Genomic DNA, 71458 nt, shown 5'->3' on the forward strand with positions numbered 1-71458 from the left:
CACCCGCCTTACGGGTATAGTAAGCGATACAAAAAAAAAAAAAACATGTTGTTGATTCCTCTGTCATAGGAATTAGTAAAACACAAAAGTGAAATGTCGAGCGAAATATGCAGCTGAGCATGATTTGCAGGTCGGCGGCTGTCTTGTGGGTGTGTTTGGCGAGCGACGTCCTGCTGTCGGGTCGCTTCGGCAAAGGTGTACTGGCGTCATTTCCGCGACGAATATTCGTCAGTGAAATCTTGGTGTATCCAGACATAAAACACCTTCGCGTTAAAATATAAAACCCGAAAACGAACAACCCTAAGTATAACGTAGTCTTTGATTCCAAAGGTTGCTTCCCCGCAAGGAGACCCTGTGTGCAGGGGTGCCCCCTTTTCAGGCCGCTTGCTCCGTTGTACTGGCGTCAGTTCCATGAAGGATATGGCGTTACTCAAATGTTTGTGTTTCCCGGAATAAAGCACTTTCGTGTTGAAAAACTTGTGTCAGCTTCGCACTAAGTGGCGCGAAGAATAGGCAAACAGCGAAGCTGCAGCCCCACATAGCTTATTCTTGGTTCGGCTACGTTTATGCGTGGTTTTGTTTGGGAACTGAGCCAAGTTTTCCGCGGGATTGTGCTTCGAGAAAGTTTTCTGCAATCATTAAAGTATGTATGTATGTATCATTAAAGGATGTACGCGTGCCCACTAGCTTTGCGGTGAAGCTCCAAGAGTAGCGGAGGTCGCAGCGGGGCGACCATTTGCTCAAACTTTTCGAAGTCGTTCGGTAGGCACCGTTCGGCTTCTGGGGTCTGGAGTGTGGGGCGTTAATTAATAATTTGATTAGCGTTATCGCTTCTCGCGTGTGGGCTTCTTTCAGTTTGACATTAACTATTCTCATTGGGTCGTCAAAACTGACCCACTCTTCGCAACGTCATAAAGCGAGCCACCCCACGACGTGCTGCGAAGGCCGCGCGTGTGTCAGTTCTATCGCGCCTCAGACAGGTGGCGACACGAGTCCCGCCCGCTCAGCGAGGTTTTCTGCGCACGTTCGCCGGCCCAACCACGAGCTTAAACAACATCGCTGGTAAAATAATTGAAGATTGCAACGGGACGATGCTGTCAGACCAGTTTCTTACGAACCTCTGTTACGGCGCTGGTAAATATGTTCCTGCCTAACGAGAAGGCTTTCCCTCTAGAATAAGATATTTCTCGAGATCAAACTGTTTCGCTCCGTGCGGCGCAGTCAAATGCCCTGAACGCCCAGAAAAGGTCGCCCTCCTGAAATCCCACTCCCAAGAACCACCTCCCACTTGATATCACTGTACAGGCCATCCAAAATCCGCATCGGATTCACGTTCCGTGGATTATCCGGCGCCATTAAGCCACATCTGTTGGGCACACGTATACGTTACGCTGCTCAACTTTTGATATTTTAAACTCTGCTTCGGCGAGACAGTATATGAAGTTTCTTTTAAAGGGGCCGTAAAGACCAAATGCAAGTTTGTTTTATTCGAAATATTTGGTATTTTATTGGGCTGTGGGCTCTTTCAAATACCATATCTTTCGAATACGAAACACGACATATTTCGAATACGAAATCGCCTGTTTCGAGTACGAAACACACGATTTAGCGGGAGGATTAAATCCTTTGTTTCACGACTTCAGCGAGGACCCGTGTTGAGAGAAGGTTCTTGAAACAGAAGTTAGAGCGTTGACTAATGCTACGGCGAACGCCAAAGGCGTCTTTGTTGAATTTGGTTATTGTCATTCTTCATAGGTGCCTCAACAATACTGTTCAGAGCCCGTTGTCCGCACTTCCTGGGTTGTTGTCCGGATTTGTACCTGGCTTATCTTTGTTACGGTTGATAGTAATCGTTCGTGAAAGATTGGGTATGCTCTCAAACAGGGTCACGTAAGTGGTGATGTCGCTTATTCCATTTGGCCAGTGTCGCGTCACGTAGGCCTAACGCTCCCGACGGCTGCGCAGCTGCGGGCGACATAGTGCGAGCAGCACCCAATACGCTGGCAACTGCCCGGCTTGCCAGAGCCCCACTCCCACCCTCTACCACTCTGTATGGGAGTGTCCGCGTCCACCAGACGGGCTCACCCCTATACGCATCCCCACTCTCTCCTCTTGGGAGGCTGCTCTGTCCAGCACTGCCCCGCAAGACCAACAACGGCTGATCGAGCGGGCCCGCCGGATAGCGTTCGCCATTGGAGTCCTGGACTGAGGACCCCACTCATAGCGGCTGCTCTTCGGCTAACAAATGTTTAAGAAATGTTTTCACCACCACCCCCCGCACAGGTGGCTGGTATATTTACGTGTTCGTTCGTAACTTCCATTGTTTCAGCCTCTCCTCGAAGAATTCTCTCTCTCTCCATCTCTCTCTCTCTCTGTCACGCACGCTTTCTCTGATCCCACGATTCTTACGGCTATAAAAAGTATGTGCAATTTCGATTGATTGATTGATTGATTGATTGTAGGGTTTAACGCGCCGACGCAACACAGGCGATGAGGCGCGCCGTAGTGGAGAGCTCCGGATTGATTTTGACCACCTGGGGACCTTTAACGTGCGCCGAAATCTCGTACACACGGGCGTTTTTGCTTTTCGCCCCCATCAGAAAAGTGGAACCCGCGACCTCGTGCTCAGCAGCGTAACGCCGTAGCCACTGAGCCACCGCGGCGGGTATATGTGCACTTTTACTCAAATACTCAAGCGCGAATACTCGTTCTGTAAGCTTACAGTCCCTGATTATTTTCCGTTTGCTTTTGCCGAACTCAGCCAATCGCACAGCTGCCCAAATACTTCATAGGTTCCATAGTGCGTTAAATTAGGTAGTAGGTCGCATCGCCGCTCTCTTTTTTTTCTAGCTTAGGTCAGCGAAGTTTGCCTGAAAAGTGGCGTAAGTGTTTTCTACGGAGGAATTTTTTTTTTTAACGAAGCAGACTTTCATTTTCTCTTCCTGGCCCCTTTCAGAATATTAGTTTGGACTGATATCTGGAATGGTCCCAAAATTCAAGTTATTGCGAAATTCTGGCCCGTGTTTTTACTTCGTATTTTTAATCTAAATGGACACATAAAATAAGGATGGCCGAAGGAAACGCTTGTGTAGGCTGTGTGGGTATCGCGACTCACTATGCGCCTTTCATTCAAGTGTGCGAGTGCAACAGAGAAGTATCTAAGTGGTTACTTTTGTTAGTATCTACATTGTTCTCGCGTTAGGGAAATTCAGGGCAACGTTCAGATATTTCTAAATGTGATGGCAAAGCTATGTTTCCTGTTATGAAGCCAAGTTATTTTTATTTTTATTTATTACTTTGAGATATGTTAACTTTTGAAGGTCGTCTTAATACGGTTAAATTCCAAGCAACCCATTCCCTCGGTTTCACGGTCAGCTCGGCTTCTACTCCTAACTTCATAGCTATCCTGAACATATCTTAAATTTGATTTGTACTCTCGCAAGAATTACCCGTTTTGAAGGGTCTGATGCATTTCAGTGTAGCTAGCTCTCTTGATTTTTTTAGTTGGGGGTGGGGCGACGTGGGCTAAATCAGGTATGGTTGATATTAACTCATACAGTTGAGGGTAATTTTCCACTAAAATTGTATCAACTATTCAGTTTGACGGGAAGATACATATTCGGAAAAGCGGATCCCGCGCATCATTCGCATGTTGGGTGCTGGCTCCATCTCTCGCGAAGTAGAGCAACATTACGCACTCGCGCCACCTCTTTTCGGCAAACCGAAGCATGCGCGAAAGTGCAGGAGGAATCTGAGAGATGGCGCTAAAATATCCGCATGGCACGGGTTTACGCGTCGCCTTGTAGTGCGTAGAAATAAGGATATTTTTAGAAATATAAGTGTATTTCTGGACACTGCAGTGCTCCTGCGTGCATGGCAGTTTTGGCAATCCTTTTACTGTTCCTCTAAGGAGGAATATTTTCCTTCGAGTAATTTTATTAGCGATGCCGATTGTATCACTTGCAAGTGTATAGTTCGAATGTCACGCAGAAGTACGATTTCTCTTCCATGAATTATTGCGCTATGTGCGATGTTTAAAGTAGAGAATAAGCTGTTAACTAAAATAAACGATGCATGGTTGAGGATTCGGTTGGGAGAGACAGAGAAGACCCCTGTAAAAAAATTATAATTTCAATCGGTAAAAAACAACAACAATAAAACACCGAAAACACACCGCGGTTTCTGGAACTCCAAAATTATTATCTCTATACTCGTAATCATCTTGAGCACCCCCTCCTCCATTAAAAACACTACCGAAGCCTTTGGATACATGCACCTTTGATCTTTGATATTAGGTATAAGGAGTCAGCTGGCGTCATTTGTCTTCGATCGAACCACCCGCGGATGAGAGGAAAGCGTTCCCCCACACTGCTAATGTCCTGCCGTGTTCAGTGATATCCACAGTGCACTAGATTTTATTCTCCTTCCCCTCGAACCTAAACTACTACATGTCCTCCTCGTTGCCACCCAGTGTAACACTCGCCATCTACAAAACCCGACCACTTTGCCAGCCCTGGTGTCTGTTCATGACGACCTTTCCCTCTCGAATATCATTTAGATTTTCCTTGTCATCAAAGTTCCTTCTTTGCTCGGGCAAGCATAACGGATCGAATGAAATAACGTAGGTGCAGCGTTCCGGTTCATGACAGTCCTTTCAGTAGTGATCACTCTGTAATTATTCAGAAAAATGCAATATATATATATATATATATATATATATATATATATATATATATATATATATATATATATATATATATATATATATATATATATATATATATATATATATATATATATATATATATTGTGAGCATTCGCGGCGTTACATTAATGTGATACGCAGTGCAAGCGATACCGCCACTCTCATGGCCAGTGTGAGCACCGAGGAATACGCTTCTCAATCTCTTGTCCTCACGCCCCATCGCCATTACCATCTGTGAATCATCATCATCATCATCATTGGACTCGCACTGCCCGGAACATTCGCTCCGAGCAAGACAATAAACGTCGTCTCCGAGACCTCGTCCCTCGCTCTCTCAATATATATATATATATATATATATAGGGAGTAGTAGAACTTTGAAGATGGTAGAGAACACAAGAGAAGAAAAACTTCGAACAAGGTAAAAGCACGATTGTGGCCTACGTTTCAGCAAAGAGAACTTGCTTTCCTCAGGGCAATCTCTCGCCTGGCAGGCAGGGATTGCCTGCCTGCCAGGCGAGAGATTGCCCTGAGGAAAGCAAGTTCTCTTTGCTGAAACGTAGGCCACAATCGGGCTTTTACCTTGTTCGAAGTTTTTCTTCTCTTATATATATATATATATATATATATATATATATTGTGGGGATCGCGACTTCCACGCGAACCCCTCTCTGGCTAGATTCCCATCGCGGCCGGCGCACAACGCGCCTCGCTTACGCGACGGGAACCATACGGGAGGGCGCCAGCGACCGGATGGTTTGTTGTCGCCCCTGGTGAAGGCGTTGACCCTTTTCCTCTCTGCCTTACCCGAGAACCAGTTCTTCCTCGATACTAGCGCCACCGTAAGGCGATGTCTGGTGGGACGTAGCATGACGAGGGGACGGTCTCTTGTCTCGGGGATCCGGTAGCGCGCGGACGTTTCGGCGCGCTGGTCTGACCTGGGGAACGCGCCACAATGGGACGCGTCCGGGCGAGCTGGGAGACTGCAACCGCGCTCGCACGGCGCAGCGCTCCGCTACTCCGGTATGCCATGGGTGAGTCGAACCATCTCGATCTCTAGCGTTGTTTAATGCCTCGCTCCCAGTGTTACCGTTATGGCCTACGATCAGTCTGTATGCAGTGTATTTGATTTGCACTTTGCAATAAATGCTGCCATTGATGTTTTGCCCTCGCCGCCTCCTGCCTTTGTCTGTCTCCGCAAACAACGGACCCATCCGCAGCCGGCGCTCGCAAGGCATGTTTGCTGAGCGCGGATGGCTGCGGGGTGGGAAATCACTAGTGTGTGAAATGTAGAATCCCACATCTGGCGCCCCAACGTGAGGCCTTGTTTGCGGAGACGAGCAGGAGGCACGGCAGCATCCTTTGTTCTGGCGTCGGACGATCCGAGGACAGACAACAGACTTCAGGCCTAACTGATTGGAGCGAGTTATTAGCAGAGGCGAACATTCCTGAGAGTGAGGCGAATTATTTATTGCTGCGGTGTTTTTAATTTGTTAAGCGCCGAGTTTGCAGCAATCGTGTATATGGCAGGACATCGGTGCCAATTAACACGTGGTCTCCGAATTTTTGTCGGGACGTTGTTGTTTATGGAAACGAGGGTTTCCGAGTTTGCATCCACGCGAGGCCGGGAGCCCGCGCCGTTGTGTCAGCCCGAAGTGAGTGTGTACGGAAGCTGCAATTTGGGTCCGAGTTTTTCTTTGTTTTGTCGACTCCGGGAGTCGAGGCTCTGGGAGCCGTGTGGCTGGGCCACGTGTGCCGCAAAAGGCTAGCTGGTATTGCAGCCTGGCATGGGCGCTCCGATACCGCGGAATGCGGTAGGCGCCGCTCGCTCATAAGCTGCTTGTGTTGCAGCGAGCGTGTAGGACCCTAAAAAGTAGATGTCTCCTCACGGCTGCACGTACGGGCACGTTCAGGGTTTCTTTCGTTTGGTCTGTTTTATTTTGTTGTGTTTTTGGATGCGGGTCGTTTGCCGAAGTGAGTGACCCGAAGGCTTTCACAGCCGGTCCTCCCGGAGAAGGCACGACCTTGGGAACAATGCGAGGGCGCATGGAGCGCTCCCCCTCTTTTGTTGATCGCCTCGCGCGAGAGAAAGGAATCTCTCCCGCCTCAGGAAAGACTTGCTTTGACCCCTCGCTGCTTGAAAAACTGCTTTCCGCAGCGTAGTTGTTTTTGTTGTCGCGCCACGCGGGCGACGGGTCTGAAGGGGGGCCTCATCCCTCTTCCACTGACGGGGAGAATTACGCGAGGCAAACTTTGCGCCCGCTGATTGTAACGTCGCAGGAGCCTTCTTGTTCGGCTCGAGAGACCAAGCTCTGTTCACGTAAACTAAGCGCCAGTGTGTTGAAACGTATTTCAGCATTTTTACGCAAGTGGTGTTCATGTGTGTGAACATAGGGCTGTCGTTGGGAGCAAATACTGTTTCCGCGTTCATGTGTATGAATGAAGTGTTACTGATGCGAGCAAATACTGCTTTCGCATTTGTGTGGTTAAGCATCGCGCCGGGCGGTCGATGCGACCGTGTGTGTTCTTTGTGCCCTGTACCGTATAGGGTTAGAACAGGTTCTAGCTCTGTGGACATTTCCAGAGCGGTTGCATTGCTGAGAAACTTAGCAGCTGAACCATCGGATTGTGTCACGTTATCGATGCAATCGAGTTCGTATTTTCCCTACCCTGCACGCTGCAGGGTTAGGACAATTTGGCGTGCTTTGTTGACGCTAACAAGCTGGTAATTATGCCGAAGCCTTGGCAGTTGTGATATTCGACATCGAACCACATGATCGATGGGATCAAAGGGCTACTGCAGCCTGTTTGTCCTGCCCTATACATTGTAGGGTTTGGACTATTTATTGGGCTTTGTTGACATTAACACAGCGATGACAATGCTGACAACTCGGCAGTTGTCGTTAGGATCGCGCCACAAAGGCGGTGCGATCGGAGAGCTATTTTTTCTGCCGTACACTGAAGGTGCGGGGAGTTTCTTTGTGCAGCTAAGCCACCCCGGCTTGGACCACATGACGGAGCGTGTTTATGCTGCTGTCTACTGTTCCGGGCGAGCTGCCGAGCCTGCTGAAGCGGTGCGGTGCGGCATGCCGCCACCAAGCCTGGCTGAGAGAGTCGGCAGTCTCTGGTCGCTCGGCGGCCACGGGCCATCACGGATATGCCGCCACTTGAGCAACGCTTGCTTGGGTTGGCTGGTGCGATTCTTCCCGGAGCTACCTGCCTGCAGACATCAGCGGGCGACGACCGGGCCTGCTGGTACACTACCAGCGGTGGCATTGGACGAGTGGAAGCCGGCGTAGGCAACACGATGCAGTGACTAACGATTTAATCGACGAACGAACTTTCCGTCGCCTCTAGTCCTGTAGTCAGCTCTCACCGGCGTACGCAAGAAATTTAGGAGGGAGGGATGTGGGGATCGCGACTTCCACGCGAACCCCTCTCTGGCTAGATTCCCATCGCGGCCGGCGCACAACGCGCCTCGCTTACGCGACGGGAACCATACGGGAGGGCGCCAGCGACCGGATGGTTTGTTGTCGCCCCTGGTGAAGGCGTTGACCCTTTTCCTCTCTGCCTTACCCGAGAACCAGTTCTTCCTCGATACTAGCGCCACCGTAAGGCGATGTCTGGTGGGACGTAGCATGACGAGGGGACGGTCTCTTGTCTCGGGGATCCGGTAGCGCGCGGACGTTTCGGCGCGCTGGTCTGACCTGGGGAACGCGCCACAATGGGACGCGTCCGGGCGAGCTGGGAGACTGCAACCGCGCTCGCACGGCGCAGCGCTCCGCTACTCCGGTATGCCATGGGTGAGTCGAACCATCTCGATCTCTAGCGTTGTTTAATGCCTCGCTCCCAGTGTTACCGTTATGGCCTACGATCAGTCTGTATGCAGTGTATTTGATTTGCACTTTGCAATAAATGCTGCCATTGATGTTTTGCCCTCGCCGCCTCCTGCCTTTGTCTGTCTCCGCAAACAACGGACCCATCCGCAGCCGGCGCTCGCAAGGCATGTTTGCTGAGCGCGGATGGCTGCGGGGTGGGAAATCACTAGTGTGTGAAATGTAGAATCCCACAATATATATATATATCTGTGTGTCGAACGGACAAATATACGGGTTCGGTTACGGTTCGGGTTCAGGTAAATTTATTTTGTTCCGGTTCAGTTCCGGTTTGACTAATTCGATCCGCGAACCGGTTAGGTAATTATAAATTACAAACTGCAACAACAGTATAATAACACCTTACGAATAAAACATCTGAAATAAGCACATACGAAACGAGATACAACGTAGTGGAAGGCTCAGGGATTTCTACCAGGAATGTTTCCTTAATGTGCACTCAAAGGTTATATCACCAACGTTTTCGCATTCGGACTTCATCTAATTGCGTCCGACACAGCCGGTATAAAACCCGCGACCTCCTCACAAGCCCGCTTACAAGCAGAACTCGCTAACTATACCGCCACCTCGGCGTGTAAGCAAGTAATTGAAGGAACCATGGGGAGAAAATACAGCTTTCTTTATTTGAAAGAACTAGCCTTCGTTAATTCAAATTAGACCTTTAAAGAAGTCTTCATTAAACAAGATACGGAATATGAAAAACACTTCACCCAACGCAACGCTACGCCAGAAGGACGTAATAGGATAAATATTAAAAAAAAGAAGAGTTCGCTGTCTTGCAAATATGTTAGCTTCTAAGTGCCACGATCATAGGAAACCGGATGGTAGTAGTACTTCACTTAGTTGCACGAAACTAGTAGTACTTAACATTTATAAAAGCCTTTAGCGAATGCAAGCGGCAAACAACGACTGTCTGATGACAGGGCTGCTGTCACGGGAGCTAACTCTATTGTCTGCTGAGGTCTGGTTTGAGCGCATGCGCCCGCTTGAGTCCCATGATTACGCTGGACAGGCGACGGACGCAACAGATAGCTCGGCAGATCCTTTGTCAAATTCTAAAGTGGGCGCAGCGTCGCTTTTCCGCGAGCGACTAGGGTTTCTTTGTTTTTTCCCCGCATTTATCGAGTTTTCGGTACGAAAAAAACGGCATGTAAATCTTGACACTTCATAGCTCGATATACTCTGACCGGTGGTTGGGGCAGCGAAGAGCAGATATAATTCATGAATGCTCATTTCGACTGTAAATAAATTTTCTTTCTATCCCTCAAACATTATGAAACTCCACAGCCTTTTCCTTTCTTATTCCGAAGGAAGGAAGCTTCAAGAACTGGCGCTTTCTAAAAACGGGTTATGAAATGAACACACAGGAGCATTTATGATTTACAATATTGTAGGAAAATGACATCCCGTGACGCTATATATTTTTATTGCAGTCTTCCAATTCTCTTTCTTCCGTGCAAGCCGCGACCAGCGCGATACAGGCCCCCAATACTGGTTGCCATGTTATGACGCATGGATGCAGCGTTTCCTTTCCTAAGACTTCCTAAGACTCACTGGAGAAGAAAAATATGTAAGCGAGGTGTGTGTAAGTTGATGGCACTTAAAAAACAAAACAAATTGCATTGATAGCACATTGTCAACAGCGCGTGGCCGAACCGCTTTGACATGAACCGGTAACCATTATTTTTTCAGGTTTAGGTCCGGTTCGGCACCCTGATATATATATATATATATATATATATATATATATATATATATATATATATATATAGCGAATCAGAAAATGGGAAATGAGGGGCTCCGTGAAATAAGACAGAAAATAAGGGTTGGCAGTCAAGAAAACCTCGGAAAGCAAAGGGGAGGTTGTGGTGAGTCATAGAAAGAGGTGAAGAATTTTTTGAGTCGAAAAGAAAGTGGTGAAAAAATGCCCGCCGGGTGGGATCCGAACCCACGACCTCCAGAATACCGGTCTGGTGCGATAACCACTACGCTACCAGCGGGGCTATTTCCCCAGCACTTTCTCGGGTATTTATGTTAAGGTATTTTTGTTTTCTGCACTTGGGGGTGGTAGCCAGCGCCACTCGGACTACTCGGGGTGAAGGGGACCTTCTTTTTAACCCCCGGGCCGTGACTCCAGTGTCTACGGCATGTCGAGAGTGGTCGACCAGCGTTGAACCCTCTTAAGCTCCCTTTGGCACCAAGACTGCCAGAGCAGAGGCCCTCGCTAAGCATGTAGCGAATCAGAAAATGGGAAATGAGGGGCTCCGTGAAATAAGACAGAAAATAAGGGTTGGCAGTCAAGAAAACCTCGGAAAGCAAAGGGGAGGTTGTGGTGAGTCATAGAAAGAGGTGAAGAATTTTTTGAGTCGAAAAGAAAGTGGTGAAAAAATGCCCGCCGGGTGGGATCCGAACCCACGACCTCCAGAATACCGGTCTGGTGCGATAACCACTACGCTACCAGCGGGGCTATTTCCCCAGCACTTTCTCGGGTATTTATGTTAAGGTATTTTTGTTTTCTGCACTTGGGGGTGGTAGCCAGCGCCACTCGGACTACTCGGGGTGAAGGGGACCTTCTTTTTAACCCCCGGGCCGTGACTCCAGTGTCTACGGCATGTCGAGAGTGGTCGACCAGCGTTGAACCCTCTTAAGCTCCCTTTGGCACCAAGACTGCCAGAGCAGAGGCCCTCGCTAAGCATGTAGCGAATCAGAAAATGGGAAATGAGGGGCTCCGTGAAATAAGACATAAAATAAGGGTTGGCAGTCAAGAAAACCTCGGAAAGCAAAGGGGAGGTTGTGGTGAGTCATAGAAAGAGGTGAAGAATTTTTTGAGTCGAAAGGAAAGTGGTGAAAAAATGCCCGCCGGGTGGGATCCGAACCCACGACCTCCAGAATACCGGTCTGGTGCGATAACCACTACGCTACCAGCGGGGCTATTTCCCCAGCACTTTCTCGGGTATTTATGTTAAGGTATTTTTGTTTTCTGCACTTGGGGGTGGTAGCCAGCGCCACTCGGACTACTCGGGGTGAAGGGGACCTTCTTTTTAACCCCCGGGCCGTAACTCCAGTGTCTACGGCATGTCGAGAGTGGTCGACCAGCGTTGAACCCTCTTAAGCTCCCTTTGGCACCAAGACTGCCAGAGCAGGGCCCTCGCTAAGCATGTAGCGAATCAGAAAATGGGAAATGAGGGGCTCCGTGAAATAAGACAGAAAATAAGGGTTGGCAGTCAAGAAAACCTCGGAAAGCAAAGGGGAGGTTGTGGTGAGTCATAGAAAGAGGTGAAGAATTTTTTGAGTCGAAAAGAAAGTGGTGAAAAAATGCCCGCCGGGTGGGATCCGAACCCACGACCTCCAGAATACCGGTCTGGTGCGATAACCACTACGCTACCAGCGGGGCTATTTCCCCAGCACTTTCTCGGGTATTTATGTTAAGGTATTTTTGTTTTCTGCACTTGGGGGTGGTAGCCAGCGCCACTCGGACTACTCGGGGTGAAGGGGACCTTCTTTTTAACCCCCGGGCCGTGACTCCAGTGTCTACGGCATGTCGAGAGTGGTCGACCAGCGTTGAACCCTCTTAAGCTCCCTTTGGCACCAAGACTGCCAGAGCAGAGGCCCTCGCTAAGCATGTAGCGAATCAGAAAATGGGAAATGAGGGGCTCCGTGAAATAAGACAGAAAATAAGGGTTGGCAGTCAAGAAAACCTCCCCTTTGCTTTCCGAGGTTTTCTTGACTGCCAACCCTTATTTTCTGTCTTATTTCACGGAGCCCCTCATTTCCCATTTTCTGATTCGCTACATGCTTAGCGAGGGCCTCTGCTCTGGCAGTCTTGGTGCCAAAGGGAGCTTAAGAGGGTTCAACGCTGGTCGACCACTCTCGACATGCCGTAGACACTGGAGTCACGGCCCGGGGGTTAAAAAGAAGGTCCCCTTCACCCCGAGTAGTCCGAGTGGCGCTGGCTACCACCCCCAAGTGCAGAAAACAAAAATACCTTAACATAAATACCCGAGAAAGTGCTGGGGAAATAGCCCCGCTGGTAGCGTAGTGGTTATCGCACCAGACCGGTATTCTGGAGGTCGTGGGTTCGGATCCCACCCGGCGGGCATTTTTTCACCACTTTCTTTTCGAATCAAAAAATTCTTCACCTCTTTCTATGACTCACCACAACCTCCCCTTTGCTTTCCGAGGTTTTCTTGACTGCCAACCCTTATTTTCTGTCTTATTTCACAGAGCCCCTCATTTCCCATTTTCTGATTCGCTACATGCTTAGCGAGGGCCTCTGCTCTGGCAGTCTTGGTGCCAAAGGGAGCTTAAGAGGGTTCAACGCTGGTCGACCACTCTCGACATGCCGTAGACACTGGAGTCACGGCCCGGGGGTTAAAAAGAAGGTCCCCTTCACCCCGAGTAGTCCGAGTGGCGCTGGCTACCACCCCCAAGTGCAGAAAACAAAAATACCTTAACATAAATACCCGAGAAAGTGCTGGGGAAATAGCCCCGCTGGTAGCGTAGTGGTTATCGCACCAGACCGGTATTCTGGAGGTCGTGGGTTCGGATCCCACCCGGCGGGCATTTTTTCACCACTTTCTTTTCGAATCAAAAAATTCTTCACCTCTTTCTATGACTCACCACAACCTCCCCTTTGCTTTCCGAGGTTTTCTTGACTGCCAACCCTTATTTTCTGTCTTATTTCACAGAGCCCCTCATTTCCCATTTTCTGATTCGCTACATGCTTAGCGAGGGCCTCTGCTCTGGCAGTCTTGGTGCCAAAGGGAGCTTAAGAGGGTTCAACGCTGGTCGACCACTCTCGACATGCCGTAGACACTGGAGTCACGGCCCGGGGGTTAAAAAGAAGGTCCCCTTCACCCCGAGTAGTCCGAGTGGCGCTGGCTACCACCCCCAAGTGCAGAAAACAAAAATACCTTAACATAAATACCCGAGAAAGTGCTGGGGAAATAGCCCCGCTGGTAGCGTAGTGGTTATCGCACCAGACCGGTATTCTGGAGGTCGTGGGTTCGGATCCCACCCGGCGGACATTTTTTCACCACTTTCTTTTCGACTCAAAAAATTCTTCACCTCTTTCTATGACTCACCACAACCTCCCCTTTGCTTTCCGAGGTTTTCTTGACTGCCAACCCTTATTTTCTCTCTCTCTCTCTATATATATATATATATATATATATATGTATAGGATATATATGTATATATGTATATGTATATGTATATGTATATATATAGGAATGAAAGCTTACCCGCCGCGGTGGCTCAGTGGCTAAGGCGTTGCGCTGCTGATCATGAGGTCAGGGGTCCGATTCCCGGCCGCGGCGGCGGCTTTTCTGATGGAGGCGAAAAGCGAAAACGCCCGTGTGTACGAGATTTCAGCGCACGTTAAAGAACCCCAGGTGGTCAAAATTAATCCGGAGCCCTCCACTACGGCACGCCTCATCGCCTGCGTTGCGTCGGCGCGTTAAACCCTACAATCAATCAATCAGGAATAAAAGCTTGCTTTGTGCGCAGTTTCCAGTTTAGCGCATTGCGCCACCTTACTCCAGAGCCATGGAAACTATTCCATAGAAATACACGGGGAGAAAATTTTGACAGTGAATTACATAAAAAAAAATTACGCCCACCTCCCCTCGCGGGAACCCTGGTGTGATGCGACGCTGAGGGGGGTTCAAGCGCAAGCGGAGAGCAACCGTCGACCAAAAGGCCGCCGGAGAGCGGCACACCGGTTATATGCGCAGCGCGGCCGAAGGAGAGGAGACCGCGGAGAGTGTGCCGCGGCTATGACGCAACAGAATCCAACAGAATCCACTTTAATCCAATCTAATCCAAATCCAATCCAATCCAATCCAATCCAATTCAAGTCAAGCCAAGCCAAGCCAAGCCAAGCCAATCCAATCCAATGCCCCTCGCGAAAGAGTGTTCGCTATCGGAGGGGAGAGGGGGAGAGTGGCTGCGGACAACAACGAACGCACGCGGACAACAACGGACGCACGCAGGAAGGACAGGGCCGCCGACAAGAGATGCTCTGAGCGTCGCATCTAATATTCAGAATCATGGAAAGTATATTTAGAGTTTTCTTGTCCAAGCTTAATGGGAAATATCCCTTTCCAAGCATGTTTTTCCAGGTTCCTGAGAGATCAGAATTTTCAGCAATAAAGCTGTGGATGAAAGTGGGGAAAGGAGGTACGTTGGAAGACTTAAGTCAGTAATCGTTTATGATGCAGGCATCACGGACGGAGCTGTATAATCAGAGTAACGTCTCCTTGATGCGGCCCTTGATAGGACGGGTCCAGTTCCCGTAACTTAAAGAGACAGAAAATCGATTTCTGTGGAGTGCATGCCGTCTAGCTCATGTGAAAGCCAGCGTTTTATATACGTGGGTAACGGCAATGAATTTCTAAATAATCAGGCGTAAACAATTCAAATTCTTCATTCAAATTTCTGATGTCTGAAAGGTGCCGACCCACAGTGTCTAAACGTGACACTACGTCACGTGTCCAAACAGCTCCATCGATTTCAAAACGTGATTCAAAAACCGCACGAAGGAGTAGGAAATGGTGCACATTATTGCTGTTTTGCTTGGGGACAAGTTTTCAAACACCTCTTCTATTCTCAAGTGGAGTTCAAAGTATGTTGCGGCAGGGCTCACTGTCATAGTTACAAGCATTCCTGTTGTCTGGACACGTTTAAACCTAGAGTATTATGGAATAAACATGCCGGAAGCGCACTTTTCAGCTTAGAAAACCAAACACTATAGGAATTAGAGGAATATAACTACCTCGGACAGGTGGTCAGTGCTGACCCCAATCACGAGACAGAAATCCGGCGCAGAATCGGTATGGGCTGGGAGCGCCCGGCAAGCACTCGCAAATAGTAAGAAGTAAGTTACCTCTGTCACTCAAAACACAAATCTACAACCAGTGCGTACTGCCGGTGAAAACATGTGGAGATGAAACTTGGCGCCTTACTAAACAACTGGGAAGCAAACTTAGGTCAACTCAACGGGCCATGGAACAAATAATGTTAGGGGTAACACTAGGGACAGGAAACGAGCTACTGCATCAGAGAACAAACTGGAGTGGAAGATATCATAGTTCAAATAATGAAAAAGAAATGGTCTTCGGCTGGCCATGTAGTGAAACGAACCGACAATGGGTGGACGATTAGGATAACAGAGTGGATACCAAGAGATAAGTCTAGAAGGAGGAGAAGGCCATTAATCCGATGTAGGAATGAAGTAAAGCGATTCGGGAGTAAACAGTGGACTCGAGCAGCTCAGGACAGGAGCGGAATTGAAGATCATGGGAGAAACCTGCGTCCTGCAATGCACTTAATTAGGCTGTTATTGATGGTGAGGTACGGTTGGTAGACTAAAATTTCTCTTTCAAAAGTACTCGGGCGGTATCAGCAACACCGTTTCGGGTTAAGGTGTTTTAAGTGATGCCCTTGCATTTGGGATAAAGAAAATATACTGGACAAAAATCGGCTGCCTGTCCCTTTACGAACCAAGCAGCCCGGTGTGTAAAGCGAGGTATTATGAGACCTTCGCATTGCCACACGAAATGTTCAACTCTGGGTGCCAGTTCCTGGATAACCATCGGATGCTGTCAACACGTCCCGATTACAAGATACAACACTGGCCACTCTAAGAAGCAATTTTTACATCTAGGCACCCATTTTACCGAATTTTACATCCATCCATCCATCCATCCATCCATCCATCCATCCATCCATCCATCCATCCATCCATCCATCCATCCGTCCGTCCGTCCGTCCGTCCGTCCGTCCGTCCGTCCATCCATCCATCCATCCATCCGTCCGTCCGTCCGTCCGTCCATCCATCCATCCAGTCGGCGGGCGAAACGCTGGGCCGACTGACTCTGTCGGAAGGTCGGCGAGCCGTGCAGTAGAGCAGCCAATTGCCAGCTCATCTCCTCCTGACGTCACACGAAAACGCCACAGAAAATGGGTGAGGGTACCGAGAGGAGGACAGCATTTTCGAATTGATTTTATTACTAAATAACTTCGCGTAAACGCGCTCAGTGTGGTCGAAACAAGGCCAAGGGACTCCGGACTACAATTTTTGCTCGTAATCCCGCAATGTTGCAAATCATTAAAGTGTCCCTTTAATGATATAAAGTGGGTCACCCTGACGTGGTGTAGGCCCGTTCGTCACATGGCGTTTCGTCATAGGCCAGTTTGTCACAGAGGAAAGTTCGTCGCAGAAGAGGAAAAACAGAACCCGCGGCGTATTTTGTGTAAATTTTATAAGCGGTGATAACCCATGCTGTGGTGATAACCCTTGTAAATGCTGCGTAATGGTTTTTGCGTAAGAGAGCTTGTAATTATAAGTAATTTGCACCCTCCGTTATTAAACAACTAGATTCAACAGTGGCAAAACACTGATAATAAACTCCTAACGCATGACAACGAAACCGATCGTTATTATACGGGAAAAAACATTTATAAGCCTGTGTTTTTACACTTCAAAAGGCAAAATTCCTGGTGTCTATACCTGAAGAAGCAAACGATGTGCGAAAGAAAGTATTTTAGGCTTAAACAACGTTAACATCCTTGTCCACTCTGATTGGCAGTCACTGCTGAGGGGACCCGAAAGGAAACGAAGAAAACATTTTCCCTGGAATCACGGGACGCTCTCCAGGGTTCAAGGCAACGCTCAAGGACGCGCAAGCTTTCCTCTCTGTATGAAATGGGAGTGCGGGTTCTTACTCGCCTCTCTTCCAAGATGTTTTTTTTTTGTTGTGTTACGTCCCTGCCTCACTTTTCTGTCTACTTGGTTCGAACCACATCCCCCTCTGACCATGGCATTCATCGCTCATGTGCTTCGGATGTACACCCGAAAGGAGGAATAAAGAAAAAAAAAACATGGTAAAGTTGGAGCCATGTGATTCTCACAATCCTTTCTGGGTAGCCTGAAGTATTAAAAAGTCTGGTACTATTTTTTTCGTACATGTGTGCGGTTCAATGACATACAAGGCGACCGCAACAATAACCAGAGGGGCGCGGGTTATTCTTTGCTCCCCCCTCCCCCCCTCTAATGTTTTCCTTATTGAGCTGCATCCTTCCTCGCTTCCATTTTCTGAGCCGTTAACCGCCCTTACCTACTTTACTGAGGCCCGTATGCGTCTAAAAAAAACCCGTGGATTTTTATTTTGCCGCACTAATCACGAACATTCCAATTTGTCGAACGGGCCTATGACGAATGTTCCCCTGTTACGAACCGGACTATGACGAAACGCCATGTGGCGAACGGGCCGTATTCCACCGTAGGCCCGTTCGTCGCATGGCGTTTCGTCATAGGCCGGTTCGTAATAGGCCGTTTGGTCACATAGGTTCATTCGTCATAGGGCATTTTGTCACTTCGGAAACTTCGTCACAGGAACGGTAAAATAAAATTTGCGGTGTGTTTTTAGACGTAAGTGGTTATAAGGCATCCCTCATTATCGTTTCTACATCTGCGTAATGGTTCCTGAGTAAGAAAGTGTAATTATAATTAAGTTTCGCAAGTTGTTCTCACAAAACACGTGATTCTCACAATCCTTTTTCAGCAATGTGGAGTTACGAGGTTTTGCACTATATCTTTCCCTACCCGTGTGACACATTTATTTTGGAAAGAGAAGTAAGACGAGAAAGAGACACCGTGTTAAACCAGAAAAATCAATTTCAACCACCACTTGCAAAAAAAAAAAAAAAAAAAAGGAAAGACCAACCCACGAACTGCGAAAGGGTCAACCTGGTATGAATTATCAGAGTTGAAGCCACTAACACGTCCCCCTACCCCCACCTTCTCGACACCCGCCCAAAATGAAACTTCCAGACGAAATTTCCAAGAATGAGAAGGTCGGCGCTACCACTTTCCCCATTACGGGACCACTTAGAACTATGTATACGCCTCTTTGACCAGTTTTCCCATGACGAGTCGGCTGTGACGAGTGGGCCTGTTCCAATGGAGGGTGCCCAAACCGGCCGCAACACTGAAAAGGGGGGCACTGGTTACCAGACAGTTTATCAAACATTGTTTTATCGAACGCCGTTTTATAGAAAAAATGCCTGTTTTATCGAGCGTCGATTTAGCGAATGCCATTTTATCTAACCACCTACTTCCGTTTTATCGAAAGTGTGGTTTTGAGGCTTTCATTGTAATTTGCTGCGTTTGTTTTGTTTAACTGGCCTTAGCACCATACCCAGCTTTCTGGCTCAAAATTCCGACCTCTCAGGAACCTAGCAAAGCCACTTCAGAAAAGGGACATTTGGCACAAAGCAAGAAGTCAATGTGAAGATGAAAACACTAAAAGAAATTTCAAGGATTCTGAATATTTTTTGTGTAATTCGCTGTCACATCTTACTTCCCATGCAGTTCTATGGGATTGTTTCCATGGCTCAGGAACTTTGTCGCGCAACGTGCGAGACTTGAAACTGTGCACAAAGCAAGTTTTCACCCCCAATATTAGCCGCGCAAAAAAGTTTACATTTCCCTAAATAACTACCGAGTAATCACTGCTCAAAGGACTGCCATGAGCGGGAAAGCTGCACATGCTAAGCTAATCTGCAGATTGCTTAATTCTACATTGTCTCTGCCGTGCATTACATACAAAAACCTTCCTATATACGTTGACGCGTCTTTTCCGTGGTTTTGATCACCTTTGTTTTATTAGAATTTTTAATTTTTTTCGTCTTCATTGATTGCACTCAAGCATGTATACGTCCCCCTTGTTTATATTACAGAATTTGCCACTTTAGTATCAACCCTAACTCCGTGCGCAATATTCCTTAGATGTGTGGCGATGTATTTGGGTTGGTGTTGCCAAATATATCCCCTGCGCCATGGTTCATCATTACGTGATCCATAGTCTTGTCCTCCCGCAATTTCTCTAGCCACGTGGTTTGCATGCGACTCCTACTCGGACCATGCGGTCACATTGTTTGCATATGGAGAAATATCGTGCCAAGAACTTCGGAAAGATTAGTGCTATATGAATGGAACAGGCAGGGTTCCGACAGTGAAAGTGAGGCCCTAACAGAGGTGGTGGGGTCCAGGAGAACTCGTCACAAGGGAACCCGTCACAGCCAACTCCTCATAGGTAATCTAATCAAGTAGGACAAGCCGTCATAGGTCATCTGGCACTATTGAAACTCGTAACCTAAGACAACTGGACAATTGCCCATCTCGTCACAATATATTTTTTCGTTAATCATGCTGAAATAAAAAAAAATACAGCATTTCGTATAATTCTCTACTAATGCGTCAACATTCTTGCACCCCTCCTTCGATTCACCAACCCAACGTTTGCTTGGTGGCCTTGGAGGAAGACGCCAGACCAGACAGCGCATTTTGTTGGTTTCTGTGTGCTTTGTTCAGCATGGGCAATATTAGATTTTGTTTGCTCGTTCTCAATTTTTCTTCAATTTTGCATTTTTATTTCCAGATAATCGATTGATTGATTGTAGGGTTTAACGCGCCGACGCAACGCAGGCGATGAGGCGCGCCGTAGTGGAGGGCTCCGGATTAATTTCGACCACCTGGGGATCTTTATCGTGTGCTGAAATCTCGTACACACGGGCGTTTTTGCTTTTCGCCTCCATCAGAAAAGCGGCCGCCGCGGCCGGGAATCGAACCCGCGACCTCGGGCTCAGCAGCGCAACGCCTTAGCCACTGAGCCAGGCACCCGCCGCGGTGGCTCAGTGGCTGGCGCAACGTGGCCTGGACCGACGCAACGTGGCGCGGCTATGACGCAACACAATCCAACACAATCCACTTTAATCCAATCCAATCCAAATCCAAACCAATCCAAGCCAAGCCAAGCCAATCCAAGTCAATCCAATAGAATCCAATCCAATGCCCCTCGCGAGAGAGTGTTATAGCGCCGAAATCGCGCCACCACACGAACGCGTGATGTTGACGTCACGATCACGCCACAGATGTTAGCGACCGGAGCGCACGCGAACGACATATGTGGTTTAAGCGCGAACCGACCGCGGCGAGAGAGCGCGATGCGAGCGCCCCCACCTGTTCTTGCCCGCGAACCGGCTGTTGCTCAGCGCGAACCCAACGCGGCGAGAGAGGGTGTTGCGCACGTCCCCACCTGTTGTGCGCCCGAACCGAACGCGGCGAGAGAGGGCGTTACGAGCGGAGAGAAGGCGTGGAGGACGCGGGGGAGAGGGCGCACCTGTGGCCGACGGTTGAATGAGTCAAGGATATAAGGCGCGTTCATAACCTTCTATTCTGTGTTGGCTTTGTGGCGCAGTGGGTAGAGTACCATGTACCTTGCGTTCCGCCCGCAGAGTCGTGGGATCGGAACCTAGCGCCGGTAAGTATTATTTTTTAGGGGCGAAGCTCCTAAAGCCGTGGGTCTGTCCATCCCTTGTGTCTCGTGGTACGTGACCGCCTAGTTCGATGACTCACTCGCAGGTGGCGCTGCGTGACCGCCTAGTTCGACGACTCACTCGCAGGTGGCGCTACGTGACCGCCTAGTTCGATGACTCACTCGCAGGTGGCGCTGGTGTGAGTGACGTCATGATGACGTCACTCGCACGTGACTGACACTATAAAAGGCAATCGCTGTTGACGCGCTTCCTCTTTCGCAACGAGTCGCCGGATGGAGGAGGTGGTTGTTGACAAGGCTGCGGAGCGGAGGGCGTGCAGGGCGGCGGCAGCGCGCGCTCGCCGACAGGATCCCGCCGTGAGCGAAAGAGAGGCCGAAGCATCTCGTCTAGAAAGTCGCGCTTAAACCGCGCGTCGGCAGCTTCGGGCTGAACTCGCTTGATGCGTTTTGCAGCCGCCTCGCGAGCTCTCACTGCATCGGGGTTTGCCTGCCGATACGAGCGCTTGCTTGCAGCCTCACGAACCCTACAACAACAACAAACGAACAAGAACAAAGTAAAAGTTGATTTGTACAATGTACGCACACAGTCTTACGTCTTTCTTAATGATGTAATGGGCGAACTTTGACGGGAGAGTTACGGTTACCGATGATCTCCCCTTCTCGAGCTTCGCCCCACTTATCATCATTCATTCCGTGGATATGGCGTGATTTTTTTTATATAGTAGGGAGCGGTGCGGTGCGGACTACGGACGTCAACGCGGGTGACATCGTGAGTTACTGAAATGCTCTGCATTTAATTGAGCACGCCAAAGCTGTGGTCTTGTTAGAGTCGTCTTCCAGTTTTCGACGTCCGTATTACACATTATAGGCGCACAAGTGCCCCCCCCCCCTTTTACCGAGGGGCTGGCACGGTACCCGTGGTCCTGTACCCGGGGGGGGGGATACCGGGGGGATACCCCGGGGGGGGTACCCCCGGGGGGGGTACCCGGGGGCCCCCCCGGCCCTCCTTACGACGCCCCTGATCAGGAGCACAATCACGGTCCACACCCATCGAGAGGGACGGCGTTATCTAAATCTACAAAATTGCCTTCTAAAGCAACGGGATAACACCATAGTGGGTTAAGTTCTCGCCCCTTACTCTTACAAGGTGTGGGTCAGAATGCCAGTCATGTGGGGACCGGGACATGGCACTGACGCTGGGTACCGGCTTAAATGTGTACACGCGGATTGTCGCCTTGTTGCGAACAATGCGTACGCCGAAGTCGTTTATGAAAAAGGCCGAAGTGGTATCGCAATTTATTTAGCGAGGCGTTGTTTAGTGGTTATCGGCCATGCACCTGAACGGTGCGTTCAAGGTTCCTGAAAGCGTTTCCAGGCAGGTTCGTGGTGCAGGTAGCGCCTGCGGTGCTTCATACGCCTCTCCTCTCGAGACGAAACGAGCGGGATCTCCGGTTCCCGGCTTTCCGCGTCGCGTGCGGTCTGCTCCTGGTCCGAAAGCTTCCCCATGAGCTTCTGGCCGCGGTTGAGAGCCTGCGAGAAGAGCACCTTCGTTGGGATACCTCCGACATTTGGCCGTAACTAGACATAAAACTTTGCTCCTATCGCGGCAACTTGGGGCTCCTGAACAACAACAGCAACAAAAAAATTAGCGCAGCTTCGCACTACTGGCTCCAAGACTGCGCAAACAGCGAAGCTGGTGGCCCCACCTAGCTTATTCTTGGTTCGGGTAAGTATAGGCGTGGTTATGCTGAAAAACTCGGCCAAGTTTTCTGCGTGGTGATGGTTAGAGACTCGTCAAGCTTTCTGCATGGTGTCGTCGTTAGCCTCCCAAAGAGCAATGAACACTCGGTCGTTAAATTATGTACAATGTACGCATGGCTGCTGGCTTTGCGGTGAAGCTGCAAGAGTAGCGGGTAACGTATCCGGACGAGGTCCTTTGAACTCCTTGAGTGGCCACCGTTCGGCTTGTGCTGTCTGGCGTGTGGGACGCTAATTAAGAAGTTGATTAACTTTGTCCTCCTTGGCTTTTGTCTACTTTCATTCTGGAATTATTCTCTTCGCAGCGCCAAAACTGCACCACTCGCCGCAAAAAGCGATACAGCGAGCCACCCCACGACGCGTTTCCAAAGCCAAGCTTGCGCCAGTTGTATCGCGCCTCCCTGCGACGCGTTTCAAAGGCCGCGCTTGTGCCAGTTGTATCGTGCCTCCGACAGCTGGCGGCACGAGTTCGCCGGAGCGCAGCTTGGCAAAGCTACGGTAAAGCCGGGGTGCCGGCCGCTCGACGTTGTTATCACTCGGCGAGGTTTTCCTGCGCACGTTCGTCGGTTCAACGACCAGCTTAAGAAGCGTCGCTGTAAAAAAATTGAAGCCAGTTCCACGCCTGTGACGTATGCTGAAACAGTGGAGCTGACTTTGAAACGCGGCAGCGGCCACCTTCCGCAGAGGCGGGGCTCCAGGGGTTTATGCAGAATTTCGATTTTTTTATTTTTTTGGGGGGGGGGGGGGGCGGCGGTGTTGGTGGGATGTTTGGGGGGGGGGGGGTGTCGTATAAATCCCTAGGCGGGGTGCTTGTGGTTGTGGAATCTTTTTGGGGGGGTGTCGAAGTCCTTCTGGGGGGGTGTTGGAGGGGTGTTAGGGGGGTGTGTATAAATCCCTGCGGGGCTCGATCCCAGCGCCACTCGGCGTGGTATGTATGGTTACGACACATGGTCCGCATGAGCTTCACCACCGCTTTCGGCGCACGCACTGAACTGGGAAATGGTGCATGGCAGAAGCTTGTATAGCGACGGAGAAGGGCGCAGGGCGAGCGGCGGGAAGAGGAGAGCGTAGGGAAATCGGCTGCAGCTGGTCGTCCCCTCTTTCTTGGGGGCACAGGTTCACCCGTGTTAATAAAGTTTGCTTGCAACTGTGGTTTCGACCGTCACAGTACGTACTGGAAGCTAACCCGCGGAAGACTGGTAGTTTATCAGTGCTTATAAGGGGAGTGGGGTAGTTCGCCGCGTGCAGCGGCGCACCAGCCAAAATCGCCCACTGGACGGCACTCGCATCGTTTTGGGAGCACTTCTGGGACCTCCGTAAGGGGGCCGGCGGGACCCGTCGACGACGCAGAAGACGGGAGCGTGGAGGTGGTTTGGATAATACCCCCACCCCCCCCCCCCCCCTTAGGATTACCGGCCGTCGCCCTTGCCTTTTGCCTGCCTCCCTATTCGGCACCGTTGCCGCGGCTGCCTCGTGTGGAGGGTTCTCCGAGTGTTACCCATGCCACAATATGTACTCGCGCTTTCAAGTTGGGACCTAGCAGTCGACTTTTTAATCCAAGTCATGTTAATTTATTATGCTGAGAGCGAGAGCGGATGCGCTTTCTAAACCGCATAACACTGTAGCTCTACGGCTCTCGCTAAGTTAGCAAGTTTTCTCCTGTGGCAGAATTCTCGAAAGTTCCGTAACGTCATGTTATTCCACCATTTCCTTCGTAAAGGGTGTTGCTCCCGCGTCGCTTGCTCTGCAGTCGCTGCGGAAGTGATCACTACAAGGGCGTTAATATTTGCCCCTGTATTCAAGCGTATTTTCTCATAGCGTTTTTGGCATGGACACGGTTCTGGCCATCGCCGAACAAAGGGAAAGCTCAATCCCGCCCTTCTGTCTCAGGATTATTATACTGAAAGGGTGTCAGGTCGAAAGCAGTGAATTCTGACCTTTAAGGCTTCCGATACCTTAAAAGAATGTTAAAGGTGAAGAAAATAGTGATCAAAATAGCCGTATCTTCAACGTTTTGTAGCCCCTGCGGGAGTACAAAGGCAGCCCCCTATACAAGCAGAGTCTAGCGACTCTAGCAAGCTTATATATGGCGAGGGTTTTGTAATTTTGTTAACGAACGCAGACCAAACAGAATTCTACCAGCTGTGGGGAGGCATTGCCTGTTGTTGCGTATGGGAAGGCCGACCCGAGCCGAGCTCCGTAGTCCCCAACATGCGTGTGGTAGGGTGGTTTGAAGCGAGCGGCCAGTCAACGTTGCAGCGGTGAAGTCCAGGAGCCGTAGGCAAACGTAACTGTTTACTTCATAGCGAGAGATGAGCAGAAGCCAAAGAACAATGCCCCGACGGGCGAGGTTACAGTACGGGACTCGAGCAGAGTGACAGCATTGATTCACTGCTCAAACAGGAATGAACTACAGCGCTTGGGGGGGTCTTATTTATACCCAAAGCTCCAACGGTCAAAACAAGCGTTTCCTCTAGATTGTGCACACGTTACGAACGGCATAGACACACACAACACTCTTTCCAGAGTTCGTGAGCAGTCGGTAGTAGCTGCGCACGCTGAGTCCGAGAGAGGGGAGAGAGGAGGTCTCCGCAACAGCTTCTGCGTCCTTGGAACAAGTCTCCGCATGTTGCGTCGGCCGCCATCGAAGTTTGATCGCGCCGATAGCGAGGCGCCTGATCCAGGCCTGTCACAGCTTGTTTGAATTGGCGGCTGCAAGCGTGAGTCACCGATAAAGGGGGCCTGATTGAAAGGCGCACGTAGTGGAGGCTTCGCCGCACAGCCGAGGAGTATTGCGGCGGGCTGAGTCGTAACAGCTTCTTCGCCAGGGGTCCGAGATCCCGTTGGATAAGGGTCTTCAGCCATTGTCCGGAGGGATGCTTTCGGAGAGAAGTGCTCGCCAGATGCTCGGCTCCAGGCCTGGGCTGTACGACACCGTGCTGGAGCTTCACCGGGGCTGGTCACTGGATGAATAGTGGCCCGCCAAGAACGTCTCTGGCTTGGTCAGGCAAGCAACAGAACTACACAGGAAGACACAACCGCATCGCCGGCATGCGCAAAGACAAATCTACACTGAAGCTCTACCAGGCTTTTAGTTACGATAAAATACGCTTATAAATAACTACACTAGTTATATTTTAGCCCAGCAGTACTTTAGCCAAGCACACAAACTTGAAAGGTGACATTTCGCGTGATTGTAAATGTCCCACACAAAAAGAAATGTAATCGTAAAGGGCGAAACCTGCTTGAAGAAAAATAATGCAAACGAAAAAATCAGGTGTCTACATGCCACTTTTCGCGCTGAGAGCTGCGATTTGAGCTCTCGTCATTGCCCTGAGCTTTCTCCTTTTTGAATCGCACCTTAGGTGTTTGTGTTCTCTGAACGCCGCTGCGACCGGTGGAGAGGACATCGGCCTTTCCTTTCGACAAAGGCCGAGTGCGCGGAGGAGTGAGCGAGATTTTCCAGCGTTCGAACGAGAGGCGCGCACTCCTTTTTGATGGCAGCGTTCCCTTGGCGCGATGCGAGCTCACAGCTTTTCCCCTAGGTGTGCCTGCATTGAAACACGCGCGGCAAGTACGCGCGGAAGTTTTTCCTTTCTGCTCGTTCCTCGGCTTGTTACGAACGCCTTCGGGAAACGAACATCGGAACGCGTTTACTGTCTCTCCGCTAGCCTGGCTGGTTCCCTACTTCGGCTCAGCCGCAGGCGACACCGGAATATCAACTAGCTTAGCCCATATTGGCCTATCGTCAGGAGCATCAGCTTGGAGTGACAAGGGGATGACGTGCTCTTTAGACACCGCGTGGTTTCCAACAGAGCCTACCTCATGGTCCCTCGCGTTTTCGGCAATAGCCTCAGCACGCGAAGACGGAAGCGTGTTCCCGTTCTCCTTTCTCCCTGTCAGGACTACACAGCATCCAAGCTGCCCTGTCTCAAAAGATGGCTCAGCCACCCGTGTCACCGGAATTTCAGCGAGCTCCGCTGACCGTTGCTCGAGGTCAGTTACCTGAGCTGGTGGCAGGACGGAACCGGCTTGCTCAGTGGCGAGATCGTCAGTACTCCCAACTAAACCGTGGAAACCGTTCGCTTCGTCGACTGCAGGCTTTGCCACAACGTCGCTCTTTTCTGAACTGCCGTCCGAAGAAAAAACCTCCGTTTCAGCGGACTCCTGCTGCCTTTCGGTAGCCTCCGGTTTACGCATTCCAGCGAAACCTCGCTATCTCGCGAAATGTTCATGTTCAGATCGGTAGCCGTTCCCATTAAGGCCTCCCGCGAATTTGAACCATCCAAACACTTTTCCGGGAACTCCGAAACCAACAGAGACACATTTCCGCTCTCAGTGAACTTGCGTTGCCCTCTGTCGTGAGCCTCTGGGAATGCGCTATCTCCGCTATCTCTCTTAGCCACCTCGCCGCGCTTCTGGGCCGCAACCGTCGCCTCGGCCCCGCGCTCCTGAGCGTCTGCTACTGGCAGCGCTGGTACGGCGCTTTCCTTGCAACCGAGGTCTTTTTCGAGCAACAATTCTAACTCAGGCTCCACTTCTTCCGCTTGAGTTGAATCTCGTGCTCTATTTTCTTGTTCTCTCGTTGGAGTCTCTCTCCATAGAGCTTCTTTCTTTACCGTTCGAGGCGCACGAGCTCGAGGTCACACTCTTGCATCTTTTCATCGTGTTTGAGTTTCTGCTCTTGCATTCTTTCCTCGTGTTCCCGTAGGAATTTCTCATGTTCCTGCTTCTCTTGCTCGCGTTGGTGCTCAGCCGCCTCTGCAGCCTGACGCTTAGCGGTCTCTCTGTAATTGATCCGCTCAATGCATACCGACAGCTCGTCATCGTTAGCCCCAACCGCGAGTATATCCTGTATCAGCTCTAGCTTTCTCAGCACATCCGAAACATCCAAGCGCAGCTATTTTGCAAGCTCCAAAATCTGCGGTTTTTTCAACGCCTTCAAATTCATGGCCGGTCTAGAGTACTGCTTTCCCACTGCTCCGAAAATATTTTGCTCGAATAACCCACGCAGCAAAAACACACGCCCTACCAGCTATCCTCAGAAGCCTGGTAAAACTCAGTGACGAAAAGTCCCGCACTCACCATTGACCGCCGCGAATTCTGCGAAGTCCGAAGCCGCCTTGACGTCCGTGGTGTTGCATCTCGCACCGCTGGCTCCAGCTGTTGCGAAGTTGCCATCCTACCGCTGCCAACCAGTTGTTGCGACGTTGTCACCCCACCGCTTACAACCAGTTGCTGCGTACGGGTAGGCATACCCGAGCCGAGCTACGTAGTCTCCGACATGCGTCTGGTAGCGTGGTTTGAAGCGAGCGGCCAGCCAATGTTGCAGCCGTGAAGAAGTCCAGAAGCCGTAGGCAAAAGTAACTGCTTAATTCATAGCGAGAGATGAGGCGAAGCCAAAGAACAATGCCCCGACGGGCGAGGTTACAGTACAGGACTCGAGCAGAGTGACAGCATTGATTCACTGCTCGAACAGGAATGAACTACAGCGCTTGGGGCGTCTTATTTATACCCAAAGCGCCAACGGTCAAAACAAGCGTTCCCCCTAGATTGTGCACACGTCACGAACGGCATAGACACACACAACACTCTGTCCAGAGTTCGTGAGCAGTCGGTAGTAAAGGCGCACGCTGAGTCTGAGAGAGGGGAGGGAGGAGGTCCCCGCAACAGCTTCTGCGTCCTTGGAACAAGTCTCCGCGTGTGGCGTCGGCCGCCATCGAAGTTTGATCGCGCCGATAGCGAGGCGCCTGATCCAGGCCTGTCAGCGCTTGTTTGAATTGTCGGCTGCAAGCGTGAGTCACCGACAAAGGGGCCCTGCTTGAAATGCGCACGTAGTGGAGGCTTCGCCGCACAGCCGAGGAGTATTGCGGCGGGCTGAGTCGTAACACTTTGTGATGGGGTCGGCTGACACAAGTGACACTTCAACATGTGCCAATTTATTGCCATCTGTTAATTGGTTAAGTCGCGAACGCCCACCGAACCCTACGGACGTTATGTTGTGACTCTCACCAATTAAAAAAATCCAGGCCGGTAAATGTTGAAGTGAAAAGGAGGCCATAGTCGAAATATTTTGCATAGTTTGCCTGAACTGGTTGTTCCCATGGCTTCAGGGACATTAGTTTTCAATAGAAAATCGTACGTTATGAAACTTTGGGAATTCCCAGCATTTTGGTTTGGAAAAGGTAAGCCCGATTTCTTGTTTGTCATCATCGCTGTGGTCACAGTAACAAACAAAAGTGTAACACCAATCTTGAGAAGTTTTGTGGCTACTTTAAAGAGCTAGCAAGACAGTTTTGGGCATGGAATCAAGCTTCAAATTTATCTCAGAAGGTGCAGACAATTGATCTCAGAAGGTGCAGACAGCTCGCCAAGTTTGGAATTAATGCTTGGTCATCAAATGGAACCTTGTCCAAATGAGAGAGTTGATCGCTGAAGAGCCACACGGCACACCGAGAGAGAGAGAGAGAGAGAGAGAGAGAGAGAGAGAGAGAGAGAGAGAGAGAGAGAGAGAGAGAGAGAAGAAAGACATAGAGAGAGAGAGAGATCTTTATTAGAAAACAGTGTTTAGCCGGCGTACAAAATCGCCTTTATGCTACTTTGTTAGGGAGGGGGAAAATGAAGAAAGGCCTAAGAGTGAGGATGGCAGAAAAGAGATACAAGCTTCGAGAGGGCCAACGAACTTAGGTAACAAAAGGCAAGTTCAAAAGTGTCAGAGTGAAGAGATCTAATGTTTTTGCATTAAGCCAGCGTCGCTGAGGTACGAAAACTGAAATTCTAGGGCGAGGCATTGCTGAGAACAAGAAGTACAGGGTCTTAAAATGGTTTTTAATGTCACTGGTCCTTGTGTGTAACCTATGCGTGCAACTTTGTGTAGCAAGATTGATCACCACCGATCAATTAGCCTAATTACGTCATGCCAACGTTTTGTTTGCAAGATGCATGCAGGCCGCGTCCCAGAGGATGACGAAAGTCTGAGGTAATCATGTCGTAATGCGTTTAGGGCTGAAAACGGCGCATGCATGGTGATATTACCTTGTAGTACCTGTCGTAGACCTTTGCGAGCACCTTGATCTCTCCGCGTACGGCGACTGCGAGTGTCATGAGGATGAGGTGGATCAGGATGAGTAGCAGCGAAAACAAGATGATCTCGGTCACCCGGGAGGACACGTACTGGAACATGGCCGAACCGCAGCCCCGGGTGTAGATTCGCTGGGGGTTGTAAAAGCGGAGCAGCGAAAAGAACGTAAAGTTTTAGAGGACATCCATGCTTGTGTGACTTATGACGTGGGCGGCGAAAACATCATCATCATGCTTTCTTTCATGCTTCGTCCCTTGTGTCTTTTCCTTATTCCTGTATACTATGGCTGAGAGCCCTGGGGAATAGGCGTCGTTAGGATTAGGTTTTTGGGCTTAACATTTGGCGGACATATACCGTTAAGCTGACAAATGTTCTACGCGACGTCCGGCACCCGTCGCCGATGATAGGCTTCCAGGCGTAACCTTAGGCCTAACGTCTGGCAGATTTCTGGCAGTTACCGTAGTGGTTTCTTTTTCGTCTTTTTTCTTGTTTCCGTTAATAGGACTAAACGTCTTGGTCAGGCGCACTTCTGGGACCTCCATTTAACCTGGAAGTTGCAGGGAAAAGTGCTTTTTGGGGGGAGGGGGGACGGAGAGATCGAGGCAGGTAACTGTCTGGCGTGGCGTCGACACCGTAACCGGCCGAGCAGGAAGGAGAAGGGGAGGGGGGAGGAAGGGGGGAGTAAAGGTGGGTGGGTGACAGTGCTGAAGGAAAGGAGCTGAGAGAGAAGGAAGAAGGGTAGGGGGAGTAGTGGACTAGCCCAATGATGTGCGGCAGGCTGTAATGACGGGATGTGGGACATATTTGACGGCCGAATGACAGGGCGCAAAGTTGCACGGGCCCAGCAGCGTATTCCCAAACCATATCCCGTAGGGGCCAAGGCCGACCACACCCCCTTCAAACAGCGACGTCACAGCGTGGCGTCACTTTCTCTTCGTGCGCGACTTCATGCGACGTGGATTTTTTTTTTCTCGTTTTGGGCGGCGGCCGATGGTTTCACTCCGTGCGCGGAGCTGGGGCTGCGGCGCTGGGGAGCTGACGCACATTTAGTAGAAGTTAAAAGCCCAACCACATGCAGCGTATACTTTCGGCGTTTTGTCGCGTGGCGACGTGAGCTGATGCGCGAGCAACGCCGATGTCTACGCTCGCCAGATATCGGCGTCGACGCAGCGCGAGAAAGCAGCTTAAAGCGGGCAGCAGCGGTCGGGCGTCCTTCTCGTGATTTGGAGTCATTCCTTTCAGCAGAAGAGAATCAATTTGTTTTTAACTTGCGGTTATCGGCTGCCTTGAGACAAATTTCAAGCTATTTCTGTTCGAAAGCGCTCATTCATTTGTGGCTTGTTTGGTTCATCGGGAAGATCGGGTATTTGCGATAGCTTTTTTTGGGTTAAATTAAGGGAGCTCTGGCTACGTCGCTTGTAGTATTAGCATGATGGGGCTTGGCTGCAACCTTGGTGCGTGACGACCAAGATGCCATTCCATTTGTTGCTACCGTGGCTTGCGTAGGGAAGACCGAGGTTTTGCGATAGCTTTTCTTGACTCAAATAAGGGGGCTGTGGTTACATCGCTTGTAGTGATAGCATAACTGCCCTCGGATCCAAGATGGGTGCGTAGGAAACAAGCCCTACCACAGCTCAAATCTCTCAAACGTGACCAAAGCAAATCACTCGACAATATTCGTTGGCAGCCTCTGTTAGGGCACCAAATTCTTGGCACCCGCATCTTCTCCTTGCGTGGCCGAGCGGTTGCGCGCTTGTGTGCTGGCGTTTTGCTTTGAAAGTCCATAATTCGAATCTTGGCAAAACCTCGTTTTTTTGCAATGAGGGTTTCACCGACTTTTTTTTTTTCAAGGTAAACAAAGGGGGCCAGAGTGCCTTGCCGTTTAGCCTACAAGTGATGTTCGACGGTAACCTCAGTATCAAGGCAGCCCCGAAATTTGCTTTGCTCACACTTTGAATTCATGAAGCTGCAGTCGGTACATAACATCAAGGTTAAATCAAGTAGCAAGTAAAGTTGTGCTAAGTGCGTCTTCGTTCATCATCCTATCTTATTTTGTTCAGATTTGACGGTAATGACTTGAAATACATTTCGCAGGAGGTCAACATTTGCCCGCAACTATTTTTTATAAGGCTGGGGTCTTGTTAAGTGCAGTTCAACAATCGACAATAACTGCTCATACATGGCTTCGACTAATGGCATGTTTAATACAAACGTGTCCACCAGCGCACCGACGCGGCGGCTAGCGTGTGACTGTACTAGTACACCATAGCGTGACTTCGCCGGTCTGTGCCCCTGTGACACGGCAGTTTCAATCGCGATCGAGCTCGATCCCGCTCGAACTCAATCCTGGTTTCTCAAGCGTGATCGAGGCGTCCAAGCGCGATCGAACGAAAGCGGCGATACTCTCGTCCCCGCTCAGTAATGGCACAGGTTACAATTTCAACTAACGCCACAAATTGTGTCAAATAACTTGACCCAAATGAGCGTGCGGTAACAATTACGTAGTTACGTATACCTACGGCCACGCGTAGTTACCAGACGCCGGCCGCAAGTACATTGTTAGCGCCATCTGGCGTACACGAAGTGCAACTTTTCGATCGCGATTGAAACGTGCCGTGTAGCAGCGGCAGTGCGTCGAGCGCGTTCGAAAACTCGATCGCGATTCACTTCAATCGCGATTGAAAGGGCCCGTGTCTGCGCGTTGCCGCCGAACGACGCCGACGCCCGCGCGACGCGTGATTTCGCGTCCATGTAGTTAGGACTTTACCCGTTTCGTACCTATACGTTCCGGAAAGCACTCTAAATAAAGTAAAGACAAAAATTTGTTTTGGTCTTTTGTGGTCGCGCTGCTTCGTGGCGGTCGATGGTATCGCTCCGTGCGCGAGCATGACGTACGCGCTTGGAAGCTTCAAACACGAAGTATACCTTTGCATACCTGTTCTCGCTTCTCACTCTCCGCACTCTCTTGCGAGCCTGCAGACGCTCGTCTTCCATCCTGTTCCTAGTTAAGCTAGCGTTGGGCGCGGTGCTCCAAGTGCGCGCGCAGACGGACGCTTTTTCACGTACATGTGGTCATTGTTTACGTTCCTGAAAGCGAACACTCTCGATCATTACAGTGAAGACGAAAATGTTTTTTTGATCTCGGGTGCTCTTTTGAATTCCGTACCGAAGCGCCGAACGTTTGCTCTCAATCGGACGAAAGCACACGCGTACGTCGGTCGCTCATCTGCTGTTAACATCAGCGAGCGTGTTGATACGTTTTTATAATTGTGTCCTTACCGTCAAATCTGAACAAAATAAGTAGGAATATGAACGAAGACGCACTTAGCACAACTTTACCTGTTACTTGATTTAACCTTGATGTTGTCTACCGACTGCAGCTTCATGAATTCAAAGTGTGAGCAAAGCAAATTTCGGGCTGCCTTGATACTGACGGTACCGTCGAACGTCACTTGTAGGTTAAATAGCAAGGAACTCTGGCCCCCTTTGTTTGCCTTGAAAAAAAAAAAGAAAAGCCGGTGAAACCCTCATTGCAAAAACAAAACGACGTTCTGCCAAGATTCGAACCGTGGACTTTCAAAACAAAACGCCAGCACACAAGCGCGCAACCACTCGACCACGCAAGGAGAAGATGCAGGTGCCAAGAATTTGGTGCCCTAACAGAGGCTGCCAGCGATCCCAATCATGAGAAGAAAATTACAAGCAGAATAGGTTTGGGGTGTTGCTTTTGGTAGGAATTCTGATATGATGATGATGATGATGAAAAAAACCCGCCCGCATCTTCCCACGGGGGGAACTCGAGTAAATGCGTCGCAGAGTGGTGGGGGTATCGCGTGAATGTTGCGTAATTGGGTATGGTTTGGGAATGCTTAATTGTTATTTCGTCTTTATTATTCTTATTTATTGAATGAAGGAGAAGCGAAGGCAAGGAGTGTAAAGTTAGTCAGTCTTTATTGCTTGGTGCCGTCGTTGTATTGGACGGAGAGGATGACTGCTTTGTGGTCGCTAAAGTGCACTGTCAATGGGTCTTTGAGGAGCGGTCGTGCGATTGCGTAACTGGTGAAGACGTTGCTTCCATCGCATCTACTCGAGTCAAGCAAAGAGTCAAGTCAAGCGAAAGCCAAGCAAAGACGCCCTTGACTGAATTCCGAACGGGCGCTCCGCCGCTTATATACACACCGCCCGCGTTCGAAGGAGAGAAGTACGGGGGAAAGACGCGCATGCGCACACTTCCGTACACAAGCGCGCGAACTTTCCACGCACCCACCACGCCGTTATCACGTGTACACGCCCTGCCGCCGTTACTGTTGAGCGCGACGCAGCGCACGGGTAGCTACGGCGCATGCGCGCACAGACGCGCTCCCCCCGCACCGCCGCAGCTGTTGTTGAGAGCGACGGAGCGCACGGGGTACACGCGCTCCTCCCGCACCGCCGCACCTGTTGTTGAGAGCGAGGAGGGTACGGGGGAGAGACGCGCTCCTGCGCCTCGACGCGACGCGCATGCGCAGTGAGCGTGTGGACGAAGCCGACAACATCGACGAGTGACATCGTGAGCCTAAGAAATGCTCCGCATTTAAAACTTTATTATAGTCGTCTCTGTTAAGACGGAGTCACTGCTTGGGAGTGGGAGTGTCCTCGTCCCTTCAGACGGCGGACAGGTACCCATGGGCCCTGGCGGCGTCTTCCGCCAGCTGGACGACTGCTGTTTGGACGTCGGGTTGGGAGCTAAGAAGCGCGGCCTCCCATTGTTCGTGCCTCGTAATGCGTACACCTGGTGTCTCCGGTTTACTGGGACACGCCCAAACTATGTGTTGGAGCGAGGCGGCTGCGGCGCCGCACCACTTGCAGTTATCTGTGTATGTTTTTGGAAAGTTGCGATGGCACAGGGCGGGGTGTGGGAAGGTGTTCGATTGTACCTTGCGCCATGCAACCGAATGCCTTCTGCTAAGTGTAGGATGAGCGGCTGGAAGTGTGCGTCGGCACAATCTATAATGCTGGGTAATTTCTTGATATGTAGCCAGCCTGTCCCTCCCCCCCGTCGATGACGGCACGTTGTCTTCGAAGTCGGCCTGGTAGCTGAATCCTCGGGCCGCTTTGTGTGCCATCTCGTTTCCCGGGAGAGACGAGTGTGCTGGTGTCCATATCAAGCGGATATGTCGTGACGGCAGGATTTGTTTGCGTTGAATTATCTTGGCTGCAGCTTTGGATATTCTTCCTCGTGAATAATTTCGTAGTGTGGTCTTGGAGTCGGAGATAATGGTCGTGGTCGACGTGCCCGCAACGGCCAGAGCGATTGCTACATCTTCCCCAATTTCTGGATTAGCCTCTGTGACGGAGCATGATGCGACCGTATTGACCTGCTGGTTTACTACAACAGCAACTGCCGCTCTTCGTCTGGGGATAGTCCGCCGCGTCAACGTAGCAGACCTCTGAGTTGGAGTGGTACTGCTTGTGAAGTGCCGTGGCTCGGGCCCGCCGTCTCTCTTGATAATCCGGATGCATATTTTTAGGTAAAGGGGCCACACTGAGGTGTGCGCGTAACTCGTCCTCGAGCAAAATTTTTGTTCCGTGTTGGTCTGCGTAGGAGATGCGGAGAAGATATAAGATGGCTCTTCCAGTGGCGCTTCCAGCTAGTCTGTTGTACTGTGCTGTGCGCTGGGCTTCAACGAGTTCGTCTAGGGTGTTGTGTATGCCCATTTCCATCAGTCGTTCGTTAGAGGCCAAGATTGGGATGCCCACTGCCGACTTGATGGCTTTGCGTATAATACGCTCCACTTTTTCTTTCTCTGTTGGAGTGAGCTTGAGGCACGGGGTGACGTTGGTAATTCTGCTTATAATGAAATCATGCAGGAGACGTAGGATATTGCCCTCTTTGAGCCCATGGTGTCTGTTGGCTATTCTTGCAATTAGCCTACTAATTTGAGTAGCTGTGCTTTGCAGGGCCTGTATTGTGACCGTATTTTTCCCCGTTTCCTGTATGCACAGACAGAGAATACGCATACACTGAGTTCAAGGTATGCATCTTCCCTGTAGCTGAACCTGTATATCAGGAAACGGGGAAAAATACGGTCACAATACAGGCCCTGCATATATCCGGGCCTGTATTGTATATCCGGATAACCTATATATCCGGATCATTTCTCGGCCTCCGACCGGCTGTGGTGGGTCTGAAGAAGAGGATCTCCGATTTCTGAGGCGAACACGCGAGTCCGCGTGAGGAGACGTAGTTTTCAACAATCGTGGCAGTCTCTTGTAGTCTTTCTTGAATGTCTCCGGTACTGCCTCCTGCGGTCCAGATTGTTATATCATCAGCGTAGAGGCTGTGATGCACGTCAGGGATTTGCTGTAGTAGAGGAGGTAATTTAATCATGTCCACATTAAATAGAAATGGTGATAATACCAACCCCTGTGGGGTGCTACGGCTACCCAGACTTATAAGGTCAGATTTGAGGTCCTGTACCGTTATTCGGGCGGTCTTTTGGGACAGAAAGTCGGCAATGTAGTTGTACGCCTTGTTGCCCACATTTAAGTCAGCGAGATTATGAAGGATGGCACTGTGGGCCACACAGTCAAAGGCTTTAGTCAAGTCAAGCCCCATTATGACTCGAGAATCAAGTGGGGACACGCCCGCGTTGTCAATTATTTGATGTTGAAGTTGTAACATCACGTCTTGCGTTGATACGGAGGACCGCAAACCCACCATGGTGTGCGGGAAAAGCTGATGCGTGTCCATGTGGTGGTTTAAACGGGTCAAAACCACGTCCTACATCAGCTTCCCGAGGCAAAGTTAAGTGAAATAGGCCTCAAGTTCTCTAACTTTAGAGTCTTTCGAAGTTTGGGAATGAGCCTAATCAGGGCGCTTTTCCACGTGGGGGGAAGGTTTCCCTTGTTCCACACCTTGTTCATGTAGGCGGTAAGAGCCTGTATGGACGAGCCGTCAAGGTTGGTGATTACACGATTGGTAATACCGTCAGGGCCTGGTGCAGATCGCGTGTTGAGGTGAGAGATAGCCTCATACACTTTTGCTTTGGTGATGGGTCTGTCCAGCTCGAGGTTGGGTTTACCGGCATATGGCCTAGCTGGTTCTGAGGGGGCAGTCTGAATGTAGAGGTCCCGCAGCTTTTGCGGTAATGCGGTTTCATCTCCTTGATGCTCGTGTAGAATACTCAGCAGGTTGTTACGCTGAGTAACGCGTCTTCCCTCTGGGTTTAATAGGCAGCGGATGGTGTGCCATGTTTTGGGGGTATTCATCTGCACCTCCATCCGATCACACAGAGTGTTCCGTTGTTGGTTGGTGAGGTTCGCGGCGTGTTTTTTGATTTCCTTGTTGAGTCTAGCGAGCCTTCTGCGCAAGGAGCGGTTATGCCGCTGCGTGCGGGGCCTCTTCTGTATACATTGTTTTTGGCCTCCCACATCTGGAGAAGTCGTGGGTCCATATTTTCGAGACTAGCCTCTTCCGGTACTATGTGTGTGGACATGTCAACGTCATTTTTAAACTTTGCACTCATGTGTCCCAGTCCTCGATGGTAGGGTCCACTTCTGTGCCCTGCACCCGCCTTAGTTTACGGAACGTGTCCCAGTTTACTATCTTGTGCTTCCGCCCGGTGGGTTTAGACGGTCCTGCTGTAAACGTAGTCTCCAAGATGAAGTGGTCACTGCCCAAGTATTTAAAGGTGTTTGTCCACGTAGCGCTTGGAGCATTATATACGAGTGTGAGATCAGAGGTGGTGTCTCGTTGGACACTGTTGTCTCCTGAATGGTAGTACGCTTTCTCTGTCATTCAAAAAGCTGGGATATAACCAATGCGTTCTTCCAGTAATGAGTACAGGACAGGACCTTGGACTTTGACTAAGTGACTTGAAAGGAAACCTATATCGGCCCAACGGACTATCGAAAGAACAATGTTAGGGGTCACGCTTAGGGACAGGAAGTCAGCTGCGTGGAATAGGGAACCAACTAAGGTGGAAGACATTCTAGGTGAAATGAAGTGAAAAAAATGGGCATGAGGGGAACACGTCATGAGCATGTGGGGTAACTGGTGGACCATTCGTTCAGTTGAGTGGCTGCCAATAGACCTTAAATGCTATTGGCGACTTCGTGTTTGTGATCGCCACCTATCGGCCGTCGCGAGAATCACCCTAATCAGGTCCGGTTGCAGACATCCCCATGGCGCACCGCACTTGTTTATCGACGTAACTGCGTAGTTAGCGTGATACCGTCGAAAGAAGACCCGAAGAAGATAAAGCAGACGTGTAAGGAGTTTTGTTGCGTCCCCTTCGATGTGTCGGCATGATGGAAGTAGAGCAGTGAATACTGTTACTACTTCCAGCGAGAAGCAGACGACACGCCTCGTGAGGCATTGAGGAGGCGGAACCTACGCATTGAAAAAAAGTGACGCACGCCATGCATGTTTGCTCAAAGCGCTTGGCTGAAGACGACTACTACCTTCCAGGTCAGCAGTCACTTGCTTTTTCATTGGAATGGAGCCTCATTGCCTGCGCGCGGCATACTCTGTCGCCGCGCTTCTCCGTGTGCTCTGCTCGAACATGTAACTGCCATTTTCGGAAATTTGATAGGCCCTAAACATATCTGTTCGGTGCTTGTTACGTCACGATACTTGTTTGAAATGAAGCCTTAGTATAAATTACCTGGGAACATCGTTTTTTAATTCTCGCTTGAAGCGGGCCTCAGATGCGCATCTGAGCGGCTGCCCCGCGCGCAGCTCGACGTATTTGACGCTCAAGTCAGTGACGGTCAAGTCAGTGAATCGATAGCTCCAGGCAGCGAGCGCACGACGTTATCTTGTCGGCGCACGCTGTGTGGCCTTTTTGTTTACTCTTATATCGCACGTGAGCTTCTAGTTTAGTCGTTTTCCGGGAGTAAGTAGTGCATGTTCCGAACGCCAGCAGTGATCCGCGAGCCTGTCAACCACCTAGTACGAATTTGTACTTATTAATTAGCGAACACCGCGGGCACCTGCAAATCAAAATAGTCGTACTTGGGTCTCAACGTTCAAAATTACGAACTTGCGAGAAAAAAAAAATGTGCCCGAAATTGAACGTGCTCCTCGAATGTCGAACCCGCCGCGGTGGCTCAGTGGCTAAGGCGTTGCGCTGCTGAGCACGAGGTCGCGGCTCGATTCCCGGCCGTAGTGGCCAGTTTTCAGATGGAGGCGAAAAGCAAAAACTCCCGTGTGTACGAGATTTCGGCGCACGTTAAAGATCCCCAGGTAGTCAAAATTAATCCGGAGCCCACCGCTACGGCGCACCTCATCGCCTGCGTAGCGTTGGCCTGTTAAACCCCCATAATCAATAAATCAATCAATCAATCAATCATCGAATGTCGAGCCATTTAAAGCACAGCCAGGTGGCATGGACTCTTGACTTCATCGGCAGCTACCCAACGCCCGGGGCAATTACGCCACGGTGTAAGATGTGCGGTTCATAAGTTTATCCAGCACCTGTAAGCTGCATGCTGAAATCGTTGACACAACAAGCCACATATTTTTGGCAAGAAAGTTTGCAGCAATTAGATATAATCTAAGTTGTCCTAAATCGACCTTTTTACAGCACTGAGCAGATATGTGCAATGGTTTGCATTCAAATTTGCGTGTTGTCGTGGCTAATGATATCCTCAACTGGGTTTTCATGCTCCGACTCAAAAAGGAAGGTTCATTCATAAGCCTACGGCGAAGCTCTATCACAGCCCGAATAGAGGCAGTTAAAACTGCACATCTTACCTGTAGAAGTTAGTGAAGGCCGCAGCAAGGTGCTCGCACTTTTCTGAGAGCCTTGGTGCGCGCCAGTACCGCCTTTCATCGATTTTTGGCTCCCTAGAGAGGCAGCTCATCTTGAGCGAAATGCGATGCGGCGCCTTGGGTGGCCTTAATGTTTGCACGCGTATAGCGAAGATCTCGGCGTTTTCATCGCTCCGATCATTAACCGCGATCAAGATACGGTCGTCGGCTGAAATCATGCGCTATTCCTCGCCAAAACAACGCGAATAAACGCTCCAGTCTGAGCATCTTAGTACGGCAGCAAGCGAAACTGCGACGGAGGACCTGTTTTGCGACGCCATATTGATTGTTTTGGCTAGTGTTGCGAGGCTGTGTCGTGGAACTTGGAGTTGCCTATAGGGGTCGGCCAAGGACTCGATACAGGGATAAATTACGGAAATTAGGGGGGCAAAGGGTGAACTCCGCTAGCTCTCGATTGACGTGGCTCCAGACCTTTGGAAGAGGACTTCGTCGTGCAGTGGACACAACTAGGCTTGCAATGGTGGTCGTGATGATGACGGTGATGGTTCTGATGGTGAAATGAAATTCGGCGTAATTATGGACTAGTTTCAGCGGGCAGTTTCAATTTCATTTTTCCAGGGTATTTACATTAAATGGAGAGCTACAGCTAGGCACTCAAAACGGTGTTTAAACGGAAAGAGGATAGGGGCGATCATCAACGGACACGTGATTGTACCGTGCTCTGCTTCCTCATCCAGTGGCGCAATAGTCACCAGCGAGATAAAGATCTCGTAAAGCCCATTGCGCCACCAAAAATTCGGCACATGCATTGCGTAATTGCTCACTGAGGCTTTCGCAGTCACAAATTATAGGACTTGCTTAGGCGGTCCCGAGGATTTCAGTAAAGGACTGTATGAGATAAGCTGTGATTTGTTCGATTTGTACTACGCGACAGCAAATTAATAGCGTCCCCCCCTAGCCCCCTAGATAACGCAACACTTGCCTTCCAAGCAGCCTGCTCCGTCATGTTCATCACCCCGCGGCCGCACAGAGTGGTCCCGATGACTGGATCCTCTTCATCGTTCTTCGGCTCAGTGTCCTTCACGGCTAGCGCTTCCCGGCGAAAATCCGAGTGAGGGTCCGCATAGTCGTCGAGACCTTCTTCGTCGACCGTCCTGCAGCACGAAGGAGGCACTGAGCAGCGCTCAGCGCTCGGGTTCACGAGGCTACAGTTGAAGTACGGGTTGACGTTCCAGTCCCGGTACGATTGCTCGGTCATCCCGCAACACCGAAGGCTCGACTGCACGTAGTCGATCTCCTGCGAAGGAGAGGTGAAGAATTTCAACGCGTAAGTAAGAAGAGGTCTGAACCATTCCGAACTGTTTAGCATAATGAACGAAGCCTCCAGACTAGGGCGTTGCGCCTGCGAAGTGGTATAGCGTGACGCCAGCGGTCGAACGCCGGCGCGTGGGCCTCGGGACAGGAGCGTGCCTTTTCAAAAAGGATTGCGTCGTGTTTGAAGCATTTCGCGGCGGCTAGTGTTAGTTCAGGCTTGTGAAACTCAACAAACAAACCAACCAACAAACAAAGAAACAAACAAACACAAAATAAATAAATAAATAAACAAATATATAAATAAACAGATAAAAACAAACAAATAAATAAATAAATAATAAATAATAAATAAATAAATAAATGAAATAAAATAAACATACAAATAAATAAATAAATCTGTCATTTAGATATGACGTATCTGCAAGAGATCGTCTTCAATTTTTTGCTTCGCCTAAAATGCTTAGTGCTCCACTAGCCAGCAACATCGTATAGTTGCTGATCCTTGCTAAGAGAGAGAGAGAGAGAGAGAGAGAGAGAGAGAGAGAGAGAGAGAGAGAGAGAGAGAGAGAGAGAGAGAGAGAGAGAGAGAGAGAGAGAGAGAGAGAGAGAGAAAGAACTTTATTAAAAAAAACAGTTGTTCAGACTACCCGACTACTGGTCGTCTTAATTGAATGCTGAACTCTGCTCTACTGTGTTTTGATGTGCCGCACTACACCCATCTGTTCCTCGAAGGAGGAGCCGAAAGTCACTTCAGCTTCGGTCAATATGATATTACAGCTGCTTTGGTGTGCGTAAGTCAGGAATGCTTGGAGTATTGTAATGGCATTGCCACACGACATGTAGCTGATTGGAATATCCACCACAGTGTTCGCACGCTGGTGGTTCTTCTGCCCTTCGTTTAGCGAAAATATGTCACCTAGCTGGGGTTCATGTACTGTTAGTCTGCGTTTGTCTCAGTAATACTGCTTGCTGCCTGTGCATGTTAAGGTGAGGTGGAGGTAATTCCCTTCTGTTCAGTTTAAGGTCTCAGTATAATGTTCGTGATGCCACGACCACTACATTTCTCCAGGGAGATAGATGTTCGGTGACCGGATTCTTAACTTACGGGCGAGCGTGTCTGCCCGAACGGTGCCAAACCTCCCCGCGTAGCCAGGTCTCCAAATGATTTCGTTGCGATGATGCAAGCGAGATTTATACATCTGCTGTACCTTTGTTCATGTCGTTCACTATAATCGTGGCCAATGCATTCTTCGCCGCCGAAGCTTGTGGGGCTGCAACCGTCTCCTAATGGTGCGTGACCTGTGGAAGTTGGTGCGTGTGCCGGCTCTCACGTTAACGAATGCTCTGGTGTGGCTCTCAACGTCCACTCCGCAATGGCTTGAGAGACAGCAGCGGGCAGTAGGACGCACCGCTATAGGATGCCATAGGTATGTGGCCAACGAAGCGGTGCAGCGAGACCTCGCCTGGTCGTCTGGTCATCCTTTAAGGCACGTGAGGCGGCTAGTAAGCTGTCGTACCGCGGTCGCCTCCAGTTTATCCATCGGGAGCGCTGGGCGCGACGCCTGTTCGAGTACCTGGCAGTGACTTGCATCCTCACCAACTGGACGCGCTGTGTGTGCATTCTGGAGAAGTACGGATTCTTCCGCGAGCCTGTTTTTGCAGACAATGCCACAGCCTGGACACGTGACACTCGCCGTCAAGTGCGCGAGGAAGAGGAGGCGATGTGGGAGCGTGCTGTGCGGGAAAAGCCCACTCTGGCGGTTCACGCGCAGCACAAGGCCTCGACCGGTGACTCCCAGCTGTACGACAACAGCTTGGGGAGCGCGCTGCTCTTCGAGGCTCGTGCGGGAGTACTCCCTACTCTTGTGCACCAGAAAACGTTCGACGACTAGGTGGCCATTGTGGCGTGCCGTGCTTGTGGAGAGGGTGACGATTCCGTCGAACACCTGATTTTAAGCTGTGCAGGTCGCGGACACTGTGACAACATCCGCGAAAATGCTCCGCCTCCGACCCTGCAGGAAACTCTAGGCTTCGGGGACGCCGACGCTGCGGTGAACGAGCGTGCTGTAGCGCTTACAAAGACCCGCCTGGATCGCTGGTGTTCGACGGCAGCCCAGGGATGTTAGTTGTACATTCCCATATTCTTTGTTATGTTATGCTGTTTTTTTTGTTCTTGTGCTCTTGTAAGGAACAAACTGCGATTTACATTCCTTAACTATGCTGTAAAATTGGCTATTCAGCGTATCAATACTGCAGTGGTCACTACGAGATACCAAATCGTCAAAGAATGATGCAAGTTTATCAAAAATAGAAGTGTCGTCTGTGCACTCAAAGCTCAGCGAGTCTTAAACGTTGGTCGTACTGGCTTACAAGCAACATTTCAATTAAAAATAACCGCCTGATTGTTGGAAATTCCATCGACAACCCTGCACTGATATCCATTCTTAACCAATTCATCGTTGGTAAAAACAAGATCTAGGACAGAATCCTCGCGCGTAGCCTTATCAACCAGCTGTGATAGATCGAAAGCTAGTGATATAATAATTGAAGAATCACAAATTATCCTGTCCCGATCAGTTGATGTTAACAAATTCCAATCTATACAGGGGGCAATAAAGTCACCGGTCACTACAAGTTTAGAGCAGTCCAGCTTTTGTCCGACAATAGAGTCACCGACAGTCGAGAAAACGTCATGGGCAGAGTTAGGGGGACAGTATAGAGCACCAACAACAATAGCGATACCATCAAGCATTAGTTTGCACCATATAGATTCAGTATTTGGAAGTTCTGTTAGTAAAGAGGATTCAATACAACGTTTAATAAAAAAGTGTCACTTCGCCACCATGGCAGAAGGCCTATCTTTTCTTAGAACCGTGTAACCAGGAGGCAAGAATTTTCATGATCAAGGATAGATTCATTTAACAGAGTCTCAGTCACACAAAGAACTTATGAAATATGACACTCAATAAGCCAGTCAAAGAACTTGTAATTTCATTAACTAGGCTACACTGGTTTAACTCAAAAGCGTAAGTACTTCGCACTAAGTCGTCAGTCATTGTTTGTAGCAGACAACCGACGGCTTTCTTTAACGATAGCTTTTTAGGGGCGAAGCTCCTTAAGGCGTGGGTCTGTCCATCCTCGACGTATGTATGTAGCCACCTCTAGTTTAGTTCTTGGATTGTTTACTAGATGGCGTGGCTACCTGCAGTTTAGTTCTTGGATTGTTTACTAGATGACGGTACTTGTGTATGATGAAAAGATGCGCTTGGATTGTTTACTAGATGGCGTGGCTACCTCTAGTTTAGTTCTTGGATTGTTTACTAGATGGCGGGGAGCGTTGTAATAAAATCCGTTCGCTGTTGGCGCGCGCTCGGAGTCGCCCGATGGATAAAGGCCGACCTCCATGCAGCGAAATCTAGGCGAAAAGGCGGCGAACGTCGCCCGGCGGCGGCCCCTCCGCCGCCGGCGTCGAAAATACGGCTGTTCGTCGGCGATCTACGCGAGCTAGATGTCGAACGCGCAGCGGCGAGCGCGACCGGAAGCGGCAAACTGCATTTTGAGGCCGCAGCCAATCACAGCCTCGTACTTCGTTGTACTTCCTGTCCTGTCTTCCATCGGCGGCGTTCGCCGGGTCACGTTGCATGGAGGTTGGGGTGGACGAAAACTGAGCGGCGCGTCAAACCACGGCGTCCGCCGCGCCAAGTTCGCCGAGAAACTTCGCTGCATGCATGGAGGTCGGCCTTAAGGCTGCAGAGCGGCGAGCGCGCAAAGCGGAACCACACACAGTGTTTCTCATGTCTTTCTTGATGATGTAGTGGGCGAACTTTCACTGAAGAGTCACGGTTTTACCGATGATTCCCCCTCAGGAGCTTCGCCCACTCATCATCATTCACCCCGTGGATATGCTGTGAATTTTTTTTTGTTCTCATCCCAAGAATACCGAACGTTGTCCACCAACAGGTGATCGTAGTGCAGCATGGCTTTTTCCGCATCCTTCCTTATCTCGGCGGAATACTGCCACAGTTCCCTGCGTGGCATCTGTCTCACGCGCACAGAAAAGTCTTCATTTATAAATGTTTTTGTGCCCTTTACCTTGCTTGCATTACTTAAAATAGCTACCTTAGTTATAAAATCCAACAACTTAATAATAACAGGTCTTGGGCTACTGCTACTGCTCTTACGCACTCCCAGCCTATGACAACGATCGATATCGCCACACTTAACTTCTTGTTTTGATGTAATCAGTCCACTTACCGTTTCCAGCAACTCATCCGAAGTCTCCCCAGAGTTTTCAGCAAGGCCATAGATGCGCAGATTATTTCTACGGGACCTATTTTCTAAAACGTCATTTTTGCGGCCCAATTTACAAACAAGCTCTCGAATGTCAGCTACGTCTTTCTCAAGTTCAGACACGCGTGGCGCAACTTCAGTAATTGACACAATGAACAGCTCACTTTTAGTTAAGCGCTCTTCGAAGGATGCAATGCTAGAGGAAAGACCTGTTATCTCCTGTGTAGTTTTAGTCTGCCCCGAGAGCAATTCTCGCAACATGACTTCAATTTGAGGACGAGGGTTACTCTCCACATCACCACACACGTGCAACAGCATTCTCAAGAAATTAATCAGCATAGAAGACATATTGATGAGGGCTGCAGGGTTGTCCAGAAAAGGGTTCGCGTGAAAGTCGCGATCCCCACACTTTTTAAATTTTGATATGACAATCTCTGTGTGTAGGATTGTGTGATCCCTGGTGGGAGTTTCAGCTTTCGTATGCCATTGGCATCGAAGCTATCCCTTGACCAGTGTCAAGTCTGGGCTTGTGTCCTTGTGAACAGAGTTGCCTTCGCGCGTCTTTGAGTAATTGTCGTTTAGCAATGAAAACTTTTCCCGGCGGATTAGGGATTCCAGTGCCTTACATTTCAAACGACACTTCTCGTAACTCCACACTGTGTGCTTTGCATTAAAATCTCCTGCCACTAGGTGCGTAAAGCATCGTGCAAGCATTTGATAAAAAAATATTTGGGAAAAATGGCATCCTTTCTCCTCCGGAGAGCGGTATAGGTTGGTGATGTATATTTTCTATAAATCTTGAGCCTTGTTACTGATTGGGGTCACTCTCTATGGTGAAAACATGTGTATCCGCGTCTCAGCTATTACGCATATAGCTATATCATTTCTGACTAAATTAGCAATTTGTTTGTAGGAACCTTGTAGCTCATAAGTTGTGTATCCTGTAATTGTCGGGGCACGTCCTGTCTCTTGGAGCAGAAAAATATCTGGTTTGACTTGTGCCATCTGATTATGTTGGATTAGGAGACCTCTATTGTTACCGAAACCTTTACAATTCCACTGCCAGATGTTGAGGCAGCCCGTCGATGCGTTTTTGTTTGCGTTTTCTTCATTGTTGATATACCATGAGGTTCAGGAGTATGGTCTAGGGCGCCAGCTGCCCGCTCTCTTTATAGGTGTTAGTTCTCCCTCTAGCTTGCTCATGCGTGGCAGTAGAGACTCAACCTGTTCGGTTGGTGCCGAGGCTGCATCAGTGAAAGCGACTACTTCTGTTACCGAGGGTGAAGGCAGGGGTAGGGGAGAGGGGATTAGTTCAGTCAATCGTTTAAAATCAGATCGAAACGCTGTTCACTTTCCTGCTTGAACTGGACGAATTTTTCAGCTAATGATGGAGCCGCTTATTGGCCAGTTTTGATTTTTTTGCGAGGGATTCCCCACTACAGTTCGCCGTTGTTTTTATACTCTTATCGGCATTTGAATTAGTTTGCGGTAGGGTTGGGAAACCCCCATATCGGTGGTATTGTCTCTGATTTCCTCCTCAGACGTAAAGGGGGCGGGGGGGTGCTTGTTGGAAGTTTTTTTATTTGTACGTTACAGCGAACTTCGGGTTAGGGCTTGTCGGTAACTGAGTGCTGCTCTGTGTTGCCGCTGTTGTATATCCCATTGATCCAACCTGTTCTGACTCACCTGAGAATATTTCTTCTATTGCGGGCCTCCGCTCTTCCTGGTCTTCTTTTGGCTGCGCCCATCGTAGGTTGCCCTGATCTCGCTTCGACTACGGTCCCGGCTTATATGGCGGTTGCAGACAACACAGCTACTTCGTCCCTAGCTTCTACGTAGGCTTTCGCTTCTGCTGCTGCCCCGTCGTCGAGTGTTATCTTAGTCTACGTCGTTTAGGGTGGAAAAAGGTTGACTTGTGGCATCGCTTACGACGCGAACTTGCTTGCGCTCCTTGTGGTCCACCATTTGCTGCTATCGGATGCGCAGACGCTTGAGGTAAGCAGCCTTTGAGGCCGCTTTTTTGGCCTTTCTTCTTACGGAACATTTGGGACTGTCCGTCATCTACATGTGGAATTGCTCTTCCACTTCTACATATCGAGCAGCACCCCATTTAACGCCAGGTGTGCGTCTATAATTTTGATCAAAAGACACGACCGTTCCACTTGACAACCGTGACTCAGCACCTTCTTACGTCTACACATGAATGGAGGCAGCACAAGACTTTACATCTTGTTACACAACCACGGCTTCGCCTCTTACATCATGCAAATACATCGTTCTACTACATTTCTCTTTATGTTTGGTGAACATGACTCTCGGTGGGGGCTGTGATCCCTACTGAGTTGCGCGCGGTAAGTACATTGTAACATTACGTTCCATATGTGCAATATAACAATCACTCTTTAATAAGAATACTTTCTACGTAGTGAAAAAGAATGCCAGCGTTCATTTCTGCGCATACTGTTTGGTATGGGCGTGTAATAATCCCAGTCTCCCGTGAAGGGAAATTTCACATGCCTCAGTGGTTAAGGCGTTGTGCTCTTGAGCACGAGGTCCCGGGTTCGATTCGCGGCCGCGGCGGCCGCTTTTCTGATGGAGGCGAAAAGCAAAAACGCCCGTGTGTACGAGATTTCGGCGCATGTTAAAGATCCCCAGGTGGTCAAAATTAATCCGGAGCCCTCCACTACGGCGCGCCTCATCGTCTGCGTTCCGTCGGCGCGTTAAACCCTCCACTCAATCAAATTTTACATGCACCTGAAACGCTGCCGTACGGCTACAGGGGAAAGGTATAAATCTTTCTCGGAAACTTCGCAATTGAACAAAAATTTTGCCGGGTCCAGAATTCGCACATGAAGCACCGCCTGTTCAGGGCAGTCGCTCTAGCAACTGAGCTAACCAGGAGGCGAGCCATTTGTACAGCCCGAGCGAATTCAGCGACAACTCGAAATGAGGGACACAAATCTTGTGCCAGAACAATTTTTCTTGAAGTGCTAAGCTCGATAACTTTCCCCATTAGCCGTAGGCTGTATTTCTTGCTCATGCCAATGTTTTCCTTCGCGGGAAGTTACTAAATTTTGTGGTTTTAGGTGCGAAGCAGCTTAGGACCACACAATGACCGTCTGCGTCCGTGCGCATAGCATTTACAATCGCAAAAAATCACACAGGCACCGGTAGGATTCGAGCCTGTGTCTGGTAGACCAGACAGAGTTAGCGTCAGTCGTGTTACCCGTTAGGCTACCACCGTGAGTCAGTACCCGACAGTCAAGCGGCTTACTCCCTCGTCCATGACGGTGCGGAGTACCTTAGGTCCTCTCAATGTTCGTTCGCGTCCATCCCTGCGCGCACCACCATCAAGCGAAAATCAAGCGAATTTCGATTTGAACCGTGAGTTGCAGTTTCATTTAGGGAATAATGAAGGTGCAACTCACGGCTCAAATCGAATGACGGTCGGGGCGCAAATCGGATGTCACTCGGGGCGCAACTTGGATGTCATTTCGAGTCCCCGTACTCCGCACCCTCGCCATCATCCACGCAGTAGAGATGCTGCCATTTTTCCCTCCTCATTTCTTTTTTGTTCTTTTCAAAACTCGGGGTGTGCGTTTTTAGGGGCGAATCGGACTTCTCACTAATGTTGTCCTGACAGGCTAGAGAGTGACCTAAGAATAGAGCTCCCCTGTACAGAAAGAAGCAAAGCTCTCCTGGTCCCAATTTCCCCCGAGAGCGCTTGTCTTCGCCTTCATCTGTCTCTGGCATTGCTTCGTGGACCACAGAACGTAGTTGTGAGTCATCAGCTTCGCCTAACCAAAGCCTTTCTTGAGGAAATCACCTGGCGGAAGTCGTCGCTGTCCCGATAGTGGAGAATCAAGTCGGGCGTGATGTGGGAGAGCACGAACCCTCGGCCGATGAGGGGAAGGAAGAAGATGAGCAGGATCAGCAGCGTGTACATGGCAGCGAAGACGGCCTGCATGGTGACGTACAGCTCCAGCAGGCAGATGTTCTCCCGAAGCGCGCCCAGGAAGCCCACCGAGCCGACGAAGAAGAGAAGCAGCGAGGCCACCATCAGCACGGTCTGAAAGTTCAGCACCAAGTAGACGAGCCACGTGTTGGACGAGTTCGTAGAGCCGCTCGAGTCCCGGTCGAAGTACGCATACAAGGAAGCCAGGAAGAAGGCCGCTGACGCTGAGGAGAGAAAAATTTGGGGCACTTAGGTAACTGGTACGGTGAAACAAATTCGTAGGTAAGGTGTCATGTCGGAGCGACTGAAGCGACAATTCGTAAATATACCCTAATGTGAAAGTGTGCACCATTACGTCCGCGCACGCGATTCGTGGTAACCGAATCGCCGCCCCTTCCCCCCCTCCCGCGTTAGCCTGTACTCCCGCATCATATTACCTTGCAAGCATTCCCACTACTTTCATCTTGTTATCAGAAGCGGTTGCGGAGTGAGGAAATAGACAGGAAAAAAAAAAAACACACCACAGTATCCTTTCTGTCGCCCGGTCGTTTTCTCAACTGGTAATGGTCAGACCAACTAACCCTTAAATTGCTTAGCTGCAACTAACCGTGGAATGCCTTGTGGTGTGTCCAGCCCTCGTCGATATAGAGGGAGCTCGACTGCATGAAACGTGCCGCAGTTGCACACTATTGGTGTCACAAAAAATGATTGCAGCGTATCTGTTTTTCAAGATAAAAGTTTATTTGGTTACGTCAAGCGGGGAGGGGGGTCTCGGAAAAAAGTGAAATTAATAAACTGTACAAAGTCCGAGCCCCGGTCACAGACCGCAACGGGCATCACAAAGTGCATCTTATAACCGAAAATATTTTTTTGCATCATTATATACACAGTTTTTCAGAAGTCATTCTGTTGCAACAACGAATTTTTTTAAGACAACGCTGTTTGCATGCTCAGTAGTAACCTCAGCGGCCACAAGGTGGTTTAACAAGCAAGGCAAAGTGTGTCGAATTACTTGGTTTCCAATGGCAAAACTCGAAAATGGTACAGTCCAAAGCTCTTCTCATCGTGTTGGGTATTTGTATGCTTTTCTTGTTAGGTTCGCCATTGATGTTACTGATTTGCTGCAGTAAGGTCTGAAAAGTGTTGAAAAGCGACGCCCATTCGAGCGGCACCTGAAAATCGGTAAGGATTGGAACAGTGTGACAATGAAACGACATAATTAAATGCGTTCATCAGGCAACCAACGGAAGTGCTGAAATTGTTCCCTAGTGTTACGGAGACGACAGATTTGTGCGCGCAAAATTACGATACCTAGCACAGCCCTTCGCTTCGGCGTAATGTTCAGCCCTTACATCATAGTTCAGACCACAGGCGTCACCGCGCTCTTCCTCCGCTTTTGTTGCGTAAGCTACACTGGCCGAGGTTGGGCAGTTTCGCGTGGGTCTTCAAGGGCCGTGCTGCGCAAGCGCGAGGAGCATTGAATTGGATTGGATTGGATTGGTAATCCAGTTCAATTGGAGTACGGGCGTGTAGAGAATTGGGTCTGCACATTCGCCGGTCTGCACATTCTCTAGGAGTGACGTCATAGCCGCGGCAGATGCACTGGCGCCGGCGTGTGCCCAGCTGTGCGCGTCGGTTGCGCAGTAGCCAAGCCTGACGCTGCCCCGGAGCCGCTTGATTGCCGTTCCACGTGGCTCCTGGAGAGCCGTGCTGCGCATGCGCGAGGAGCAGTGACTGGACTGGACTGGACCAGACTGGATTGGATTTGACTGGACTGGATTAGATTGGAAATCGTTTTAGTAGCAGTAAGCATAATAATCAGCTAATCCTAGACAACCAGGAAACCTAAAAATAACCAGCTGAACCTTAGCTCACGCTACGTGTATCCTGGCATAGCCGAGTTGAGCCACTGCTAATTTTTTTGTGGGGCCATCTTGGGCCTTCACTTGTTCGGTAATTTTATAACTTTCAACGAACGCAGAAGCTTCTTTTGCGACCACATAGAATTACTCGCACCAATTTCTCTGCTTTTGGGTGCATGTCCGGCACTCACGGGACGAGCACATGTTCACTCGCTCTTCGGCCCTGGTGCATGGTCATTGCGCACCTGAGTTGACGGTTGGGGCGCGCATTGAACTCACACTCGTGAATGCATGTGCCAGATCCAGCTACCCTGACTCAACGCCAGTCTGCCTTGCCAAAAAGGAGCTCTCACTTTTGAAAATGAAGTTGGCTCGCTATTCCCGCAGGCAGTCAACGACTGCTTGACGGAGGAAAAACGCCAATGTTTGGCATTCCTTTGTGGTTGCTATAGTATATGAAGCACATTATGGAAGCGCGTACACCGGGCGTGAATGCGGCCTTATGTCGCCGTAGCACCGATTCTAACACCTGTGCAACACGAGCGTTTGAAATTACATTTAATTGAGTCGAATGACCTCCGAAATTTCAAATGCCATTTGAACTGCAAGAAGTTTTGCCGATCTACACGACCATTCTCAAAGGCAGTTGAAAGTTTCCGTGTTCTATTGTCATGTTTTGGTGTCGCCACAGCTGCCATGCTTCGTTCTTGGCCATAATTTAATTTTAGAGTTAAAAAAGAGAAAAATAATTCTTACTGATCAAATCGATAATCTAAAAGCGCACACAAAATACGCAAAAAGGCCGCCAGTTTATTTTTCTCTGTTTTCGCACCGCTGGTGTTGAGCATACCAAGTTACCTTTTAATGCTAGAGCGGGTGGCAGATAACAAAAAGAAGGAAAGGAATGGGAAGATCGTGCACTTCAAACACCTAGTTTTACTGATAAACAATTGTTGTTATTACGGCACGCACAAACTGCGCCAGAGGGTGCAGAACACTCGCGTTGCAAAGGCCTTTAAGATTCTCAAAGGTCAGTTGTCGTGCTCCTTCGACTCAAATGCCATTTTAACCAAATATCTTTTAAAAACGTCGTGTATCAGCTCAAAAGGTGTCATTTGAGTTAAATGACATTCGAATCGAAGGTCTTCGAAACCATCGTGCAAAACAGCTACAACACAGCCGAAAAAAGACGTTTGAAAAAACCGCTATCTCGCTCAAGCCCATGAAGCGACGTACACATTTATGGTGTCTGATTACGTTTGGTGGATGATTACGCTAAAGTAGGGCGTAGTACACCATCGCTGATGGTGTACTACGCCTATATATATCGCTTCCCGAACGATAGGGACACATCGTAACCAACCGACTGCGCATTCTATACACGGCTTCCTATGTCCTTTTACACGCCCAACCGGTGCTTAACAGAAGGGGTTAGTCAACTTGCAAATTTTATTCAATTTGTTAAGTGCAGAGAAAACAACCTTTACGTTGATTCGGTTGGCAATCTTTTTCAGACGGTGAGGCGTATTGTGCAAATATGGACTTACTGCTAGTTCTTTCCCTTCACCCTCCTCTAAGCGCCCCTTTCCCTGTTTTAATTTCCTGAGGTTACTCTTCGCCACCGGTACTAGTGTGGCCGCCGGGTGGATACCCAGCAGCGAGCAAGCGCTCTGTTTGCTCCTTGAAGCTACTCTGCAAGGAATGGTGGCACGATATATGAAGACAATTCTTAAAACACAAGTTAACTATGCCTGTTTTTTAAGCTTGGAGCGAGCCGAATGATAAGGTAAGAGGCTCTTGTCTGCTCTCTGGTGATATTCCCAATATACATGTCGCTCAGAGAGCGTCAGTTTAATATCAAGGAACTGTAGCACCTTGTTGTCCGGAACCTCATGAGTTAACACTGTAGCGCCACCATCATCATGAACAGATTGGTCAGCTGGCTCGGAGGGACACGCGACACTCGGCACCCGGCACCCCTCGGGAACGGCACTCTCGTTCTACTCGCTTGATTCCGACCATGGCGCAGCCAGCGCAACCGCAATAAACGTGGGCTCGGCCGCTCCGCCTCATCGGCCGCCTACAACACTAAAGGAGTAAAACACTCTTTAAAAAGGGCTAAAAGCGTAAAAACAGCCGTAGGAAAATTAGCTTATCATTCGGCTCCCTCCAAGCTCACAAATAGAGGCATAGTTAATTTAAGTTTTAAGAATTGTCTTCAACAATCGTGCCACCAATCCTTGCAGAGTAGCTTCAAAGAGCAAACGGAGTGCTTGCTCGCTACTGTTTATCCGGCAGCCACACAGATCGGCAACGGAGAGTGACCTCAGGAATTTAGAACAGGGAAAGGGCTGGTTGGAGGAGGGTGAAGTGAAAAAAGTAGCAGTAATTTCATATTTGCACAATAAATCTCACCGTCTGAAAAAGATTGCCCACCGGATGAGCGTAAAGGCTGTTTTCTCTGCACCTAACAAATTGAATAAAATTTGCAAGTTGACTAACCCCTTTCGTAAAGCACCGCTTGGCTGTTTAAAAGGACATAGGAATCCGTGTGTAGAATGCGCAGTCGGTGTGGCGTACGATGTTTCCCTATCGTGCGGGAAGCGATATATGGGCCAAACCGGCCGATGCCCTAACGACCGGTTAGGTGAGCACAGACGGAATGTCAGCAAATACCGGGATGGCCATTTGTCGGTTCACTGCCACGATTGCGGCTGCGTGCCACGGTTTGAGCAATGTGCGGTACATTCGAAACATAAGAAACAAAATGTAAGAGAAATAATAGAGGCAGATCTGATTAGTAAAACGGGGTCGTCCTGCGTGAGCATGCCGTCACTAGGTTTGTCCGATAAGGAGGCAACTTTTCTGCGCATGGCTGCAACACGTCAGCATTGGCGGCGAGAGTGGGAAGTGATTGCGGGTAGGCTGTGGATACTTATATGTGCGTGTACGTGAAATAAAACTACAGTAGACTCTCGATAAAGGGAACTTCAAGGGACCGAAAAAATTAGTTCCGTTTAACAGGAGTTCCGTTTATTGAGAGAGATGTGCAAAGGTGCAAATTTATGTGGCTACGCAGTCGTAATGACATTTCATGGAACTCTAAGCACTAGAAGGTGAATGAACGTGAGTGTTTTTAAGAAAGCAAAAAAACTACAAGAGGCGTAGGCACAGCATTCACAAAGTTGACTTGGCAACAATGAGTCGCTGTGCACTACAAAATGCATCAATTATTTTTGTTTGAGTCCTTGCAACTCCATCTTCCCGGAGGCTAGAGGCCTCAACTTCGCCAGTGCTTACGAGCCACCGAATTTAGAAGACGGCAACGCGGTAATGAAGCGCCAATAGCACCACGATGGCACGAACCAGGCGGCAGGAGCTGAGCCCTGTAACCTCGGCGTCTTGAATCGAGAGTGAACGACTGGAACAAGAACTGCGATATTTCATTCGTTGCTCTAACACGGCTAACCACTTACAAGACGAGGCTTACGAGCCCAACGAGGCTAAAAAAACACGGAGGAAGAAAAACAAAAACAAAAACGAAAGAGCCGGAACCGTAAAAATGTGGTTTTCATACCAATGGGTATTACAAGAAGTTCCAATTCTGGTTCCGTTTACACGGTGAAGCCGAAAATTTAGTTCCGATTACCGGGAGTATCTTTACGTTATCTGAATACAAAACCAACCAACTTACAGGCTACTGTTCCGTTTAAGCGGTAATTCCGTTTAAGCGATTTCCGTTTATCGAGATTCTACTATATTCGGAAGTTTGCGCTGTGTTGTAACGTGTGTCCTCTTTCTTGTCCTCGTTTTCGTCAAAAGCAGCCCGGGAAAATTAGGGGCTGTTTTGTTGCTACAGGCGCCACCGACACCAACACTGGCCATTTCGCTAAAAGGGCCATATATTGCTTTCGCAACTAAGTTCCCTACGACATGAAAACATAACAAGGTATAGGATTGGGCGAGTCGGTAATTAATACTGAACGTTCACTGCGCAGAAAAGAGACGAAGAGGGTAGAAATTATTGCGCATTGTCTCGTGTTCTTTCTATCGTCCTTGTCTCTTTCTGCGCCGTGAACGTTCAGTATGAGAACAGGCACGAATGGCGCTTGGGCAATGGAGGCCCGCAGCAAGAACTTGCGAATGACGATGTCACGACGTCTCAATGTTTTGTGCGTTTGTAGGTGTCCTGCTGGAAGTTAATCGAAAAGCAGCTATCGTTTGTAGTCAGCAGAGCTAAACGTGACTTAGGTTCATGAGATCGACGGAGACAGAGCACGGGGATAGAAATGAGCGACACTTGGCGGGACCACCTATGATGTACGCACCCAGTATGAGCAGAAAATTGCACGCCGACAGCGGGATAAGCAGACACGGGTTGACGTCCAGGATGGTTGTGTCCGACAGCTCGTACTCGGGCTGCTCCAGCGACTCCGACTCCTCGAACATTTCCGATTCCAGCTCTGGCGACGTCGGAGACCTTATGCCCGCGTTTTCATATGATGAGTAGGCCGTCGGACGTGGTGCCCCCCGTGGCATGGTCGTCAAGACTGTCCGATCTGGTACATCCAGGTCGCGACAAGATGAAATTTTTCTGAGAACTGAGTGGTCAGGCTCAAGAAGCGAAGCCTCCCGAAGTACAGTTTTATACGTCCTACATGTTACACGTAGTGCACTCGGGATCACGTAGCCTCGACCGCTTTTCTGAACCTTTATGAGGAAACACCAAACGCACATTCTGTTGACTCCAAATATTCTCATATGCACGAGCAAGAACTTGGAAACTTTGCTAGCGGCATTTCCAGCTCAAAGTGTAGGAAAAAAACTCTACTACCGCAGCTAAACTAACAAAATTCGGGCACCGTGTCTCACCCCGCTGAATCACGCTTGCTTTTAGCGTTTCTTGCTTTCCTTTTTCGTTTATTAGGGATCCATATTACAGTAAATATATTTTATGTACACTTAATCCCCATGGTAACATACCTGGACCATCACCTGCTCCCCATGTTGTCGGTGGAAACCACTAAATGTCTTTCCACAGGTTTTGTACCGGTTACACGTAGGGGGATTAGGGGCGTAAGGGGAGCAGTGGTTAAGTGCGTAACGGGCGTAAAGGGACCAGGGGTTAACGCGTAAGGGGCGGAGGGGTTTTTAGGTGTGTGCACTTTATGAGTCTGGTTGTCGTCGTAGCTCGTCCTGGGACATAATACCTAGCCTGCGTAATAACGCGTAACGTAACGAGTAACGCGCACAAGCAAGGACTTCGAAAATATAACCGCTTCCTCTTGTCCGTATCTAACCTGGAGCCCTCGCATTACGAAGCCGATGTAAACCCACTGGGTCACACGGTCACAGATTCTTAATATGCAGTGTTGGCGTTAATCTTTGCGCTGCACCGTTGCAAGGGAGGCTGCTGTTGGTAAAGTTAAAACACTTAAGTTTTAAAAATCATGAATTACCGCATTATTAACCTGAAATAATTAAAACTAAAGCCAGTGCCTCTTTAACCGCGTTTTGAGGGATGCGGCGCCCTCTTGTGACTACTTTCCGGTATCAAAACCACGCTGGTAGAAAAAGTAGTCAGAGGAAGTCGTCACAACCCCTTTAGCGAATAACTGCGACGCACTTGACGGCTTTTACGTTCAGCAGCACTGCTTTAATTTTTGTTCATTAAATGGGTCATCGGACAAAACAGAATTTTGGTTTATTCGAAAGTTGCTCTCTTTAGAATCATACCTCCACAACGTTTAACGAAATTTCGCTCTAAGCTACATAATTAGGGAAAAAGGAAATGGCCATGCGACTCACTAGCTCTTTTCCGGAACTCGACGCTATGACGTAATATGCACAGCTGTGCGATTGGCTGAGGGCGGCAAACGCAAACGCAAGTTAGCCATGGCCAACACCTCCTGTATAATTTTTGCCTAAAGCGTGAGCGAGAAATGGCCAAACAGCCTCTCTCCTGCTGCTATTTCCTACCCTTTCCCAATCCGTAGCCTTCCTACGTGATTTCAGCCAGCGCCGCTCCTCGGAAACTATGCAATATAGTTTACAGTTAGTCTAGCGTTTCCTAGGCGGCGCTCCGACGCCTTCGAACCAAGCTTACAGACACACGCTGTAGAAGCGGTAGAAGTGGGTGCAGTGTTCGCCACTAGCGAGCAGTGGCGTAAGGCGGGACGTCCGCCGGCACGCGCCCCATTCCGCATGAGTGCGTGAACTAAGTGTCACTACAACTCCCATTGGGATGCGGGCGATGCGTTAGGCAATGTTAATACAGGCGGCGTTGCCATGGCTAATAAGCTTGCGGAACGAGCTATTTTTGGTTAATAGTCAATTTTTAGCAGTAGGATTGGTTGGGTCAAACAATGGAGGCCCGGAGCCCGTGGGCCCTAGCGGCATCCTGAGGCAGTCGGACGACTTGTAGTTGGGACCTGGCGTCGGAGCTAAGCAGCATTGCCTCTCACTGCTCCGACTTATGATAATGGTGTTGTACGAATGGGGTACTGCAAGCACTCCCAAATGATATGCTGGAGGTTAGCGTTCGCGGGGCACCACTGGCAGGAGTCTTTATAGAGGTTTCAAAATGACGCCCCTTCTTGGCGCTGTTGCTGAGCTCGGAGGCCGTGCACATACATGGAAACACGCGCTGCGATTCACGCACTAAACACACCCCTACTGCTCAAACTAGAAGTGTTTTTACGTTACCCGTCCACTTCCTTTTGCGCTGTATATTCGTTCGTTCTCCCCAACTCGGGGCATGCGTTGTACTGTTTCGGTCTGGTGCGTTCGCTCGTTCTATCTTCGAAGCACGCGCACAGGCTTGATGCCTTTTTGAGGTTACAGATACGGGCAGGGATAGATGTCTCGTGGTGGACTCTTACTGCGTGCTCACTAAGCGTAATACGTGGAGATGACGCTTTAGCTGTACAGTGATAGTGTCTAGCGTCCGTCTTGCCCGCGTCCGCGTCTCTTTATCGCTGTTGTGCAAGTTAGCCGACTTACCCGATGGGTGCTTGACGATGCTCGGCGAGGCTATAATCACCTTTTTAGAGGGTGGCGATTTCACTGAAGTACGCCGCTCTGTCACGACAGGGCCCGGATTCGGTTGTCCAGTAGCGGTCATGCCGGCAGCCGGCGCGGGTGCTGGCGCCGCTTGCGAAGCCAGCGGAGCTGAACTTGGTCGAAGCAGTGCCGGGTTGGGAACCCCACCAGGGTTGCTAATACCACGCGTCTCGGGCCGCACCGATGACATTATGACTGTCCCTGGCAATGGCGCTAAGGATATGCTTCGTCTGGCCTGGTCTTCCTTGGCGATCACGGTCATCACCTGAACCTCGGTGGGGCTGGTCATCCAGGGAGCCCAGGCTGACTGGTAGCCGGTCGCGGGAAAGAAGGTTGGGAGAAGTGGCAGTTTGATGTTCGGCCACCGTTTCTGGAAAAGCACAATAGGAGGTCATGACGTCAGAAAATTTGCCCCTTTGCAGGCAACGACTTTCAATTGTTATTGGAGGCAAATAGTGGAGTTAATAAAAGAAAGCTGCCTAAAAAAGTAAGAAAAATAAATGAGTTCAAAAGCCCCTAGTTTATGCCTACCAAAATGCATGGGGGCAAAATAATTCCACTTGCACCTAGACTCGCTCCTTCCAAAGCGTCTGCACGTTGTAAAGTTAATAAGATTTTTAAATGCAGAGCATTTCTTTAACTCACGATGTCACCCGGCGTTGTCGGCGTTGGCGTGCTTCGGCGTCCGCAACAGCCGTTCCATGTGCGCCCTCTCCCCCACTCCTCTCCCGCATCACGCTACCCTCCTCGCTCTCAACAACAGGTCCGCACCCCTCCCCCTACACTATATAAAAAAATAATACTTACCGGCGCCTGGTTTCGATCCCACGACCCTGCGGGCTTTTTTTTTATTAACGACCCTGCGGGCGGAACGCAAGACACATGGTGCTCTACCCACTGCGCCACAAAGCCGACACAGAATGGAAGGCTACAAACGCGCCTTATATCCTTGACTCATTCAAACTACGTCAAGAAGCTGCTGATACAACGCATTCACTACCTGTGGGCGGAACGCGAGGTACATGGTGCTCTTCCCACTGCGCCACAAAACCGACAGAGAATGAAAGGCTACGAACGCGCCTTATATCCTTGACTCATCCAAACTACGTCAAGAAGCTGCTGATACAACGCATTCACTACCACAAACTCCCCAAACACTAAACGTTAACGCAATACACCCACCCCTATGCGGCGCATTTACTCGAGTCCCCCTCGTGGGGAGATGGGCCGTTTTTTATTACTCAGCAAACTCACCTTCCTTCTTCGTTACTTTCTTGGATAAAATAGACCAGGATAAGTTTCCAATATCGTCAAAATGTGATTGAAGTTTCTCCCACTTCCTCGTATCGATAACAGCTGTCGATGGGAGTGAAATGGGCTCATTTTGTTGGAGAATGCCAATGTTACTGAACAATAGGAGCGGTAGGCAACCAATGCCGTCAAAAAGCGCGCAAGGATAAACACTCAGACCGGAAGAACGCGAATGGGGGTTGAAGTTTATTAGGAACTTTGCCAATAACACAGCCGCGATGCGCGAATGCCGTTGGCGAGTGGAAAAAGACGAGATGCTAACGCGTTCACAAAGATCCAATTATTGTTCCCCAATTTTTAAAGACAGTATTTCCTGGGCTACCCAAACCGGAAAATTTTGGTCTGTCTGTCTGTCTGTCTGTCTGTCTGTCTGTCTGTCTGTCTGTCTGTCTGTCTGTCTGTCTGCCCCTTTACCCAGCCACACGGCCAAAAGTTACAGGAATTCTTGTAGGGTTTACATACCCGAAACGTTTTCGAACAAGTAAATCTGGAAACATATATACGTGTCGACATGGTTGAGCATCAAGAGAGCGTTAGTCACATTTGAATGAAAACAGCAATTCCTAAGTGGTACTCACACTGTTCTTTTAATTGAAAATAAATGTGCGCTTGGAGTTGCGACAGAAATAAAAGAATACGTGTTCAAAAGGCTACGTTGACCCAGAAATACAAAAAAGAGCTTGCGTGTGCCTGGGCGTCGTGGCAGAGCAAGAAAAGCTTCCAGTAGATGGCGCGAGCAGTAGAACGCGGGAAAATGGAATTGACTTGAGCAATCCTCCTCTGTGTTTATAGTGCGAGGATCGAACGTGAGTGGAAGGGCATGAGAGGTGGGCGGGGGAATAGATAGGTATTTCCGTGGCAGGGGCGTCGAAAGACGGGCCTGATAAGGTTTCGACACCCCCCGTCATACAGTTTCCGGCCCATTTCAGCCATCTTTTCACTCACATACAACCTCATAGCATAGCATAGCGGCAGAAGACTATCATCTTTCCACATTTCCAGCGAAGTGAGCAGGTACGCAGCCAGTTTTTTTTCCGCGTGCTACAAAACAATGGTCCTGTGTAAGGTACTCTAGCTTTTTGAAGCAATTACTTTGTACTTTCTTTGCGTGCGTTGTATTGTCAGCAACTTCTTCCTACTCTCACAGAACGTACGTAACGGTGATTTTTGTTACACGAAATTTTTGTGAGTGCGTGTGTGTAAGTGTGTTGGCCTCAAGCATCTTTCAGTTTCCCCATTTCAATCATGGTTTTGATATATTATGCACCTTTCTGGAGCAATTACCTGATTCCTTTTTTTTACATACATATTCTTTGGGATTTAGTTTTTCTCGAAAATAATGTGTGGAATTTTTAATGAATGTGCACAATACCTAGCCAGATGGCCAAGTGCCCAGATGGACAGCGTTTTTAGGTGCGGAGAACCTTAGGACCACACAATATCCGTCCGCGTCCGTGTGCATAGCATTTGCAGTCGCAGAAATCACACAGGCACCGGCAGGATTTGAGCCTGTGTCTGGTAGACCACACAGAGTTAGTGACAGTCGTCTTACCCATTGGGGTACGACCGTGAGTTAGTGCCCGAGAGTCAAACGGCTTTCTCCCTCGCCTGTAACGGTGCCGAGTACCTTAGGACTTCCTAATGTCCGTCCGCGTCCATACGTACGCACACCACCATCAGGCGAAAATCGAGCGAAATTCCATTTGAGCCGTGAGTTGCAGTTTCATTTAGGGAATAATCAAGGTGCAAATCACGGCTAAAACCGAATGACACCCGGGGCGCAAATCAGATGTCACTCGGGGCGCAACATGGATGTCATTTGGAGTTTCCGCACTCAGCACCCTCACCATCACCCGCGGAGTGGGGAGGCTGCCAACTTTTTATTGCAAAATAGCTCAAATCATGAATAATCTTCCTTTACTACTCACAAATTGCAATGTCATAATCATGGTCTACCTGGATTAATGATTTTAAGGCGAAGAAGCATGACGCCCTTTCCGGATGTTGGTTCACAGGGGGCACTAGGAACAACGGACTCCTTGAACTTTGGGGTTTGCCATGTTATCGTAGACCGTGCTTCACTAAGGTTTACACTCACCTATGACAATTTATTAGCCATAAAGCCCAAGTATATTCGGTGAAATAAACGTCAAGCTATAGGGGACATACGGGAAAAGTGTTTCGGCGGTGTGATTTCATTATCCGCAACAAAAAAGAAAATTCGAATTCAACCTGTGAGTGTTTTGAGCGTCGAACCTACACCTGGCCATGAGGCGCGCTTAGCGAAAGGTCCACATATTTTTCGACCACTTGAAGGCGCGCCGAAATCTCCACAAATGGGCGTTGTCGTTTCCCGCCTCCTTCAGAATAAAACGACCGCCGCGGCCAGGACCCAACCCGCGACCTTTGGCTCAGCAGCACAACACTTTAGCTGCTAAGCCACCACAGTGGATCAGAAAAACAAAGAAAATATTAGAAGAAATACAGGACATTGAAATTAGTACCCAAGCTTTTGTATTCTAAATATATCTTAGCGAAGCATCACCGGAAAGTTTACAGGTGTTTATTTGACTATGATTTTTGAAGCTCATTTCAACTAACAAGGAGCGGCGTACAAATACATCAGGAGCAACTGTAACCGTGGGCGCGTGTTATATACAGATCATAGACATTGTTTTAATAAATCTTAAGCATAGGTCAAAAATTCTTACACTTACGCATCTTTACCTTATGTGAAACTTTCAACCCATGTGTGACAAAACATATGTACATGACTGACAAAAGCTAGCAATATCCACTAGGTAGGAACACCCATCGCATTGGGGATAGGTGTTTTAGGGGCTAAGCCCCTTAGGGCCTCGGCCTGTCGGCGTCTCATGTCGTCGTCCTAACCGTCGCTTCATGTAGTCAAGGTACTAAAACACCGGGACACTCATTTATGCCTCGCCCTAGCACGCTTCGTGCTTCAACAACACAAGACTTTTACAGCAAAGCTGTATACCTCTACCCTCCAACGGGTTCCTCTCCGTTGGCAAAAACGCTGAGGCGCCAAGAATGCACTTACACATTGCATGCCTTGCCCCTTCCCAGGTTTCACGTTAGGGGAGATGGCCCGGGATTTTTTATGCTTTGCTTTGGTTTGCCGAACTTGCGCATAAAATGTAATCACAAAACGTTTTTTCCGCCTGTATAAAATGAATTGTTTTTGCGTCCCGATATAGGACAGAGGTTTAAATTATTTGGACTCGTCCATGCCAAACAGACACGAGAAGCCTTACAAATTCATTGCAGTGTTCCTTTTAACGTATAATCCGTTTGAATTGCCTGCAATTGGAATGCGAAAACGATGATTCCTTTAGTAGCACAACGTTTGTCTCCTCTCCTTTTTGTAAAACCAGGTCTACCGACTACTTCTCAAGGTTTCGTGCGCAAACCAATATGGTCTTCGCGTCTCTTCGAAGGGTCACGAAGACCGAACGAGCTAGGCTTTTAACGAGCTAGGCTTCAGTACCTCCCACAGCTCCCTTCCAGCCACGAAAGACGCTTTCCAACTAAAAAAAAAAAAAAAAACGAAATGTATGTTGAAAAACTTTCGAATTTCGCGCAACAGGGACATCTTGCGGGCAGGGGCAACGTCATACGGGCGAGAAATAAAAACAATATTGTAAGTGGATGACCTGCACGTTACCAGTCACGTGATGCGACCAAACCGAACTAGAGGAGGCCCCTCTACAATAGTCCAGTCATGTATCTTAGCGATGGTCTAGGTCGGCTGCGCCAATCGCACAAGAAGGTTCTGCGACGTCATGGAAAAGTTTCCGGAATGTAGCTAGGGAGTCGCCATTGCTGCATCGGTTTTCTCTTATATCTCTATTATTTTTTGCGATGTTGGCGATAAAATTCGCGTCATTGTTATGGTGATAAAGCAGTCCCTTTATGAACCAAATTGTATTTTGTTTTCATGGCCCATTTAATCACCCCGGGTAGGTGCTCCTTAATTTCTTTATGTGTGCGGAAATGCGTTGCGCAGTTGCCACGCTACAGGCTGAAAGTCGCTTGCCGAAGTGAGAAGCTCCAGTAGCCCATTATAAATCTCCGCGCTATCTCGGCTCCGTACAATTTCCCAGCACTCGATGGAGCAATTATGACGACTATATGACATGTTGGACTTCTGGGCGAAAAATATGGGATTTACAAGTGTATTTCTGACAGAACACCTCCGCTCGGAGCGTGACTTCAATTTAAAAACGAAATCTTTACAGTTCAGTGTTTGCTGAAATCAAAAGCTGCTCATAATAGTAGCAATAACTGCCCCGCGGGTCTTAGTTCCGAGCGTCCTGCAGGCGTAAAAATTACGGCTAAAGCATTTTATTCAGCACATGAGGTTTCTATCTAGCGCTCGAGCAAGGAAAACATATCGAAAGGTGTAACGTACGGTGGGGTGTCCACTACGTCGCTGCTTTGCTAGTCGACGGATCGGTGGAACGGTGTTATCCAGGCGCTCCGCCTGCGTGGCCGCTTTGTCGCCATCGGTGATTTCGTGCTCGATGAGTACAGCTGTTTCAGAAAACGAAGGTTGGGGCTCCATGGAAAGCTATGATGTATCGGGCTATAGCCCCTTTTTGCTGGATTAGAACGCGCCGGTCACCTGATGATCCTGTTGATGATGATTTGGGGATCAACTGGCTGGAGGCGTAAGGTATGGTGATGATGTTGCCGTGAACAAGCTTGGATTTCCGCATTCTTTTTCCTCTCCTCTCCTGTTTCTTTTGTGTTCTTCTGCCTCTTCGGCGTAATTTTTTGAGTCGGCTAATTCGGCTTATAATAAAAGCAGTATTAGGTCAGGCGAAAATACGGGAACAGAACAAGGGGCGAGCACACCGTCACTCCCAAGCAGTGACGCTCTCCAGACAGAGCCGACGATAATTATTTTTAAAGCAAAGCTTTCTACCTCACCAGCCAACGGTTCTTTCGTGGCGTGCGGGACAAAAAAACTCCCAACGCGACTGCGGAGGGAAGGGTAGTTTTCACTCACAGAGCACAGTACAGATGGCGTGGCGAATTTCCTCAGCGTTTCCCGCCCGCTCACGCCAGCTGGCGCATCGGAGCAACCCGGCTTTGTCGTCTGCTTTATTGACAGTTGTTTTGGGCCTGTTTAGGCGCAGCTTCGCGTCCATCGCACGCTCCCATCGCAGGGCCTGATTAAATTGTTCGACAGCACCTCTTGGTAACCCGGAAACGACGGAATTAAGTGGTCGTACGGCAAAGATAAGTTAAAGATTGGTTTGCACGAAAACAAAATGTAGGGACCACATACAGACATTTGGCCGCTAAACAAACACTACCTTTTACGCACTGCTTGCCATGAATGGGGCTCGTTTTCTAAATTGGTGAATACCAATTCGGTTGTGTTTTAAGAGGTATTACAAAACAATAAAGGAGAACTGGTTCTGATAAGTAGTGATTATAAGAGTTCCTTCAGCTTTCTCGCACTTCTCAAACTTACTAAATGCTACATTTCGGTACGCTATGTACCGGGATAGGGCGCGCGTGCCCACGAATGGGAGAAGACGAAGACGAAGCCCCGGCGCGCCAGAGCATGCAGCTGATCCGACGCTTGGATGACTATGCCCATCTTGCTCACATTTGGAATGCGAGATTTTGCGAGTCCCGCCAGTGTGAGGTCACGTTAACCAATATCAGATGCAGAATACCGCTGCAACTTAATTTTTATTTGCATCGCGCTGGTCTCACCTCCTGCGGTCTTTGTGCTGCTTGCGGTGAAATTGAAACAATTGAACACTTTTTCCCGTACTGCCGCGGTTTTTCTTTCATTCAGAAGCGGTATGTAGCCGCACCAATTCAACGCATTGGCCTTCCGCTGTCGAAGAACCGAGAGCTTGATGATGGATGTAAATAGGGTAGTGGTCCCGTCCACGTCTATAGTCCAGTCTGCGCCAGAAGCCAGGTCCGACGAACAAAATGAAATGTCCAATACATTAGAATAAGAGTGCCCACGGAGAAACGTCGAGGAGCCGTCATTAAGCACTGCGTAGTCAAAGAGGTCTAAGAGTCTCGCTATCTGTCGTCCTCGGTTGTCAGTGGTGGTGCTGTTCCATAACTCATGTGGAGCGTTGAAATCTCCGCAACAGATAATCGAGCTTCCGTCTGGCCGGCACATATCGGTAAGGTCAGACCAAGCTATTGTAGTATGCGGTTCGATATACACCCTCACTATAGTAACAGTTGTGTTCCCCAATACAGCCTTGCACCGCACAAATTCTGGTGCTTGGGTAGACGATGATGCAACTAGTACAGACGGTATATCTTGCCGTACACACAACATTGCACGACTTGGAGCAACACCTCCACCCCGGCACAGCGAACGAATAGTAAATTGGGCTGCCTTCAGACATTTGAACACCGAACACCTCGGGAAGCCTTGCGATGTGGACGAGTTCACATCTACCATCAAGCAGCACCTGGACCAGGCAACTCGACATGCGCCCGTTCCACCTGGGTACAGGGGCATCGACGGAGAATACGAGCGTCTGCGTGCCATTAGGAGACGAGCTCAACGTAAGTATCGTAGATCTGGATTGATTGAACATTACAACGAAGCCAAGCGTATTTTCGCGACGATGCAAAAGCAAATTCAAAAAAGGTTTCTTTTAAAAGGTGGAATGAATTTTGTCAGTCGCTGTCGCCATCCACCTCAGTGTCGAAAGACTGGAACGTTGTGCGCGCTTTTCGTTCACCAGTTGCCCAATTGCGTCCTTTTCGCTCTTTAGCGGCACATCGTAACGTGACGGAAATCTCGATTGCAGAAGGCTTTTGCACAGCAATAACACGGGCTAGCCCAGCTGCCAGCACGGACCTGTACAAAGAATCGCTTGCCTCCGCATGTACCCTTATACAAGAAGCAATGAGTTCAGACTCCCCTGAATTGGATGCAGATTTCACATTGGGTGAGTTGTCAGCTGCTTTGACAAGCATTCGTCACCGAACTGCACCAGGACCTGACGGAGTACCATATTCGGCATTGTGCAATCTTGGTCCAATAAATACGACCCTACTGTTGGAATTATATAACAGAATTTGGAGAAGTGGACGGGTGCCAATATCATGGAAACTTGCAAAAGTGGCGGCTCTACTAAAACGTGGGAAAAGCCCCTTGGCATTAGACTCATTCAGACCAGTCAGCCTCACAAATTGTATATCCAAAGTCATGGAGAAAATGATCAACGAACGATTGATGTATTGGTTCGAAAGTCAGCATGTGCTGCCAGGAAAAATATCAGGCTTCCGCATAGGTCGATGTACCATGGACAGCATCATAGATTTGATGACATTTGTGGAACACGAAAAGTTCAAAGGCAACATTACGGTAGCCATATTCCTAGACGTAATGCGTGCCTATGATACGGCTAGCCACGTCCACGTCTTAGAAGGATTGGCGCTATTAGAACTACGTGGGAGGACGCTCCGCTTTATATCCGACTTTCTTGAGGGCAGGCGAATTTTTGTCACGGCGGAGAATGCGAAAACATCGGAACATGTGGTTACCCAAGGGGTTCCTCAAAGCAGCGTTTTAAGTCCCACTCTTTTCAATGCAATAATGACGCAGTTACCAACACGCCTCCCACATGGCATTCACTATTGCATTTACGCTGACGACATATGTCTTTGGAGATCCGGACCGTCATTGGAAGTCATTCAAACCAAATTTCAAAGCGGAATTGATGAAGTTTCAATGTTTCTGACAGAACGAGGAACGACTTTGTCAGCCGGAAAAACAGCAGTACTTCCTTTTACTATGATACAATTGAAGGGGTTTAATATATGCCTGGAGGGAAGACCCCTGGCGCTTGTGACAAACCATCGTTTCCTCGGCGTAATAGTAGATCGAAAGCTCTCCTGATCACACCATCTTCACGTTCTGGAGACCAAGGTGAACAACATCGTCCGCGTTCTGCGACACCTGGCGGGAGCCCGTTGGGGAACCTCCACGGATGTTCTACTCAGACTTCACGGGGCTCTTGTGAGATCGGCTATCGGATACTCATTGCCAGTTCTCATTGGCTTATCACCTTCTGGAGAGAAGAAACTCACTCTACTATTAGTGAGAAGTCTTCGAGTGTGCTTGGGGGTTCCTAAAGCCACGTCAAGTCCCCTTGTGCTGGCAGAAGCGCGAGAGTTTCCTATTATGGTCCTGCGGCCAAGAGAAATAACTCGGCACCTGTTCAGAATATTCACGCAACATGCTTAGATGCAATATTGAAGCGAACTGGTTCGAGGATCTCTGCCATGCTGCAAGACTACCAGGCACTCCTTCCTGAATTTACACGGTGGCCTGATACCTGCCCTCCCTGGCTTCTTCCACAGCCTAACATCACTGCTAGAATACCAGGTATCGACAAGAAGGCAAATGTTCCTTTACCGGCGTTGGTCCAGTTAGTGTTGATGCATATGTATAACGCGCACGCGGACAAGCTACATGCGTACACGGATGGATGTTACAATACACGTAGCTCCGCTTGCGCGTTCGCAGTGCCTGCATTAGGTGTGCAGCAGATGTTCCGATTGTCACACAGAACATCCTCGACAACTGCTGAACTCTGTGCCATTGTGGAGGCTGTCAAGTTTATTGCCACAAGACAGCAAAATGCTAGGTGGGTTGTCTGCTCAGACTCTAAGCCAGCACTTCTGCTCCTATCAAATGTTCAGGCCAGAAACGGCTACCGAATAATGACCCTTACGATTGCTGAACATCTTCAAGCAGCCCGTGATAAAGGGCATGTCGTAGACTTCCAATGGGTACCCAGCCACAGTGGCCTAAAAGGCAACGAGACAGCCGACAGACTCGCCAAACAGGGGCACGACGACGGCGACGAGCTCACCGTTCCTCTCCTCGCTGATGATATAAGGAGCATCATACGGAAACTAAGTGAGCAACGGTCTGCAGAGGCGTGGTTTGATGAAGACACGAAGCGGTCATTGCTGTACGCAATAGACCCAGCCTTACAGTTCCGTGTGAATGTGGAGCTGTCACGAAATGTAGAAACTCTGCTTCACCGTTTGCGACTCGGGGTGGCTTATACAAAGTCGTTTCTGTACCGAATTCACTGTGCAACCTCACCATCCTGCGCATGCGGAGCGCCCGAGGAAGATGTTTCCCATGTGATGCTAGACTGCCCATTATACTCACGGCAAAGACGCGAACTTTTACACAAACTCCCATTAGAGAACCGTCGTGTGGTGTGTTTAGAATCTTTACTAGGACCATGGCCTGATGCGGGGCTTCAAAATAAGGTTGTTCGTGCCCTGAATGTGTTTTTTACCTCAACAGGAATAGTGACAAAGTATTAGGTGACATATTAGATTTTTGTCGTGACGCAGTGACCACCAACCCAGGGGGACCTTTTACAGACAACTTTTAGTACTCACGAAAGTGTGGTACACAGTGGAGTAGTATAGCCGCGTCTATGACCCTGTATTGGTGAAATGGAGTAGCCGGGAGAAGATCCGCTTCCAACCTCTCCACTCAATAAACCAGTTAAACCACCACATCCACTGTCGATGCCTGTGCTCCTTTCGTTCGCGGCCTGATCCCTGGGGTTCTGTCATAGTGGGATTATTGTGGCCATTCACGCATACATATCAGAGACAAGACGCATGTCCTGCTAACCCGGTCAAAATTTTTTACCCTTTTCTCCCAAAGATGATATCATTCACTGATTCTTCTTTAGATATATTATATAATTCGGTAACCATTTCCCTAATTCCTACCGGCAGATTATATAGGGCCATGAGGTGGGAGTCTTAGCCCAGAAAGCCACCATGTTTCTTGGCCAATCCCCCATATGGGTATCTGTCACTAGAAGAGGAATAGCAACAACAACAGCAGCAACAACAACAACTACATTAAGAACAACGCCATGTTTTCCCCGCAGCCAGCGGCTGCACTCTTTCTGGTTCCTACAATAAACGGCATCGAGACTTGACACTGGCGACGAGGATGACCAGTTTTTAGAACTGACGCATCGCACTACAGCGACATGGCGACGCACGGCTCCATCCAAGAGTTTTCGGGTACGGGCTGGGCTTCGTGGTCGGAGCGGCTTCAATTCTACTTCGAAGGCAACGGCATCTATAGGAGGACGCTCGGAAATGTGCCGTTTTGCTGACGCTTTGCGGACCCTCTACGTACGAAACGGTAAAAGCACTGCTGGCGCCTCAAAGTCCGAGTGAAGTTCCTTTCGAGGAGATCGTCTCCTGCCTGCGAGACCACTTCGACCCCAGGCCTTCGGAACTCTACAGTCGCTGTCGTTTCCAACAACCCGACCAGCTGCAGGACCACGTGGAGACATTCTTTTGCTGTATACATCTGTTAGAAAAAAGGAATATTAAACCATCCGCTTCGCAGTCCGATACGCGTAGCAGAGCCTTCCTATTTATGCCATAAAACCGGTGACCCCAGAGATGCCGTGCCAGACCTTCTCAAGTTTCCAAGCTTCCATTCAAGCCTGCTCACAGCAACAAAAACGATGACGAAGTTGCACAACCAGAGCTGGGTTACAGTATTTCTGTAGCTCTTTATAAAAGTTTCAGCTCATTCTGATTGAAATTACCAGCATTCTTAGTTCCATCAAAAATAATGGGGGCATGATAATGCCATCAGCCACTATGTATCATCACCACAAAACATATTCTGTGTTGCAATTACAGCAACGAAACAAAGATAAACGTTTGAGACATGAGAAGTTATCTGTGCAAGCTGAACTCAATAAAATCCTGTACACATACATCACTACATTACTTTCCATACGTACAGCACATATAGTACATTACTCATTGGCTGTGAGAACAAGCAAAAATGAACAACACAGAAAAGGCAACGGGCCTATATCTACGAGCAATTCTCATCAAAATTTCCCTACAGGCCTTTAGGGAGTTTGTAATGCTAACAGCGAGTCTAAGATGACCTAGTGTGCGAGCTAAAGGAAAGGAAGAAACAGTGGAAGAAAGGTAGGGAGGTTACTCAAGGAAAGAATGATAAAAACTGTCCGGTCGGCTGCGCTACACATGGAAACGGGGATAAGGGGCTTGAAAGGGAAAGAAAGGACTGGTGTAAAGAAAGCATAGAAAATTGAGGAGAAAATAAAAAAAAAACAGAGCGTGGTGTTGCGATGTTGTCATCCCACCGCCGAAAAGCAGTTGTTGCGTACGAGAAGGCGCGAACAGAAACAGATCGCGAAGACAATCAGCAGACGCATCCCGGGTGCGGGGAGGGGAGTCATGTGAAACACGTTAAAATAGCGCTGTAAAGGCGGGACAACCAAGAAAAGACCACCCAGGACTAGCGTTGGATATCAACTGAACTCTTCTACCCCACTCAAAAGAATATATACAGAAACAGCGCATGCGCGAATACGGGGGAAGCCACCAGAAAAAAAATCATGGGAAAAAAAGCAATCAAGGGGAATTATTTGTTTCTAAAGAAGGAAAAGAAATGGACTAGGGATATTATTAGGCTCTTATGGGAGCTCATCTGCATTTAACACAGTCCGGAAGCGGGAATAGTAGGGGAAATAGGATAGGAGAAAGAAAAGTTAAGACTAAAACGGTGAGGAAAGAGCAGAGAAGAGTAGTTCCACTGTGGTCGATTCCGTCGCAAACAACACACCACGAACACTGTTGGCTGGCGCAATTCTGCGTCCGCGAGACGAGAAGTCTTGAAGGGAACGGTGAAGCGCGGAGGACAGCTTCCTGTGACGAGGAGCGAAGTCTGCGGCGATCCTGACCGCTTCGGAGTTCGCCTAATTGGAGTGCGGCCGACAGACGGGTACTGGGAGGGCCGGGAGCTTGCACTCGGCCGCCCAGACTAGCAGAGCGAAAGCCGGGCGACATCCAAATCCAGGGCGACGGCGCGCGCGTACAACGGACAGCCGAAATGAAGTCCCTTCGAAGCACAGGAGTACGAGAAAACACGTCCGCTCAACTCCGAAGCAACGACCGGACACCCGTGACGCATACGCAAAAACTACCTCTCCGAGCGAACGAAGTACCCTCTAGTCTACGCGCTACCCTTCTAAGTTGCGGAGAATTCAACACTGCATCTAACGC

At 49.2% G+C, this 71458-nt stretch overlaps 2 protein-coding genes across 2 annotated transcripts; both read right to left on the bottom strand.

Moving 5' to 3' along the window:
- Positions 1-22251: 22251 nt before the first annotated feature.
- On the bottom strand, positions 22252-29908 carry LOC144149094 (uncharacterized). Its single transcript, XM_077680628.1, has 2 exons — positions 29736-29908; positions 22252-22472 (listed from the first exon to the last, which is right to left on the bottom strand). Exons 1-2 carry the CDS (start codon positions 29880-29882, stop codon positions 22293-22295), a joined length of 327 nt encoding a protein of 108 aa, XP_077536754.1. The 5' UTR covers positions 29883-29908; the 3' UTR covers positions 22252-22292.
- A 390-nt stretch (positions 29909-30298) lies between these two features.
- Positions 30299-56072, bottom strand: LOC144148484 (uncharacterized). Its single transcript, XM_077680018.1, has 4 exons — positions 55288-56072; positions 48969-49321; positions 40521-40835; positions 30299-30328 (listed from the first exon to the last, which is right to left on the bottom strand). Exons 1-4 carry the CDS (start codon positions 55718-55720, stop codon positions 30299-30301), a joined length of 1131 nt encoding a protein of 376 aa, XP_077536144.1. The 5' UTR covers positions 55721-56072.
- Between the last annotated feature and the right edge of the window lie 15386 nt (positions 56073-71458).

This window comes from Haemaphysalis longicornis, unplaced genomic scaffold (genome assembly GCF_048455015.1).
Source record: "Haemaphysalis longicornis isolate Haplotype H1 unplaced genomic scaffold, Haemaphysalis longicornis Haplotype H1 scaffold_8, whole genome shotgun sequence".
NCBI classification, from domain to species: domain Eukaryota; kingdom Metazoa; phylum Arthropoda; class Arachnida; order Ixodida; family Ixodidae; genus Haemaphysalis; species Haemaphysalis longicornis.

Excerpts from the sequence above, each read along its gene's own strand:
- LOC144149094 (XM_077680628.1), bottom strand. The coding sequence starts at position 29,882 with ATGTTCCAGTACGTGTCCTCCCGGGTGACCGAGATCATCTTGTTTTCG. Across the intron at positions 22,473-29,735 it reads TCTACGACAGGTACTACAAG|GCTCTCAACCGCGGCCAGAA; the intron begins GTAATATCACCA and ends CTCTTCTCGCAG.
- LOC144148484 (XM_077680018.1), bottom strand. The coding sequence starts at position 55,720 with ATGAGAATATTTGGAGTCAACAGAATGTGCGTTTGGTGTTTCCTCATA. Across the intron at positions 49,322-55,287 it reads CAATTTTCTGCTCATACTGG|CGTCAGCGGCCTTCTTCCTG; the intron begins GTGCGTACATCA and ends TTCTCTCCTCAG. Across the intron at positions 30,329-40,520 it reads CGGAGCAGGCTGCTTGGAAG|GTTAAATGGAGGTCCCAGAA; the intron begins GCAAGTGTTGCG and ends TGCAACTTCCAG.